Here is a 61,443-nt window from a genome sequence, read left to right as displayed (position 1 = left end):
TAGTTAGATATACTGTCAAACTTTATTTATGAGCAACCCTGAAAAGATAAGAAAAAATATATTCAAAAAAACAAAGTATTATGTGTTCTGTCAAATTTTATGTGTAGTTTATTAACGTTTTAAATAAATGTATTTAATCCCTACACTTTTTTAAGAGAAAATGTGATATAAGTCAGTTACAAAATGCATGTGGCTGAAATTTTACCAAAATACAGGACAGATACTCGTCATATGAAGTGACCAGTTGATAGTTACAGACTCTTAAAGAAATCTTCTAATCTTCCAGCTAATTCACTTTTCTATTTTTATTTTTTATATATATATATATATAATTTATTGGCCACTTTGTGAGATTTGCTTCTCAGTTACTTCTTTTGAATTGTAATATATTTTTAAATATTTGTATATATGTTTTACATTATTTATGATGTATTTGATTGTAAATGCATTTAACATTTTAATTAAAAATGAAAATAATAATAAATATAAATAATATAAATTATTATCGAAAGTGCTGTTCTTTAGCACGCCCTGCCAAAACGTGCTGATCCGCGTGCGTCACTTCCACCAACAACAAGAAACGTCAAACGTGACGACGACACTCGTTTTTACACTGCATTATATTTGTCATTTTATTATTTTATTTTTAACAAATACTTTATATTACTGATGGAAAAAAACGACACATGGCTGTTTACCAGCACTTTAAAGATAAAAAAAATAATAAAATAAATAAAAATAAGTAAGGAGAAAGAGAAAGTGGGCGGGGTTTATGATGGGAGGGGCGGGGCTGAGCACTGAGAGACTCTGAGCGGTGGAGGAGATTATAAACCTGACCGCGGATTCAGCCTGCTCGGGTTTTGAGCCGTTTTTGGAGCTTCTGGGGAAGAAATGCGCGCTTTATCTGAGCTTGGGGGCTGAAGGACATTTCCACGCATCGGCTGCTGTGAACTGTTACGAATTTCGTCGCGGCGGCGGTGAAAATAAAGCCATAAAAACACAGGTGGGTGGGTTCAGCTACTGGAGCTATGACAATTTTAAATGCCAGCTAAATCAGCCAATAGCAGAGCTCGCTGGTTTGATTGATGTGCGCTGTAGCCAATCGTCGGGGAGTAAGGGCAGGACTTGTTCGGCAATCTAACGTGATGAGGGATGGCGATTAGTCAGTACTTTGAAACATAAACAGAACTAAAGTGTGAATGTTTATATGCTAAATTTTGGGTTTAAACGCGAGTTTAAAGTTAAAATTAAGTGTTTTAACGTGAAATTGAATTAAAAACATGTAGTTTAAAAGCTGTCAGTGAACTTACGTAATGATGAGCAGCCAGGCTGGTAGGCAAATTTAGGGAAAACACATTATAAAGCCTGAATAAGTTTAATTAACTTACATTTAGTCTAATAATTTGAGAAAAAATGTTGCCTTAGCGTATTTTGAGTCATTTTTACTAAAAACATAAGTTAATTAAGCTTAATGATTTAAGTTATAGTGTGTAAATTTAAAGTTGAATCAATTGTTGTTAATTTTATAATTGAACCAATATTATTATAATTAAAGAAGTATTGTGTGTAAAATAATTGATTTTAAGTCATTTTGTAGCTTTTCTCTTGTTTTTGTTTTAAACATAACAGAACTTTATATGACAGGACTAAAAGTTAATTATAGAACAATAATAATACATAATATATAAGAATATGATTTAATTCATTGTATTCAAGGCATCTCAAAATAGTAGATATTTAAAAAATAAGAAATCAAATAAAGGCCATAATTACAAAAGTACAAAAAATAACTAATATGACTAAGATATCAGGACAAACACTGAAAAAGTGGAAGTCACTGTAAAAATAATTTATTTCCAATCATTTTCGAACAAATCTTTTCATCATTCATCATAAATGTGGACAACCCTCATAATTATTCTCATATTATGATTATTATGATTATTGTTACTTTTTATTATTATTAGTTTTTATTGTATTTATTTATTTTTATTCTGTTTTTTTGTCATATCTTCAAGAAGTTATAATATGAATAGAAATATTGTAATATTATTTCATGACCATATCGCTCACCCCTAGAGTCAGAAACTATGGGAAACAACCAGTATATAAATACAAAGTGCCAGAAGCCAATAGAAACCGACTAGTTCATTTAAATCATAGATCCTATTCATTTATTTTTTACATGTGACCAAAATGTTTTGAATTGTTTGGAAATTAAATGAAATTAAGTTTTATAAAAAAGATGTAATTTTGAATTGTGAAATTTAGGGTACTGCTGCTAGAAGTGAGTAATGGAGTGCTGTTGGTGTTTTCTGGGTCTCTATAGATGTACACAGACAGGTAAAAGTAGAGGTACAGGTAAGCAGCATGTGCCTAAACTCACCTGAGTGACTGAGTGGAAAATGCTGGAGCTGAGTCAGTATTTACACTCAACACCAAACACTGAACTGTGGAAGAGTGTGTGTGTGATTGTTCACAAAGCCTCAATCAGTTGTTTTCTGTGTGAAGTGTCTAACAGCACAGATAGTAAATTATATAATATTTATTTATACAATATGTCAGAATAGAATTTAGTCATAAACACTACCTAAAGGTACCTACAAATATAAAATGCTGCACAGAACCAGTCACAGACCTGATATTACATAATAGATTTTTGTAAATATCAATAAGTAAAATAAAAAAGGCCCAGTTCAAGACAATAATATATCCTGGGACTTTTCTTTTAACCATAACAGAACTTTAAATGATAGTGCTTATATTATAGAAAAAGTATTACATATAATATATAAAATATAACTTACTTTCTTATGCTCAAGGCACCTTCAAAATCTCATATATAACAAGTATATCATATTTTTTTTGGACAAATTTACTGATGATCAGTGATGTTTTGGAGAGACATGTCATCTGCTGGTGTTGATCCACTGTGTTTTATTATCAAGTCTAAAGTCAGTGCAGTTTTGTTTTCCCACAAAATCTTACAGCACTTCGTGCTTCCCTCTGCTACTGACAACCAAAGAGCACTTACTCTCTTAATACCTCTAACACACTAACTACTTCTAACCTCATTTCCTTCTTCCTCTCCTTCACTCCTCTGTCCTATTATTCCCCTTTGTCCTCCTTTTATCCCTATCCAAAGATGTTTTTCCTTTAAACTTATTTTACATTGTACTTGACTATTGTAAGTCGCTTTGGACAAAAGCGTCTGCCAAATGTAATGTAATGTAATGTAATGTAATGTAACCTTTATGGAGATGCGGATTTTATTTTCCAGCAGGACTTGGCACACTGCCCACACTGCCTAAAGTACCAATTGGTCTTATATAATATTAAAATTTTCTGAGACACTGATTTTTGGGTTTTCATTGGCTGTAAACCATAATCATTAACAATAAAATAAATAAACTCTTGAAATAGATCACTCTCTGTTTAATACATCTATATAATATATGAGTTTCACATTTTCAACTGAATTACTGAAAAAAAGTTACTTTTTTTTTTTTTAATGCACCTGTATGTTGGATATGCTGTAGATTAATGAACTGCTCTTTCGCTTGAGTTATGGATGAGAGGAGCCGGTCACACTGTACCGGCTTGTTTCCTCCACACACCACAGAGAATGTGGTGGAGCGGGTTAAATACCATCTCACCCAAACACAGCTCACTACTCACTCTCACTCTTACCCTCACCAGATTACAGAAAAACATTAGAGAAATCATGAATTAAGAAGTCATGAATAGAGCAACAGATCCCCAAAATCCCTTATGTTCCATATATATTAAATACAAAAGTTTTAGTCCTCAGTAGGGGTGGGCGATATGGCTGTAAAATAATATCACGATATTTCAGGGTATTTTTGCGATAACAATATACTTGGCGATATAGAAAAAACAGAAAAAGAATTAATTAATTTCAGGAATATAGTATAATAGTATAACAGCATAATCATAATGTGGCAAAATAAATAATATTGCATAAAATAATAAAATTCAGCAAATAATATTGCAGAATATTTAGTGCATGCATATAAACTGCAAACTAAAACAATTATACAATAAATACTCCTAAAGCTTCACAGTAAATAATAGACTACTTTTAAGACAGAACATCTATATTATCAGGATATGGATTTTTAATATCACGATATTTCTGTGTCACGATATATTGTATGCGATATAATATTGCCCACCCCTAGTCCTCAGTAGTAATGGGACAAAATACTACAATATTACAATACATATATTTACGTATACTTTTTGTTTTTGAAACATTATCAATATGTGGCTTTAAATATGGATACTTTTTTATTGAAACATATGTACTCTAAATTCTAAAAGAAATTGATAAACAAGTCAGAATATGTTTTATATTTTAGATTCGTCAAAGTAGCACCTCTTGCTTAAATTAGACAGCTTTACACATCTTGGCTGGATTTTCCCAGTTAGTTTTATGAGGTAGAGTCTCCTGGAATTCAGGCTTTCAGTTAACAGCTGTGCTGAACTCATCAAGAGTTAATTACTTGAATTTCTTGTCTCTTAATAAAGTGTTTGAGAGCATCAGTTAAAGTAAAGTAGTGAAGAGGTAGAGTTACAGGTATACAGTGAATAGTGAATATTTGAGTAATGTTCTAATCCAGATTATGAGAAGCAACAACTACTCAGTTGTTGTTTACTAAGTAAAGAAAAAATAATACTTTAAGAAAAAATGAAGATTAGTCAAACATTTTAAAAACATTGGAAGTATCCTGAAGTGTCACCGCAAAGACCATCATAAACATGATGTTGAAACTGGCTCTCATCAGGACCAACCCAGGGAAGGAAGAGCAAGAGTTTCCTCTGTTGTACAGGATAAGTTCATCAGAGTTTCCAGCCTCAGAAACCACAAGTTAAAAAACAGCTCCCCAGATAAGAGCATCTAAAAGCTTCTTCACAGAGTATTTTTTTTTGTTTGTTTAACACTTTTAAGTTACTACACGATTCCATATGTGTTCCTTCACAGTCTGGATCACTTCACTATTCATTTACTATGTGGGGGGAAAATTTACATACTGAGGGAGAAGGTGTTAAACCAATATGAATAGAGTATCACAGTATTGTGATATCTAGGGCTGCATAATATATCGTTTTAGCATTGTCATCGCAATGTGCGCATGCGCAGTAGTCACATTGCAGGACGTTCAAGATTACTTAAGGCAATTAAAACGAACACGTCATGTTGTAAAGTTTTTATTTCTTCACACAAGAAGTAGATACACAGCGCTGTCTCTGTGTCCGTGTGAGTGACAGGCTGCAGCTGCCTGAGAAGCAAGAGGGGGGGGCAGGAGTAAACATGAGGTAACAGCCCTCCACATGGTTGGGCACTGTGCACCTCAGTCCAGCACAGTTTTACAGCTCAGATATTTCCAGTTACAGCTGAATTCACGCTTTTAATCCTAGAAAAACAATCTTATTTACATTTTAAAAATCCATTTAAATGCCTGATTAAAGGGGCGATTACTGTTGTTTTGCTGTTTTACTCGGGTTTTGAGAGCTCGGCGCTGACTCAGCTCTTGATCGGTCCGGACCCGAGACAGCACGTGGGTGGGGGCGGGGCTGGTAATGTCATGGGCCCTGCATTGTTTAATATCGCGATATATATTGTCAAAAAAATTTGCAATGTAAAATTTTTCCAATTAGGTTAGGTTAGTTTATTTGTACCCAAATGTAAATTTGATTTACAGTATGCGAAGCAGCATCTTGTTACAAAAAGAACATTTACCAAAGCAAACACAAACATACAGTAAGCAACATATATATAAATACAATTCCTTAAGTCTCTATGTCCTATTCATCCTATTTGCTTGAGTTATGGCATCTTGGTACTCTTAATCTCTGTCCAGATGGAAGCAACCTAAATTCACTGTCCCCCAAAATTACATCAGTTACCTGCTTTAACTGTCTGCCATACAAGGTTTCCAAGTTGAGTAACGGCTTACCAATCAACTTACTTGCCCATTTTACAATCTAATTCAGGCCATTCCTCTTTTTAAAGGCCAAATTACCAAACCATGCAACCAGGAAGAAAGCTTAAACTATTGTGCAGACCTAGTGATATTGTTGTTAAGATATCACAATGCAATAAGAATATAGCAATATATTGTGATATGTTTCTCAAAAGTGTACAATAATGTGTTTTTATTGATAATTTAGATGTAAAGACTAAAATCTCCTAAAAGTCGCTAGAAGTTGCTAAATGACGTCATCGTATAATTTGCATAATACATGTTTTTGAAGCTGTAAAGGATTAACATTGTGAGAGAGAAAAACGTGAGTAAAAACACTCTAAATATGTTAGAAATGATACAATTAACTTCAACAAATGAACAACTTCTGTTGCTTTTTAAATAGGCAGTCATGTCTCAAAATAACTTCATTTTTATGTAAATTACATAAATCATTCTTTTGCCGTGTTGTTAAATGTTATTATAAGAGCAGTTTTTTATTTTATATATATATATATTTTTTTTGCTTTCTTAAGTTTTCTTTATTTTCAAACCTATTATAGACAAATTGTTGAATAGCTTTTTACAAAGCGGGGCTAAGTTCAGGGGAGCGTCGGTGGTGAAAATTAAAACTCAGAGAAAATCGATTTTCATGAAAACACATCGTCCTTAACTGTAAATTTGAATTAATCGATAAAATCGATTAATCGCCCAGCTCTATGTCAGACAGTCTGTTCACGAACATTAGGACACTGAACACAGTGTATTTCACAGTGAAATTCCTGCACAGAGCTGTATCTGCTGCTGCTGCTGCACGGTTAAGTTGAGCTCAGGACGGTTCAGCAAAGCCATTAATGCAGAATAAACACGGCGGATTCTGAGCCGGGGTGAGAGACGCAGCTCTCTGAGGAATTTAGATAAAGGCTGATAAAGTTCTTAATGCATATCACTGAGAGAGGATTACTGCCACTGCGCTCAGGACAGGCTTCAGTCCTCATAACTGACGGCTGAACCGCCGGCTCCGTGCTGCCAGTAACAGGCAGGGATATACGGGTTTAGCCTCAGTGCCGGCACGTCTGAGGAGGGAGGGGTTTAGATGCTATAAATGGGAGCACTAATGTACGCTGCTGTATAAGAGCCAGGTTATGAAGATTATTACTCTTATTTTATTGTATGTGAACAGTAGTCAGAACTGTGCCAGTTCGTATGTATAAAGTAGGCATGCATTGAAATTAAATTTTTAGCCAGGAAAGTGAAAAAAATTAAACACTTTTAAACACAGTTATAACCTATTCGTTTCTTTCTTTCTTTCTTTTTTTTTTTTTTTTTTTTAGAATTTTTTTTTTTTTTTCCCCATTTTCTCCCTAACTTACGAGGCTGATTACCCAACCGACTCATTAGGACTCCACCTATCACTAGTGGTGCCCCAACAGGAGGGTAAACTCTTTTTGTATTGTTGCTGATGCAGCATTGCTGAGTAGCATCATCGCTAACGCTCGGAGGAAAGCGCAGTGACTCGGTTCTGATACATCAGCTCACAGACGCAGCCTTGTGCTGATCCACATCTCCCTAGGAGTGATGAGGGGAAAGAAAGAGCGCGAGCTACTGTACCAACCCAGCTAGAGAGCAAGACCAATTGTGCTCTCTCAGGGCTTTGGTAGCTGTAAGAGCAATACAAAAAAGAAAAATATCAATACTAAAAGAAGTAAATACGAATAAACAAACGAATAGCATTAATAATAAAAAAGGACACTTTTTTGACGTCGTATAAATTCCCTGTCAGTATAATTATTACAAAAATCTTCCTCACAGTAGAAGATATAGTGAAATATTCTAGAATCTTATAAAAATAACATCCGATATTATACTTTGTAATGTTTAGGTTAATATATACAGCTCTAGATAAAATTAAGAGAGCACTTCAGTTTCTGAATCAGTTTCTCTGATTTTGCTATTTATAGCTATATGTTTGAGTAAAATTAACATTGTTGTTTTATTCTATAAACTACAGATGGCATTTCTCTTAAATTCCAAATAAAAATATTGTAATTTAGAGCATTTATTTGCAGAAAAGATGCAGAGCTTTCAGACCTCCAATAATGCGAATAAAACAAGTTCATATTCATAAAGTTTTAAGAGTTCAGAAATCAATATTTGGTGGAATAATCTTGGTTTTTTATCACAGTTTTCATGCATCTTGGCATCATGTTCTCCTCCACCAGTCTTACACACTGCTTTTGGATATCTTTATGCTGCTTTACTCCTGGTGCAAAAATTCAAGCAGTTCAGTTTGGTTTGATGGCTTGTGATCATCCATCTTCCTCTTGATTATATTCTAGAATTTCCTGCAAAATTAGTCTAGGGCTCTAAATTATAAGCTGTAAAGTGCAGTAAAACATGCATTAGCTCAGGAGCCTCACCAATAGCAATAGGAAGCACAAATGAAGAGAATGAACGTTAAGAGAATAAATGCAGTGTTTAAACTCTGAAGGAGTTGCTTCAGGCCAGTAAAAGCAGGTCAGGAGTTTTTGGTGGAGAGTTAAGTTTCAGGGTTTGAATTGAGCGAGAGCCGTGTCGGGACTGGTAATGGGGTCAGCCGGTTCCCCCTGCTGTTCTGCCCCATACAACTCCATAATACTTCCAGATTGAGTTCATTCACATGGTCAAGAGACAGATTTGGCACTGACTGAGATTCATAAGTAAAGCCTTTTGTGCAGAACATCAAAGGGAAGGCGGGTGAAACATAAAACCCTGTAGTACTGACTTTTTTTATACTGAGCGGTTCAAAAGCATGCCAGACCTGACCTCTGTGGCATTTAGTATTATGAAATTAGGTAAATCAGACAGGACTATGACGTCACAAAGCAGCATTTTAATAATTCAGTAATGACAGGTCTGAAAGCTCTGCATCTTTTTTTTGTTATTTCAGCCATTTCTCATTTTCTGCAAATAAATGCTCTAAATGACAATATTTTTATTTGGAATTTGGGAGAAATGTTGTCTGAAGTTTATAAAATAAAACCACAATGTTAAGTTTACTCTAGGCCCGTCACAATAATTGCAATATTGATTTATCGTACAATAAATGAACATGACCCAAATAATTTTTGATAATCGTGATTTCGTCTATTGTGTTTATTTGTACAGGGGTTGGACAATGAAACTGAAACACCTGTCATTTTAGTGTGGGAGGTTTCATGGCTAAATTGGAGCAGCCTGGTGTTCAGTCTTCATTAATTGTACATTGCACCAGTAAGAGCAGAGTGTGAAGGTTCAATTAGCAGGGTAAGAGCACAGTTCTGCTCTAAATATTGCAATGCACACAACATTATGGGTGACATACCAGAGTTCAAAAGAGGACAAATTGTTGGTGCACGTCTTGCTGGCGCATCTGTGACCAAGACAGCAAGTCTTTGTGATGCATCAAGAGCCACGGTATCCAGGGTAATGTCAGCATACCACCAAGAAGGACCAACCACATCCAACAGGATTAACTGTGGACGCTGTAAGAGGAAGCTGTCTGAAAGGGATGTTCGGGTGCTAATCCGGATTGTACCTGGATACCGTGGCTCTTGATGCATCACAAAGACTTGCTGTCTTGGTCACAGATGCTCCAGCAAGACGTGCACCAACAATTTGTCCTCTTTTGAACTCTGGTATGTCACCCATAATGTTATAGTGTGCATTGCAATATTTAGAGCAGAACTGTGCTCTTATCCTGATAATTGAACCTTCACACTCTGCTCTTACTGGTGCAATAATGTACAATTAATGAAGATTAGCCACCAGGCTGCTCCAATTTAGCCATGAAACCTCCCACACTAAAATGACGACAGGTGTTCCAGTTTTATTGTCCAACCCCTGTAACTATAAATAACAAAATCAGTTTCAGAAACTGAAGTGGTCTCTTTATGCAGCCATTAGTAGGAATATGCAGATGCTATAATGTAATGTAATTAAGACTGGAGACTAAGTGAATTAATTCTGTGGGTGATGTGCTGCTCCTGCAGGACTGCAGATGGGTCAGGGCTTGTGGAGGGTGGTGAGGAACCAGCAGCTGCAGCAGGAGTACAGCGAGCAGTGCTACCTCCAGCGGGAGCACCGGCGCAGGATGGGCCCCCTGCTGGTCGAGCCGCAGTCGCAGCCGCAGATGCGCCGGACGCTGCAGTGCCAGGTCCCCGGCTCGGACATCGGGCAGCTGCTGCGGGCACGCAAAGGCAAAGACCAGCAGGGCTTCATCGACCTGGAGATGCTGCCGCCCGAGCTCAGCATCACCATCCTGTCCTACCTGAACGCCACAGACCTGTGCCTGGCATCCTGCGTGTGGCAGGACCTGGGAAACGACGAGTACCTGTGGCAGGGGTCAGTCAGTGTATCACCTGTATAATAAATCATTCAGCTTCTTACAGAAATAAACCTTTAAACCAAATGAGCCAAGCTGAGATATTTAGCTATGAAACTAATGCTGCTACTCAGTAGTGAAAGCTTATATCCCACTAATTAGCTATATATTAAATAAAATGCATGTTACAAAAGTCAGTAATTCCTATTAGTTTTACCTGTATATATTTTGATACTGTATAGCCCTCTTAAGACAGGATTTTTACAGTTTTACATGAAGAGTTGGGTAATATAATTAATATCAAAGTTAGTGTACAGTTAGTTTTTACAGAAATTCAGTTAAATTAATCGAATATAGATTAATTCTGCTCTTCATCAGTTTAGTGAATTAATCATATCAGTCCTAAACATCTGTCCAATGTAGAGTTCTGATAAATAGATAAAAAGTAAAATAAAGTTTAAAGGTCTTTTTTTCTTTACTCAATCAAGTCTGCATTAGACGTATTCTAATGTATTCATACAAAATGCATTACGGCTTCATCCATTATGATCTTTATTCTCTATTAATACATTACTGTAGGTCTGTATGTGTTAAGATCACTATATTTTTACGTTTAATGACTATCAATTAATTAGTGGATTTTTATATAATATACCTTGAAAAGTGCCCTACAAAGGTCATAATTAGTAAACCTGCTTTAGTAAATGAGTATTTAATAAGTAATAAGGTGTTAGAAATGTCCAATTCAGACTTTATTACAGTGTATTAATGGCGTGTTCTTTAATTAATAGTGTTTTCTGTTAAAATCCGACCAGTGTGTTGAGGTCTGTGTTGTGTGTGTTGAGGTCTGTGTAGTGTGTGTTGAGGCCTGTGTTGTGTATATTAGTGTGTTGAGGTCTGTGTAGTGTGTGTTGAGGCCTGTGTTGTGTATATTAGTGTGTTGAGGTCTGTGTAGTGTGTGTTGAGGCCTGTGTTGTGTATATTAGTGTGTTGAGGTCTGTGTTGTGTATATTAGTGTGTTGAGGTCTGTGTAGTGTATATTAGTGTGTTGAGGCCTGTGTTGTGTATATTAGTGTGTTGAGGTCTGTGTAGTGTGTGTTGAGGCCTGTGTTGTGTATATTAGTGTGTTGAGGTCTGTGTAGTGTATATTAGTGTGTTGAGGTCTGTGTAGTGTGTGTTGAGGCCTGTGTTGTGTATATTAGTGTGTTGAGGTCTGTGTTGTGTATATTACTGTGTTGAGGTCTGTGTAGTGTGTGTTGAGGCCTGTGTTGTGTATATTAGTGTGTTGAGGCCTGTGTTGTGTATATTAGTGTGTTGAGGTCTGTGTAGTGTATATTAGTGTGTTGAGGTCTGTGTTGTGTATATTAGTGTGTTGAGGTCTGTGTAGTGTATATTAGTGTGTTGAGGCCTGTGTTGTGTATATTAGTGTGTTGAGGTCTGTGTTGTGTATATTAGTGTGTTGAGGTCTGTGTAGTGTGTGTTGAGGCCTGTGTTGTGTATATTAGTGTGTTGAGGTCTGTGTTGTGTATATTACTGTGTTGAGGTCTGTGTAGTGTGTGTTGAGGCCTGTGTTGTGTATATTAGTGTGTTGAGGCCTGTGTTGTGTATATTAGTGTGTTGAGGTCTGTGTAGTGTATATTAGTGTGTTGAGGTCTGTGTTGTGTATATTAGTGTGTTGAGGTCTGTGTAGTGTATATTAGTGTGTTGAGGCCTGTGTTGTGTATATTAGTGTGTTGAGGTCTGTGTTGTGTATATTAGTGTGTTGAGGTCTGTGTAGTGTGTGTTGAGGCCTGTGTTGTGTATATTAGTGTGTTGAGGTCTGTGTAGTGTGTGTTGAGGTCTGTGTTGTGTATATTAGTGTGTTGAGGTCTGTGTAGTGTATATTAGTGTGTTGAGGTCTGTGTAGTGTATATTAGTGTGTTGAGGCCTGTGTTGTGTATATTAGTGTGTTGAGGTCTGTGTAGTGTGTGTTGAGGCCTGTGTTGTGTATATTAGTGTGTTGAGGTCTGTGTAGTGTATATTAGTGTGTTGAGGTCTGTGTAGTGTGTGTTGAGGCCTGTGTTGTGTATATTAGTGTGTTGAGGTCTGTGTTGTGTATATTACTGTGTTGAGGTCTGTGTAGTGTGTGTTGAGGCCTGTGTTGTGTATATTAGTGTGTTGAGGCCTGTGTTGTGTATATTAGTGTGTTGAGGTCTGTGTAGTGTATATTAGTGTGTTGAGGTCTGTGTTGTGTATATTAGTGTGTTGAGGTCTGTGTAGTGTATATTAGTGTGTTGAGGCCTGTGTTGTGTATATTAGTGTGTTGAGGTCTGTGTTGTGTATATTAGTGTGTTGAGGTCTGTGTAGTGTGTGTTGAGGCCTGTGTTGTGTATATTAGTGTGTTGAGGTCTGTGTTGTGTATATTACTGTGTTGAGGTCTGTGTAGTGTGTGTTGAGGCCTGTGTTGTGTATATTAGTGTGTTGAGGCCTGTGTTGTGTATATTAGTGTGTTGAGGCCTGTGTTGTGTATATTAGTGTGTTGAGGTCTGTGTAGTGTGTGTTGAGGCCTGTGTTGTGTATATTAGTGTGTTGAGGCCTGTGTTGTGTATATTAGTGTGTTGAGGTCTGTGTAGTGTATATTAGTGTGTTGAGGTCTGTGTTGTGTATATTAGTGTGTTGAGGTCTGTGTAGTGTATATTAGTGTGTTGAGGCCTGTGTTGTGTATATTAGTGTGTTGAGGTCTGTGTTGTGTATATTAGTGTGTTGAGGTCTGTGTAGTGTGTGTTGAGGCCTGTGTTGTGTATATTAGTGTGTTGAGGTCTGTGTAGTGTGTGTTGAGGTCTGTGTTGTGTATATTAGTGTGTTGAGGTCTGTGTAGTGTATATTAGTGTGTTGAGGCCTGTGTTGTGTATATTAGTGTGTTGAGGTCTGTGTTGTGTATATTAGTGTGTTGAGGTCTGTGTAGTGTGTGTTGAGGTCTGTGTTGTGTATATTAGTGTGTTGAGGTCTGTGTTGTGTATATTACTGTGTTGAGGTCTGTGTAGTGTGTGTTGAGGCCTGTGTTGTGTATATTAGTGTGTTGAGGCCTGTGTTGTGTATATTAGTGTGTTGAGGTCTGTGTAGTGTGTGTTGAGGCCTGTGTTGTGTATATTAGTGTGTTGAGGCCTGTGTTGTGTATATTAGTGTGTTGAGGTCTGTGTAGTCTGTGTAGTGTGTGTGTTGAGGTATGTGTAGTGTGTTGAGGTCTGTGTAGTGTGTGTGTGTGTGTGTGTGTGTGTGTCTGTAGTGTGTGTTGAGGTCTGTGTAGTGTGTGTGTTGAGGTCTGTGTAGTGTGTGTGTTGAGGTCTGTGTAGTGTGTGTAGTGTGTGTGTGTGTGTGTGTTAAGGTGTGTGTGTGTAGTGTGTGTATAGTGTGTGTGTGTTAAGGTCTGTGTGTTGAGGTGTGTGTGTGTGTGTGTGTGTGTGTGTTGAGGTCTGTGTAGTGTATATTAGTGTGTTGAGGTCTGTGTAGTGTGTATGTGTGTGTGTGTGTGTGTTGAGGCCTGTGTAGTGTGTGTTTAGGCCTGTGTAGAGTGTGTGTTGAGGCCTGTGTGTTGAGGTGTGTGTGTGTGTGTATGTGTAGTGTGTGTATTAAGGTCTGTTTAGTGTGTGTGTTGAGGCCTGTGTGTTGAGGTGTGTGTGTGTATGTGTAGTGTGTGTGTTAAGGTCTGTGTAGTGTGTGTGTGTAGTGTGTGTTGAGGTCTGTGTAGTGTGTGTGTTAAGGTCTGTGTAGTGTGTGTGTGTGTGTAGTGTGTGTTGAGGTCTGTGTAGTGTGTGTGTAGTGTGTGTTAAGGTCTGTGTAGTGTGTGTGTGTGTAGTGTGTGTTAAGGTCTGTGTAGTGTGTGTGTAGTGTGTGTTAAGGTATGTGTAGTGTGTGTGTGTGTAGTGTGTGTTAAGGTCTGTGTAGTGTGTGTGTAGTGTGTGTTAAGGTCTGTGTAGTGTGTGTGTGTGTAGTGTGTGTTAAGGTCTGTGTAGTTTGTGTGTGTAGTGTGTGTTGAGGTCTGTCTAGTGTGTGTGTGTGTAGTGTGTCTTAAGGTCTGTGTAGTGTGTGTGTGTGTGTGTGTAGTGTGTGTTAAGGTCTGTGTAGTGTGTGTGTGTGTAGTGTGTGTTAAGGTCTGTGTAGTGTGTGTGTGTGTAGTGTGTGTTAAGGTCTGTGTAGTGTGTGTGTTAAGGTCTGTGTAGTGTGTGTGTGTGTGTAGTGTGTGTGTGTGTGTAGTGTGTGTTAAGGTCTGTGTAGTGTGTGTGTGTGTGTGTGTGTAGTGTGTGTTAAGGTCTGTGTAGTGTGTGTGTGTGTAGTGTGTGTTAAGGTCTGTGTAGTGTGTGTGTGTGTAGTGTGTGTTAAGGTCTGTGTAGTGTGTGTGTTAAGGTCTGTGTAGTGTGTGTGTAGTGTGTGTGTGTAGTGTGTGTTAAGGTCTGTGTAGTGTGTGTGTTAAGGTCTGTGTAGTGTGTGTGTGTGTGTAGTGTGTGTGTGTAGTGTGTGTTAAGGTCTGTGTAGTGTGTGTGTGTAGTGTGTGTGTGTGTGTAGTGTGTGTTAAGGTCTGTGTAGTGTGTGTGTGTGTAGTGTGTGTTAAGGTCTGTGTAGTGTGTGTGTGTGTAGTGTGTGTGTGTGTGTAGTGTGTGTTAAGGTCTGTGTAGTGTGTGTGTTAAGGTCTGTGTAGTGTGTGTGTGTGTGTGTGTAGTGTGTGTTAAGGTCTGTGTAGTGTGTGTGTTAAGGTCTGTGTAGTGTGTGTGTGTAGTGTGTGTTAAGGTCTGTGTAGTGTGTGTGTAGTGTGTGTGTGTGTGTAGTGTGTGTTAAGGTCTGTGTAGTGTGTGTGTGTGTAGTGTGTGTTAAGGTCTGTGTAGTGTGTGTGTGTGTAGTGTGTGTGTGTGTGTGTAGTGTGTGTTAAGGTCTGTGTAGTGTGTGTGTTAAGGTCTGTGTAGTGTGTGTGTGTGTGTGTAGTGTGTGTTAAGGTCTGTGTAGTGTGTGTGTTAAGGTCTGTGTAGTGTGTGTGTGTAGTGTGTGTTAAGGTCTGTGTAGTGTGTGTGTGTGTAGTGTGTGTTAAGGTCTGTGTAGTGTGTGTGAATGCCCTCTGTCTCTGTGCCCTCCAGGCTGTGTAAATCCACTTGGGGTCACTGTTCCATTTACAACCGCAGACTTCCTCCCGGCTTCTCCTACAGAAAACTCTACATGCAGCTGGATGAAGGAAGTTTAACGTTCAACGCTAACCCTCTGGAGGTACAGATTAATAACTATAACACACACACACACACACACACACACACACACACACACACACACACACACACACACACAAACACACACACACACACACACACAAATACTCACACACACACATACACAAACACATACACATACACATCGGTGCCTTTTTACACTAGATAGACAGATACATATAGGACATGCACATATATATATATATATATATATATATATATATATATATATATATATATATATATATATATATATATATATGCGTAAGGTTTTGTAACAGCACATACCCATTGGCTATTAGAATGCTGCACCCCTCTCTGCATTATCATAATGTTGTATATTTCTGTATCTCTGCCCTTTTTGTAAATGTGTGTAATCGTATGAATTAAATAATAAAGGCGTATATTACTGTACAGCTCTGGAAATAAAATTAAGAAAGCACTTCATTTTCTGAATCAGTTTCTCTGATTTTGCTATATATAGATATATAGTAATATGAACATTGTTGTTTTATTCTATAAACTATAGACAAGATGCAGAGCTCAGAAATTAATATTTGGTGAAAAAACCCTGGGTTTTAATAACAGATTTCATGCATCTTGGCATCATGTTCTCCTCCACCAGTCTTACACACTGCTTTTGGATAACTTTATGCTGCTTTACTCCTGGTGCAGAAATTCAAGCAGTTCAGTTTGGTTTGATGGTTTGTGATCATCTATCTTCCTCTTGATTATATTCCAGAGGTTTTCAATTTGGTAAAATTAAAGAAGTTCATCATCAAGTGGTAACTTATTTTTTTCCAGAGCTGTAAATGTATCTACAGTGTACACAGTCTCCTCCAAAAGTACTGGGACAGTGAGTTCAGTCTCTTTATGCATTAAAAGATAATTATTGGATCAAATATCTCAAATCAAATCAAATCAAATTTATTTGTATAGCGCTTTTTACAACAGGTGTTGGCACAAAGCAGCTTTACAGAAACATGATTACAGGACAAAGAATCAGGCAAAACATTACACATAGAAAATACAGAATACAGAACCCCCAGTGAGCGCGGAGGCAAGGAAAAACTCCCTCAGAGCTGCAGGAGGAGGAAGAAACCTTGGGAGGACCAAGACTCACATTAAAGGGGGGACCATCCTACCACTGGTCAAACGGCTTTTAAATAGAAATTTAAAAAGTCTTTTATACATCTATATAGGTTTTATGTACTCAGGAGTGTAATAGCGCCACTAATGGCTTGGATGTAATCTGTAGTGGAGAGTAAGATGGTCGATGAGCAGCTGATCTGTGGTGGTGGTGGAGAAGAGCTGACTTCAGAAACTTCCATCAGTCTGGCCGGACAGGAGACGCGAGAGCCTGAGGGTCCAACATCGGTATCGGGTCAGACAGGTGGGCAGTCAGTAACTCGGAGGAAGGCAGAGAGATGGAATTAGTTTTGACTGGATTTATGCAAAACTGAGAATATTAAAACATTATCAGAGTGTGGCAAATGACTCCGGCAGAACTGAATAACAGCCTAACTAAAGGCAGAGAGCCAGAAGGTAACATAGACATGGAGGCACCCTGAAACACCAGCATCCACCCACTCCACCGTCCACAAACCTGAGTGACCGTGTGCAGTGGGAGAACAACAGCACCAGCATCTCAGTTTACCACAATTTCCTCTGTCCATGAACCCCTGAATCTGCAGCCTTATCTAAAGGGAAAAACATTAATTACCAAAAGCTAAACTAAACAAGTAAGTTTTCAGTCTAGACTTAAAGATTGAGACTGTGTCTGAGTCCCGAACATATTCGGGGAGATTATTCCAGAGTTGAGGCGCTTTATAAGAGAAAGCTCTTCCTCCTGCAGAGCTCCTCTGAATTTTAGGCACTACTAATAAACCAGCACCCTGAGATCTGAGTAATCGCGGTGGTTCATAACAGGAGATGAGGTCTTGTAAATACTCAGGAGCGAGTCCGTGTAGGGCTTTATACGTTAACAGGAGAATTTTATAGTCTATGCGGAATTTGACTGGAAGCCAGTGCAGTGCTGATAGTACTGGACTAATATGGTCAAATTTTCTAGTTTTAGTAAGGACCCTGGCTGCAGCATTTTGAACTAGCTGAAGTTTATTTAAGTTACTGCCGGAACATCCAGACAGTAGCGCATTACAATAATCTAGCCTTGAGGTAATAAAGGCATGTACTAATTTTTCTGCGTCATGCAGTGATAGGGCATTTCTTAGCTTGGCGATGTTACGGAGGTGTAGAAAAGCTGTTCTAGTAACATTAGATATGTGTTTATCGAATGCTAGATCTGAATCTATGATAACTCCAAGGTTTTTAGCTGCTGAACCAGGGGTGGCTGAGAAGTCAGCCAGATTTAGCATTAAGTCTGATAATTTATTTCTAGCAGCTTTGGGGCCTAATAGGAGAACTTCTGTTTTATCACTATTTAATAGGAGGAAGTTGTGCGACATCCATGATTTTACATCTTCTACACAATCCTCGATTTTCTTTAATCTCACTCTGTCATCAGGTTTGGCTGATATGAAGAGCTGCATGTCATCCGCATAACAATGAAAATTCACATTGTGTTTTCTAATAACTTTGCCCAGTGGGAGCATATATAATGTAAATAATAACGGTCCTAATATAGAGCCTTGTGGAATTCCATATCTTACCTTGGTATAACTGGAAGACATATCATTTATCCTCACAAACTGATAGCGATCGGTTAAGTACGATTTAAACCATGCTAAGGCAGTTCCGGTTACACCGACCATGTTCTCTAGTCTTTCTAAAAGGATAGTATGATCTATTGTATCAAAGGCTGCGCTCAGATCGAGAAGTACGAGTAAGGAAACACAGCCTTGGTCGGCGGCTATAAGTAGATCGTTTGTTATTCTAACTAAAGCTGTCTCAGTGCTATGATAAGGCCTAAATCCAGATTGAAATTTTTCATAGATCTGGTTTCTTTGCAGGTAAGAGCAAAGTTGTTGGGCTACAGCTTTTTCTAAAATCTTAGAAATAAACGGTAAGTTTGAAATAGGTCTATAGTTAGACAGTACACTAGGATCAAGATTTGGTTTCTTGATCAGAGGTTTAATTACAGCTGTTTTAAAGGCTTTGGGTACATGGCCCAGGGTGAGCGATGAGTTTACTATCATTAACAGAGGTTTAATTATATCTGGCAGTACCTGTTTTAATAATTTTGTGGGAACAGCATCAAGTGTGCAGGTTGTGCTGTTTGAAGAGGAGATAATTTTCTCTAGTTCAAGCTGTGGAAGTGGGTTAAAGACTTCCAACCTAACTTCAGTAACAGAGTTTTGTTCTAGATCAGCCAGACCAGATGACAGAGAGGATGTAATATTTATCTGTTTAATTTTATCCCGAATGTTTTCAATTTTACTATTGAAGAAGTCCATAAAATCGTTGCTGGTGTAAATGGCTGGAATCTGAGGTTCAGTACCTGCCTGGTTTTTAGTTAATTTGGAAATAACACTAAAGAGAACTCTAGGATTATTTTTATTTATCTCGATCTGTGAGGCCAGATATGCTGAGCGGGCTTTATTAAGTTCTTTTCTATATTTAACAAGACTGTCTTTCCACTCAGAGTGAAACACTTCCAGTTTAGTTGATCGATATTTACGCTCTAAATTTCGTACTAACTGCTTTAAGGTACGAGTTTGATCATTGTACCACGGTGCGAGCTTTTTCTGTCTCTCTATTTTGTGTTTAAGGGGTGCTACAACATCTAAGGTAGAGCGAAAGGTATTTTCTAAACCTTCGGTTAGTTTGTCTAGTTCTACTGGGTCTATAGGAGAATATATTAGAGTTGATAAGTCTGGAAGCTTATCTGTAAATTGTTGGGCTGTAAAAGGCGTAATTGAACGTTTTACAGAGTAGCTAGGGGATGTACGTATATTATGACTAAGATTTAATTTAAATGAAATAAGGTAATGATCTGAAATTGCGGAGGTTTGAGAACGAATATTCGGGTTATCTATGCTCACACCCAGGGTCAAAACTAAATCCAGAGTATGATTACAGTAATGAGTAGGTCCTGTTATATTTTGAATAATACCAACTGAGTCTAAAATCGATGTGAATGCCTTTTTTAATGGATCATCCAATTTTTCGAAATGAATGTTGAAGTCTCCAACTATAATCACTTTATCATTACTTACTGCTAAGTCTGTGACAAGATCACTAAATTCTTTTAAAAATTCTAAATAGGGCCCTGGTGGTCTGTAGATATTAATTAAAGAAAATGCATTCTTTTTTGTAACTGGATTAATTATACTGGTGTAAAGAAGCTCAAAAGAAGTAAAATTTTCATAGTGTTTCTGATTGCTAATTAAGGTACTTTGGAAAAGTATGCAGACCCCACCTCCTCTACCGCACAATCTCGGATTGTGTATATAATTATAGCCTGCAGGGGTGGCTTCATTTAATGCTACATATTCATTTGGCCTAATCCAGGTTTCTGTCAGACACAGAACATCGAATTTCTGATCAGTTATCATTTCATTCACCAGAACTGCTTTTGAATTTAGAGATCTAATATTAAGTAAACCAATCTTTAGGCTTGAAATGTTAGTACTACAGTCTGGATATGATTGTTTAATATAAGTTAAGTTATTTAGATTTACTGTTTTAGTTTTTTGATGTTTTTGTTTGACTCGGGGGACAGACACAGTCTGAATACATTGGTATCTAGGTAACGTCTCTTTGCAGCTCGCAGACGGTCGGTTAAGCCTCTCTGTCTGCGGCCTGGTCCCGGCTCTGGATTGTCAGCAGCTTCTAATACTATATATCTATATTTTAACTATTATTTTATTATTATCTAATACTAAATATCTATATTTTAACTATTATTTTTAAGGTATTTACATTTAGATCTGATACAAAGTTGAGAAGATAGGATTTTTCGTACTGTGTATGATATGATCTGGCACATGCCTACTCCTGTGTGTCTATATGTGCAGCTAGGTGCACAGTGAGTGTGTGAATGTTGGTGCTGCAGTGATTTGGGTGATGGTGAGGAGGCTGGTGGAGCTGCGTGTGTGTTTCAGTGTTTTCGTCTGTGTGATTATCTGCATTAACACAGCTTTAACCTTCCACTTAAACGATATACGATAGCTGTGCTGTGTCTGTACTGACCATCTCTCTCTCTCTCTCTCTCTCTCTCTCTCTCTCTCTCTCTCTCTTATTCTCTCTCTCTCTCTTTCTGTCTGTCTGTCTGCAGGGTATCACTTACCTCATGTCCAAAGGCATTCTGGTGGACCACCCGAAGGAAATTGCCAAGTTCATATTCTACACCAGAATGCTGAATTGGAAGATGCTGCGGATTTACCTTGATGAACGGTTTGTTATGTAGTTTATATGTGCAGCTTCTCGGGATTATATCAAATTTTTTTTCATTGTTTTCAGATAAATGTAATATGTTTTCATATATTGCAATACTGTAAGCAAGGCACTATATTGTGTAAAAAAAAAAGATTGTTTAACATGTTTTACGAATGTATAAAATCTAAATAAAAGAAGAATTTACTGTTTTTGCCATAATACAGGGTTCCTGCGGGTCCTTAAAAAGTCTTAAAAGTAGGGGTGGGCGATATGGCTCTAAAATAATATCACGATATTTCAGGGTATTTTTGCGATAACGATATACTTGGCGACATAGGAAAACAGAAAAATAATTCATTCATTTCAGGAATAAAGAATAATAGTACAACAGAATAATCATAATGTGGCAAAATAAATAATATTGCATAAAATAATAAAATTCAGCAAATAATATTGCAGAATATTTAGTGCATGCATATAAACTGCAAACTAAAACAATTATACAATAAATATACTTAAAGCTTCACAGTAAATAACAGACTACTTTTAAGACAGAACAGCCCTATTATCACGATATGGATTTTTAATATCATGGTATTTCTGTGTCACGATATATTGTATACGATATAATATTGCCCACCCCTAGTTAAAAGCCTTAAATATTCAGAAAATTTGCTGTAGGTATTATTGTTTTAGACAGCGTGTTTAAAGCCCATGGGGAAACACAGTGGCCTCAGAAACTGTGGACAAGACTGTCCGAAATATTTGTAGTGTTTTGCTGTTTTGTTTTTTTCAACTTATTGGCTTGGGACTGGCTTTTCATTTTGAGCTTATTTATAATGGAGACTGCTTTAAGTGTTCTTTCATTATTCTTCATGGTTCCTACATGCAGTTCAGTGTGTTGTTAAACGTAATTCAACTTTACATATGTAATGTTGGCTCTGTTCTGCACCACAGTGTAACAAATTTGAACAAAAAAAAAAAGCTAACAAATAGGAAATGTTAAGATTTTATTTTGAACACAATAATTAATTTACTACCAAACAAATTATGACTACATTTTTGGGTCTGAAATTATATTTATTGAGGTCTTAAAAAAAAGTCTTAAAACGCATCAAATTTGACTTTTAAAAAGGTGCAAGAACCCTGTAATATCAGTGGGATCTGAGTCTAACACTACTATCTGCTATCCAACACAAAATAACCATTCTTTGACCCCAGACTTTTGATATAAACTAAAAATTAAATATAGAAACTGTGTTTTTTAAAAAGTTTCTCATGTTTTTTTTCATTGATGTTCATGTATTTATTACACATCAGTTTATTAGTAGGCATGCACCAATGTGGAAATTCTAAGCTGATATTGTATGTGTATGTTATATTACACATATATTTTTGCAGATATACACATTTATTATTTACAGAGAGACTAGACACCCCTGTATAAATATATAACTTTTAAACTAATGAAACTAAACAAAAATTGCTTAAATCAATTAATTTTAAGTAGTGCAGCCAGCATTATTTTGCCTTTTTACGTCATACTATAAATATGTCAGCAAGTAACGGTTTAAAATATTGGTTTAAAAAAATTACCCAAGTTTTATGGCTTATTTGATTTTGATATTTTTGCAGCTACAGATTAGAGAGAGTGTTTAAAAACTCCACTCGTACAACCAGCACAACACACACTAACACCTCGTACACCACCACCAGCCTGATTTATACTGAGTCACTGTTTAAACAGAGCTGTTTCTCTGCTGTAGACGCGACGTTCTGGACGAGCTGGTCACACTACACAACTTCAGTAACCAGTTCCTGCCCAACGCACTGAGAGACTTCTTCAGACACATCCACGCCCCGGAGGAGCGAGGGGAGTACCTGGAGACCCTCATCACCAAGTTCTCCCACCGATTCTGTGCCTGTAACCCCACACTGGTCAGGGAGGTGGGCCTGACGCCTGGTGAGTGCACAGAACTGCTTTTACACTCTTACTGCGACTCTTATTGATGCTTTATTGATCTAATTTGTTGAATCAAGCGAGCTGGAAGCAGAAAAAAGCACTAAAATGTATCTGGCACAGATACTAGAGACATTTTTTAAGCTGTATCTAGGGTTTGTAGACGAAGAAACATTTCATTGCAGTTATTAAAAACATTTTTAGCTCAAAAATAGTAACTTTATTGGAGAAAGGTAAAAAAAAAATCTACTATGAAGGAACACATCAGGAATGAAGGTGCCCTGATGAGAGCCAGTTTCATCAATATAATAGATAGATCTCTGAGAGTGTGTCTGCTGAGATGAGGGGTGTGAACATGTAGTGAGCAGAGTGGCCAGAGTGAAAAAGTGTCACACAGTCTTTAGTTTGCTGTGCTAAAAGGAGTTGAACTATCTTATGGCCTGAGGGACAAAATACTTTCGGAGTCTTATAATGTGTAATCATTATAACGTTTTTGATGGTATTTGCATTGATTGCACTTGAGGAAATTATTTTTTTCTGATTTACTCTCCTTCATTTTTCTCTTAAAGTAATTTCTGAACTTTACAACTGATGCTCTCAAACACTTTATTAAGAGACAAGAAATTCAAGTAATTAACTCTTGATGAGTTCAGCAGCACAGCTGTTAACTGAAAGCCTGAATTCCAGGTGACTCTACCTCATAAAGCTGACTGAGAAAATCCAGCAGAGATGTTCAAAACTGTCATTTAAGCAAGAGGAGCTACTTTGAAGAATCTAAACTATAAAACACATTCTGAAATGTTTAACACTTATTGGTTAATAACTAGTATGAATTAAAGGTATGTCCAAACTTTTGATTGGGACTGTATATGTGAATGTATAAAAAAATGTATCTGCATTAAAAGAAAGGATGGTTTAGCTGTGTCTAGTTTATGCCTTTCTAAAAATTATAGATCAAAAATTTTAATTTTACAGAAGAAGGAAAAAAAATCTTAAATATCAATAGATGTCAAAAGACTGCCTCATTTTGCAGCATTTCTATTGGTCCATTAATCATGAAATTTGCTGTAAGAATTACTTTATATCCAAAAATTCAACAGCAAATAAGGGCATACGAGATTATAAGAAATATATGAAATCACAAATCAAGCTGATTGATGATTAAGGTTTATTAAGTTATAATTATGGTTTACTGTGACATTCCAGTGCATGAGGATCTTGTATGTCTTGGATGTATTGTATTGTAATGATGATGATAGACAGGTTCAGACAGATGTGTAGACAGATGCAGTTTAATGGCAGGTTTGTGCTCACAGTGCAGGTTTGTGCTCACCGCCGGTGGCGGTGCAGTGTGTGATCTGTTGGTGGTACAGATTCTGTCTCTGGCTCTAAATCTGCTCTTAAGCCGCAGGATTAAAGTGTTAGTACAGCAGTGCAGCGCTGCAGCCGGCCGAGAGCCGGGCACTGCGGGAGCAGCTGAGCCACCCGCAGCCTCCTCCTGCTGCCCGTCCGTCCGTCCTCCACCCACAGCCTCACTGATCTACTGCAGACCAGGATTCACTATAGAACAGAATAGTCCTTAATATCGTCACTGTCCAATGAAAAACACTTATCTCCATTTTTGTCGATTTTTAGTTTACTACATAATTTGAACAGACAAACTGTTCCTTAAACTGTACCAAAATATCTTGATGAACGGACCAATAGAAACTCTTCAAAATGACCTGAAATAAACAGTTTTTACATTGACTTCCATTAAAAGTTTACAAGGTTTTTTCTCTCTCCTGTAAAGTTGCTGTTTTGGAGATTTGGAGGTTTTCATTGGACAGTGACGATATGAACATTTAAGTCTGTGATATTTTAAGTCTTGAACATTGTCGATACCATAAAATAAACAATATGTCGCTGATATGGCACAAAACACAAACTAACAAACTATAGAACATAATAGGATTTATCTGCATTTGTAGGATTTTGGTGTTAAACTAAAACTAAAACGAATTTAATTTTAATTTTATAATGATGCCATAGCACGGCTGTGTTTCTAGAAACCCTTTACAGTTGTGGACTTAGCTACTTTACTTTTGCATCCATTCCTAAGTCGTGCAAATGCAGACTGACACAAGTAACACCCAGGTCACCAGTCAAAAGTTTGGACACACCTCTTTTCATTCAATGTGTTTTTCTTTCTTTTTTATGATTTTATACATTATAAATGTAATATTGAAGACTATATTAAAGCTATACAGGAACACATGCAGAATTATTCTGTAAACAAAAAATACTTTAAATTCTTCTATGTAGCCATATTTGGCTTTGAGGACAGATCTGCACCATCGTTGTGCCGTATTTTAGCGATTTATTGCGCACTAGTCAATTGTGCATTGTGCAGCTGGATTTAGGGCGTCATGTCTTTGGTATCGTGAGACGCAAAAAATACGCCTTGTGCAGCCCAGAATGCACAAAAGGCATGAACTAATTCTCTTAATTAACCATGTGAGTGTATGAGCGCTGGGAGCGCCTATAGAAATGGACTCTGATGCTTAACTGTTGTCAGGGTTTTAGTCAGTCAGTGGAGCTCCTGTGTTTTTCCTGTGTTTTCACAGCCAAAATATATAGAAACACGCCAGAAATTTTCCTCAACACACCTCACTTCCAGACCACCACACCAATCAGTATAGATTTATTCCTAAACTCTGACACTACTTTAAACTCTGACATGGGCTCAAGGCGTGAAAATAGATTGTTGACATGGTGTAAGGTAGCAAAGAGCATCGCAACATGTTTTCTCAGTGTCTTCTTGAGGGAGAGTCACCTGGAATAGTTTTCTCAGCATCTTGAAGGAAGGAGTTCCTGGAGGTGCTGAACAATAGCTGCTGCTTTTCCTTCACGCTGTGAAGCTCCAGCTCATCATAATTAAATCACCTCAAATCACCATCTCAGTTCATCAGGTTTAGATCAGGGGATTAATGTGGAGGAATAACACTTTTTTTTCTTTTTTTTTTCACTGTTTATTATGTAATTCTATAGGTGTCCCTTAATCGTTTTCATGTCTTTAATATTAATCTACAATGTAGGAAATAAATAAAGACAGAATTGAGGAAAAACATTGAATTAGAGGATGTACTGTGCATAAATATTGCACAGACCATTCAATACTCATTAAAATGTGTGTGTGTGTGTGTGTGTTTTCTGCAGACGCTGTGTACGTACTTTGCTACTCGCTCATCCTGCTGTCCATCGACCTCAGCAGTCCGCACGTCAAGAACAAGATGTCCAAGCGTGAGTTCATCCGGAACACGCGGCGTGCGGCGCAGAACATCAGCGAGGACTTTGTGGGTCATCTCTACGACAACATCTATCTGATCGGCCACGTGGCCGCCTAACCCTCCGGCGCACGCGCTCACGCACATACACACACACACACACGCGCGCGCGGGCGCAGACGGGCCACGCTCGGGAAATGCAGCCGGCCAATCAAACACTCAGCCACGGCACTGATACGCATACTGCTCTGAAGCTAAAGCAGGGGTCGGAGGGGTCGTCCGCCCCCACGCTGCGGTATAGAGGTGCTTATTAGGACAGGAAGTGCAGAGAACTACAGTAGACGAGTGGAAGTGGTTTAGAGGAAACCAGGCGACGACAGCAGCGACTAAACTCAGCGCAAAGAGCTGCCTAGTGCTTACTGAGAGAGAGAGGTAGCAATGCACTTAACCCCTTAAACTGCTGCAGGCTGAATTATATACTGAATTATTATATACACCGTCACTATCACGAAGAAACATGTATCGTATAATATCTCCTAAACTAGAGCTTTACTGAAGAACGAACATCTAAACTTCACTTTTAAATGGAAGTCAGTGTAAAATGATTTGGTTCAGATTCATTTTGGAGCATTTCTGCTCTATTTTTGCACGACAGCAGCAACATACAGCTCTAGAAAATAATAAGAGACAACTTAAAAATGATGAGTTTCTTCAATTTGACCAAATTGAAAACCTCTGGAATATAATCAAGAGGAAGATGGATGATTAAAAGCCATCAAACCAAGATGATGTAGCATAAAGTTATCCAAAAGCAGTGTGTAAGACTGATGGAGGAGAACATGATGCCAAGATGCATGAAAACTGTGATTAAAAACCACCAGGGTTATTCCACCAAATATTGATTTCTGAACTGTTAGAACTGTAAGTTTTCTTTGCATTATTTGAGGTCTAAAAGCTCTGCATCTTTTTAGTTATTTCAGCCATTTCTCATTTTCTGCTTTAAATAAATGCTCTAAATGAGAATAATTTTATTTGGAATTTGGGAGAAATGTTGTCTGTAGTTTATAGAATAAAACAACAATGTTCATTTTACTCAAACATAAACCTATAAATAGTAAAATCAGAGAAACTGATTCAGAAACTGAAGTGGTCTTTTAATTTTTTTCCAGAGCTGTATTAAAGGAATAGTCCAACTGATCATGCGCTGTAGCTTGGCTGGAACTAAAGCCTGTAGATCAGTTTAGATAAGATTGGACACCCCTGATCCAGAGAGCTGATCTTAACTTGACCTGCTGCATCTGTACAGTAGTGATCATTTAGTGGTCATGCTTAGACTTAAACCCTGCTGACGCTCAACTCGCTTGTATTGGCAGATATTTAGTTGTTAAATTTGCAATTGCATATAGACATTAGGTCTAATCTAATATAATAGGCCTGTTCAAACGAAGGGGTCTGAGAATCACTGGTATTAACCCACAATTATAAATTATGAATTTCCCTTCTTAAAAGTGATGATTAGCACTATATCACCAGAGTTTAATGTGTAGTTTTAATATTTTATGGCCAAATTCTTCATAACAAGCATAAAAAAGATCACTAGTAGTTTTTCTCAATAGTTAGCTAGCTAGCTAACTTTCCATTTCCACCTTAAATGGTGCAACTGATGGCTAGGGCTTCAGAATTTAAGGCGGAACAGATAAATAAAAATAAAATAAAAGGTAATCAAAGCTCATTTCTGTTCTCCTTCAAAAGAAATGAAGGAATAGACAATAATAATCCATTTCTGCACCATCTCACTTTCTCCCTTTCTGAAGACATACAATAAAATACGCCCTAAAGTTAACTAGTTAACCAGCAGCAGCAGCAGCTAGGTTACTGAACTTTAGGGTGCTTGAAGCATTGAAGCTTTACACTCGAAAACCAGGTTTAGGGGTAAGTGGTAGGGCCAAGAGGTGAAATGGGATTGGGCCTAAATGTCACATTTATGCTCTTAAAATTGTAGGTTTTTGTAGATTGTCAATAGAGGCTGCAGTTCTGCAGTTTTCCTGCTGATTGTCCTGCTCCAGCAAACCTGCTAAACCTTGAAAATGAGAGTTGAGTTGAATCAGGTGTGTTTTTTTATTAGGAGAGGCAAAAACTGTCAAAATATATACACAAAAATATAGATGAGTATACAAATTTATCAATTACACCAATTCAATTAATGACACAGTCGCAGATCAATCAATCAATTAGACAACCACATTTCTTCACTCTAATATATTTCCACAAATATATTATCAACAGAAATATCAAATTATAATTGAAATTTGTTTATTGAAAGGTTTTGGAGGTCCAGTCTTCTGCAAAGTTTAGTAAACACAACTGATTCATCTAATCAAACCAGGTGTTTTCACACCAATACTATTTAGACTAGTTAAAACTGATTTTTGATATGTTTATATCCTTTGTACAGAAGCCCGTTCCCACCACAAAAAAATAAAATAATCCAGCACATTTTTTTTATTATTATTAATAAAAACTGATCTCTCATTATTTTGAGACAGTAAGTCATTATTTTGAGATGCTATCTCAATATTTTAAGATAGTAAGTCATTATTTTGAGATATAAAGTCATCTTTTGTGATACTAAGTCATCAATTTGAGATATTAAGTCATCATTTTGTGATAGTAAGTCATTATTTTGTAAAAACATTTTTTCCCAAAAGCAAACACACTTGCAATCTCAAAATAATTACTAAGTATCTCAAAATAATGACTTAGTGTCTCAAAATGATTACTTAATATCACAAAAAAAATTGATTTCTCAAAATAATGACTTACTATCTCAAAATAATGACTTGGTATCTCAAAATAAGGACTTGGTATCTCAAAATAGTGTCTCAAAATAATGTGGAACAAAACAACTGCAGGAGACTCTAAAAAGAGAAGGTGGTCTTGGTCTGGTTCCAAACAAACACTAGAGCAGTTCGTTTTTTGTTGAGAACATGGCTTGACCTTGTTTCAAACTGGCTATCAAACATACTCCCTATGTTTGAACTAATCGGCTGTTCAGGTGCAGTTTAACCTGCTTCACTAGATGGACGTGCTGGTCTGGAACACAAGATCCTCTTCCTGTATTTACTGTTTTTTTGCTCCCGCTCCCGACATCTCTGACCATTAGGAGGAGACATTTTGCTCACATGGTTTGTTGGGGCACGTGTTAGTGCATTTAGTTTTGTGCCTGTGTGAAAACAAACCAAACCGGGGAGAAAAATGAGCCAAATAATCAAATTTATCAACTGATTCGGACCAGAGAAGTCAGGAAAGTGTGAAAACGCCCATAAATTAACAGACAAAGCAGTTATATTTGAGATTATAACTATATTTCATATTTTTTAATTTTCACTCTTTAGTTTCAAGAGTGAGGAATTTAGATGGTGATGGTATTTTGGTATATGGTCATGCTCTACAGATGCAGCAAATCAGAGATCAGTTTGGTTGGAGTATTCCTTTAATATCAGGACTTTCCACAGTACCATATTGTTTCTGCTGTGAATCTACATACTATCTAAGCTATGCTATGAAGCCTAAGCTTTACAGTTTAAAGGGTTAACTAACCGCCTACGTACGTACAGCTTAACCATGCAAAGCCATGTAGTAGCCAAGCGTTCATACGTGCATCATGATCGAGTTTATAGAGTTATTTACAAATGGAGCTTAAGCATTGGAGTTAAGTGCTCAGCTCTGTAGCTCTTTAGCCGTGAGGCTCACTACATGAATGTTAACGTTCATAGCGTCTTACGTTTGATACAGTTGTTGCGTGAGGAGGTTTTCCGTTTTTTATTATTTTACTCCATTCTACCCACGTCCCCATACTTCCTGTATGTTTGCGAATTGTTAAATAATCGAAAAACAAGAAGGAAAATGTAGGAGTTTAGGCAAAAGTGGGATTTGCTGTTGTAAAAATGAAGAATACTCAACCGAAAGCTTTAAAAACAGCTTCAAAACTCTCTTATAATCTCATAATACTCTTACGTCAATATTCTTATCCAGCGTACTATATAAAACAACTACAGTATACAGTCATTTAAAGACGTTTTACCCCTTAAACTCTTTAAAACCCCTTAAAATAATCCTTCTGAATTACTCTGAGTTTCTATTCAGTAACTGCTATACATTATTTATAACTCATGCTAAGCTTATAGCTAATACTGAAGTATCTCAGTAGTTCAGATAGTGAGAATCTGAAGTGTGGACTTTAAGTAAAAAAGTCCTAATGTGTGTTTAAGGGGTTAAATATTGAGCTTTAATACATAACAGATGTTTGTATGAGGATTCGATCCTAGTTTATTTGTATATTAAGTGTCTATGTAGTAACTGTGTAATTTAGGGATGCTCTAAATATTGGGTAACTGAAATTATAAAGATGATAAATGGTCAAATAAATGAAAATAATAAATAAATAAATATTTTAGACTGGAAATTAAGGCAAAAATATATTTACAAAAGAAAAAAAGCAAGTTAAGTGTTTAAAATTTGGTCATTATGTTTAATTTTGTTCAATTTTGACCAAATATTTTAATTTTTGATTCATCTCTAATGTAATTACATGTTAACAATCATGTAATAAGAGTGTAACTACTGTGATTTATTTCCTGTTAATTAGATAATTAGATAATTACACCATTACAGCTTTTGTAATTGTACATCTATCAACTGTTATCAGTTTTCAATTATGTAATCAGTATATCTTAAAAGCTGTAACATTATACTATATTTATTATTGTTATACATGTGTAATAAGATTTGTATTTATATGTATTTATATTATATTGCTGCTGCTTCTCCTGTTACAGCTATTATAGTATACACTTCTATAAGTACATGATAAATCATAACTGAAGTTGATGCATAATTACAGTTAAATTAACACTAGTTACATTGTTATTACATGTATATTTTGTTAATAACACAGTTATTACATACACTTAATACATATAAACAAGGGGAAACGTTTTATGTGCGTAACTTAAACATTCCTGAAATGCTCACAGAAGGTTTTTTAGTAGGTTTTTTGTTCTTTACCCATGTTTGTTCCATTGAAGAAGCATGTTCATCATAGAAGAACGTTTTAGAAGGACTTGATGTGAAGGTTCTGTTCAAGGTTAACCAGGTTTCAGCACACCTAATCCAGATAATCAGCTAAATAGAGCAGGGAACCACTAAAATGTGCAGGACATAGGGTTTTCAAGAGTTATAGAGCCATAAAAGAACCAGTTTTGGCATCTCATTAGAAACCCTTTGTATGACTTTTATTTTTAAGAGTGTTCTTTAATTTAGACCTTGTTTACACCTGGTTACTGCATCCAGAGTTTCAGGATTACAATCCAATTCTTCAAACCATTTTAAAAGGTGGTCTGAGACACATTTAAATCAGATTCAAATTTGATTACTCATACCACTTTAGAAGGTGGTCTGAGACGCATTTAAAAACAGAAGCAAATCTGAATACCCAAACCACTTCAGAAACTGGTCTGAGACTTATTTAAAACAGATTCAAATCCAGTCAGTCAAACCACTTTAGCAGGTGGTCTGAGACACATTTAAATCAGATTCAAATCCGATCACTCAAACCATTTTAAAAGGTGGTCTGAGACACATTTAAATCAGATTCAAATTTGATTACTAATACCACTTTAGAAGGTGGTCTGAGACGCATTTAAAACAGATGCAAATCTGAATATCCAAACCACTTCAGAAAGTGGTCTGAGATGTATTTAAAACCGTTTAAAATCAGATCACACAAACCCCTTTAGAAGGTGGTCTGAGACACATTTAAATCAGATTCAAATCCGATCACTCAAACCATTTTAAAAGGTGGTCTGAGACACATTTAAATCAGATTCAAATTTGATTACTAATACCACTTTAGAAGGTGGTCTGAGACGCATTTAAAAACAGAAGCAAATCTGAATACCCAAACCACTTCAGAAAGTGGTCTGAGACTTATTTAAAACAGATTCAAATCCAGTCAGTCAAACCACTTCAGAAAGTGGTCTGAGATGTATTTAAAACCGTTTAAAATCAGATCACACAAACCCCTTTAGAAGGTGGTCTGAGACACATTTAAATCAGATTCAAATTTGATTACTCATACCACTTTAGAAACTGGTCTGAGACTTATTTAAAACAGATTCAAATCCAGCCAGTCAAACCACTTTAGCAGGTGGTCTGAGACACATTTAAATCAGATTCAAATCCGATCACTCAAATCATTTTAAAAGGTGGCCTGAGACATTTAAATCAGATTAAAATCTGATCAATCATACCACTTTAAATGGTGGTCTGAGACGCATTTAAAACAGATGCAAATCTGATCATTCAAACCACTTCAGAAGGTGGTCTGAACACATTTAAATCAGATTCAAATCCGATCACTCAAACCACTTTAGAAGGTGGTCTGAGACACATTTCAATCAGATTCAAATACGAATACTTAAACCACTTTAGAAGTTGGTCTGAGACTTATTTAAAACAGATTCAAATCCAGTCAATCAAACCATTTTAGCTGGTGGTCTGAGACGCATTTAAACCAGATACAAATCTGAATACTCAAACTACTTCAGAAGGTGGTCTAAGATGCATTTAAAACAAAGTCAAATCCAGTCAATCAAACCACTTCAGGAGGTGGTCACCCAAATCACCCAAACTGCTTTAAAAGGTGGTCTGAGACACATTTAAATCAGATTCAAATCTGATCACTCAAACCAAATCAGGAGGTTGTCTGAGACGCCTTTAAAACAGATACAAATCCGATCACTTATTCAAGAAGTGGTCTGAGACAAATAAAAATCTAATCTAATCAAGATACAATCCAGATATTAGACACATAATGTAACCAGGTGTAAACGGTTTGTAGTTTTTGCTGTTTGCTGCCTAAACATTATCCTGAACATCTGAACTGGTTCCAACCATTTATACCCATAATCCCACTCTGCTGCCTGCTATCAGTTACCAGCCAATCCCTGATCTCCTCCACTGCTTCTACCTGTGGTTCATCAACACGATCAAATTCCCTCTGATCCTGTTTGTTGCTTTTTTTTTTTTTCTTTTTTTTTTAGGTTGATCAAGAGAGCACTTTAACCCAAGGAGGTTTATTATTGATATTGTTATTATTATTCCCTTTTACTGTTATTGAAATGTTCTAGTTTTCCAATTTTCACTCTCAAAAATAAAGGTACTGGCAAGGCCTATTTGGGTGATACACAAAAAAGAAACTGGTTGCATTAAGAACCATGTTTAGTCATTTGTCAAAAGATTGGACACACCTCTCATTATTTTGTGTTTTTTTTATACTGAAGTTGTTTAATCTATTAAGAAACGCACAACAAACTCATCCTCAAACTCATCCTAAATCTCATGTTTAATCTCATACTTAAACTCATCCCTAAACTCATTCTCAAACTCCTCAATCCCATCCCCAAACCCCTCCCCAGACTCATTCCCAAATTTATACCCAACCTCCTTACTGTTATCTTTAAACTTGTCCCCAAACTCATCCCCAAATTTATCCCCAACCTCCTCAATGGCATCCTCAAACATCCTCAAAATCTCATTCTCAAACTCCTCAAGCTCCTCTTCAAACTCATCCCCAATCTCATTCTCAAACTCCCCCCAAACTCGTTCTGAAACTGGTCACCAAACTCATTCTCAAATTCTATAATCTCTATACTCTATACTGTGGTGTCACTCAAGTAAAACTTTGTAGGACTTTTATTTTACAGAGTGTTGGTGTGCAGATGATGCATATCTGAAGGATGATGATGATGATGATGATGATGATGATGATGTTTATGCTGTTTTTGCTTGTCGCTCTAGAATTCCCACATTAGTGCCATTTAGCAGAAGCTACAGTAAACTGACATACGCCTGTTATAATCCTAATTATATAATATTATATTCAGCGACTCTGTGTAGTTTGAATGAATACAATTTGTTTTCTTGTTTTTTTTGCACATCATGTACATATTTAAGTATAGAGATTTATATACATAATTTTATTTTTAAATATTTTAGCAAAAAGTTGATGGATTATGTTTTTCTTCCTCGTTTGATAAGGTGAATTTCTCTTTTTGCACTTCTGATTTTTTTTCTCCAGATCGCGAAACATTCCCGAATTTTGTGTTGCGTCTTTGATGTCCACAGTCTGTCATACAAAACATACATAACAAATGACTAACAATCTAATCTGATGCAAACCATACAATTTTTACAATAAAACCCTATATTTTTATTTAAAATTAATTCTGCAGTTCCAGTCTGCTGTTGTTCATGGAAAATCTTTAAAACAGCAACTTTTCAAGAGATAATAAATGCTTTGGGATGATTTATGTTTATTAACAATTACAATTATCCTCAATTTGGCTTTTTATGGAGGGTGAATAATTTTAAGAAAAAAATTAATCCTCTCTAAGTTCATTAAAATATATTTTTGGGGGAACAGCAGAGCTGAATTGCAGGATTATCCTGTAATATTATCTGCTATGTTTGATGGATTGTCTCTAGCAGGACATTTTCAGAACTTTAGAAGAAGCAGAGATGTTGTGTAGGGCAGGTTTGTTTGTGAATGGCAACACTGGACTAAAATACTTCTAGATTGTATAAAAAATAAAACCTTGAAAATCAGCCGACTGTGCCTGTGTTTCATTTCAACTGAGAGTAAATGGGTCATACTAATCAATATACTAATCAATATATACATACATACAGTACATCCATTAATCTATTCATATTTCCATTTATTCATCTATTATTATATCCATGCATCCTCCATCCATGAATTGAACCATGCATTTGTCAATATATTCATTCATACTTACATCCATTAATGTATCCATCTGTTCATTCATCATACATACATTAATTCATCCATCCATTGATGTATCCGTCCATTACTCCATCTGTTCATCCATGCTATACTACACTATACTAAACTATACCATACTACACAATACTGTCCTACACTAGAACTGTACTGTACTACACTACCCTCTTTTACACTATACAACATAATACTATACCATAGACACTAAATCACACTATACTGTAAACTATATTACAATATACTGCACAACACTACACTCCTCCACACTATACTATATTTCACTATACTACACTATATACCATTATACTACACAGTACTACACTACACTCTTCCACACTGTACTATATTTCACTATACTATACTACACTATGTACCATTATACTATACTGTACTACACTACACTCTTCCACACTATACTATATTTTACTATTCTACACTATATACCATTATACTATACTGTACTACACTACACTTTTCCACACTATAATATATTTCACTATACTACACTATATACCATTATACTACACAGTACTACACTACACTCTTCCACACTGTACTATATTTCACTATACTATACTACACTATATAACATTATACTATACTGTACTACACTACACTCTTCCACACTATACTATATTTTACTATACTATACTACACTATATAACATTATACTATACTGTGCTACACTACACTCTTCCACACTGTACTATATTTTACTATACTACACTATATACCATTATAATATACTGTACTACACTACACTTTTCCACGCTATACTATATTACACTATACTACACTATATACCATTATACTATACTGTACTACACTACACTCTTCCACGCTATACTATATTACACTACATTGTGCTACACTACACTCTTCCACACTATACTATATTTTACTATACTGTACTACACTATATAACATTATACTATACTGTACTACACTACACTCTTCCACACTATACTATATTTTACTATACTATACTACACTATATACCATTATACTATACTGTACTACACTACACTCTTCCACACTATACTATATTTTACTATACTGTACTACACTATATACCATTATACTATACTGTACTACACTACACTCTTCCACACTATACTATATTTTACTATACTATACTACACTATATACCATTATACTATACTGTACCACACTACACTATATTATACTATACTATACTAAATTACACTCTTCTACACTATACATTACTACACTATATTACGCTTTACTATACTATACACTACACTCTTACACACTAAAGTATATTACACTATACACATAATTGTAAAATAAGATTGTGTTTTTTATATCTTTATATATACACTGGGAGGACTGGGAGGGTTTATTTGAAGTTAAGTGTGTGCTGGTTTGGCTGAAGATGATAGTGTGATGAAGATGATGGTGATGAAGATGATGGTGATGAAGATGATGGTGATGAAGATGAGGGTGTGATGTTATAGTGTGGTTTTGGATGATCAGACTGAGAGCTGTGCTACAGTAAAAGAGTTTATTGAATCTGTTTAATAAAACAGGGCAGCTTATTTACCAAACCCTGAACCAGAAATCTGAATCCCAGTCTGAGACGTGTGTGTGTGTGTGTGTGTGTGTAAAACAGACCATTAAACAGCCCAGTGCCCTCAGAGCAGAGCAGGGCTGAGCTCTGACTGTGCGGTGGTGTGGTGTGGGATGATGTGGTGGGTAGAGTGAGGGTCTGTGGGGGCACTAAGGGTAAAGCAGGGCAGGGTTGGGGTTATAGAGGACACACTTCTCCATACACTGTTACTCTACAACACTACATCTACATCTATACTGTTTAACTTTACTAAAATACCATCATAATATAGTAATAAATTAGTATATCTTTATCACAAAAATGTTTATTTTCGACAGGTGTTCTTTATATCAGGAGTTGATTGATGATGAATGGACCGATAGAAATGCTTATGGATGGATGGATAGATAGTTTTTTATCATAATAATTATTTTGATTATATGTTTATGATGTTAAAAGTGATCAGTTTAGATCTATCAGAACTATCAGGGTTTAATTCTACAGGATTATTGAAGGTAATAATATATTTTTATGTAATAGAGCTGCTTTTATGTAGTAGAGCTGTAGATGTGTGTAGAGGTGATTTTTCTGTAGTATAGAGCTGTAGATGTGTGTGGAGGTGATTTTTATGTAATATTGAGCTGTAGATGTGTGTAGAGGTGATTTTTATGTAATATTGAGCTGTAGATGTGTGTGGAGGTGATTTATCTGTAATATAGAGCTGTAGATGTGTGTAGAGGTGATTTTTCTGTAGTATAGAGCTGTAGATGTGTGTAGAGGTGATTTTTCTGTAGTATAGAGCTGTAGATGTGTGTGGAGGTGATTTTTCTGTAGTATAGAGCTGTAGATGTGTGTAGAGGTGATTTGTCTGTAGTATAGAGCTGTAGATGTGTGTGGAGGTGATTTTTCTGTAATATAGAGCTGTAGATGTGTGTGGAGGTGATTTTTCTGTAATATAGAGCTGTAGATGTGTGTAGAGGTGATTTTTCTGTAGTATAGAGCTGTAGATGTGTGTAGAGGTGATTTGTCTGTAGTATAGAGCTGTAGATGTGTGTGGAGGTGATTTTTCTGTAGTATAGAACTGTAGATGTGTGTGGAGGTGATTTTTCTGTAGTATAGAGCTGTAGATGTGTGTAGAGGTGATTTTTCTGTAGTATAGAGCTGTAGATGTGTGTAGAGGTGATTTTTCTGTAGTATAGAGCTGTAGATGTGTGTAGAGGTGATTTTTCTGTAGTATAGAGCTGTAGATGTGTGTAGAGGTGATTTGTCTGTAGTATAGAGCTGTAGATGTGTGTGGAGGTGATTTTTCTGTAGTATAGAACTGTAGATGTGTGTGGAGGTGATTTTTCTGTAATATAGAGCTGTAGATGTGTGTGGAGGTGATTTTTCTGTAGTATAGAGCTGTAGATGTGTGTGGAGGTGATTTTTCTGTAATATAGAGCTGTAGATGTGTGTAGAGGTGAAGGTCTGGAGGTTCAGTGGTGGAGCTGCTGATTCCAGGTTTATTTCAGCTTTATTCTCTGTGACTTCAGTCCGGAAAAGCAGGAAAAAAACTCTCCTCGGAAGAAATGCAACCTTTGACATCAGGAATTCTGAAAAAAAAAACACAGAAAAACATGGAGCTGAAGCAGATCTATTTTATTCAGTTAGAGAATTTATTTACAATGCTTTATTCTTAACTTTTAATCAATTATTTTTATTATAATACTTTTTTGGTCTTAAAATCAATTTTTTATGGCATTAATTTGTTAATAAAATGTTCCTTAAAACTTTTATTTTAAGGAACACAGATTGCTTATTTTCATAATAAGTGTTTCTTGTCCTTTTATATTTTTTAATCAGTTATTTGTAACATTTAGTAAATTGGCTTTATTATAAGCTTTTAGCTGCAAATATATAGTAAAATGAAAACAATACCTTTAAAATATTAGAATATTAAAGATATATTAAAGATATTAGCCAGTTAAGCTTATTTATTTTAATTTATTAGAATATAAATGGAGCTCTATTGTGTGGAAATTGCATTATTAATTGTAATAATGGACTATTAGCGCTTTGTTACCAAACTGTTATGAACATTATAAAGCATGCTTTGTTAGAATAGATTAGATTAAGAAAGTAATTTAATAAAGTAAATTCTTAATAAATGAAGAATTTATATATATATATATATATATATATATATATATATATATATATATATATATATATATATATATTTTTTTTTTTTTTTTTTTTTTTTTTTTTTTTTTTAGTTATTAAAGATTAAAAAGTATTGAATAAAATGTAATGGTTTAATCTGCATCAAAAATGTATCCAAATGCTATTGAGGGTAATTTGCTCACAAAAAACGAATTTCTGTAAATATATATATTTTTATATAATATATGTTTCACTTTGATTATTTAAACAGTTAAACTAACATCTGTCTAGCGTGCAGATGTTGTGTAATAGACAGTACAGGTACAATTAATTCAACTAATCCCTAATTACAGACATAACTGCATAACAACCGTGCTAACAACAAGTTTATTGGGATTTTTACACAGGACTTTATACACAGGATTATGTACAAAAAAAAGTCTAATGCATTCTTTATTGAACAAAGAAGAACAAACCCAACAAGCCCTTTAATTATGTACCTTTAAAATAAAGTGTACTGAATATGCAGCATTAAAATAAATGAAAAGAGCACTTCAGTTTCTGAATCAGTTTCTCTGATTTTTCTATTTATAGGTTTATGTTTGAGTAAAATGAACATTATTGTTTTATTCTATAAACTACAGACAACATTTCTCCCACATTCCAAATAAAAATATTCTCATTTAGAGCATTTACTTACAGAAAATGAGAAATGGCTGAAATAACAAAAAAGATGCTTTCAGACCTCAGATAATGCAAAGAAAACAAGTTCATATTCATAAAGTTTTAAGAGTTCAGAAATCAATATTTGGTGGAATAAGCCTGGTTTTTAATTACAGTTTTTTTCATGCATCTTGCCATCATGTTCTCCTCCACCAGTCTTACACACTGCTTTTGGATAACTTTATGCTGCTTTACTCCTGGTGCAAAAAATTCAAGCAGTTCAGTTTGGTTTGATGGCTTGTGTGTGTTATTGTGTGTGTTATTGTGTGTGTATTAAAATGTGTGTGTGTGAGTGTGAGGTTGTTTATGTGAAGTGTGTGTGTGTTAAAGATGTGTGTATGTGTTAGTGTGTGTTTGTATGTGTGTGAGTGTATTAAAGGTGTGTGTGAGTATAAGGTTTCTTATGTGAGGTGTGTGTGTATCTGTTAGTGAGTTTGTATTAAAGGTGTATGTATCTGTTATTGTGTGTGTGTGTGTGTGTGTGGTGTGGTGTGTGTGTGTGTGTGTGTGAGGTGTGTGTGTGTGTGTGTGTGTGTGTGCTGCATTAGGACGGGGCTGGGCTGTAATTTGCAGTGATTGATGAAGTCCTCGTGGGCAGTATCGCTGCGTTTCGTCAAAATAAAGAGCTGACCGACCGCCGAGCCTGAGAGACGCCTGCACCGACCCGACACACACACACACACACACACACACACACACACACACACACACACACACACACACACACACACACCGCAGAAAACACACCGGTTTTACGCACACAAACTATAAAGAAACTATTTATCATCATCATCAACAACAGGAACAACAAACATATTAATAAGTTATAATAATAATTAACTATTTTTCCTTAGAAATAAACAATTCACACATTAACCCTGAAAAAAGTTACAGAAACAATTTATCTTATACCAGTTTTATAACTGAATTAATTAAAGTAAAACACATCAAGACATGTTTCATATTTTACAAAGAGATTTTGCTCAGGAAAAGTGAAAAGTCTATATTTATATTTTTATATTTATGATAAATAAATTCAAAAACAGGAAAAATCTATTATTCCATACTGGAGTTCAGTTCATCAATATATCAGTGTTCAGCTGTTACAACTTAGTTTTGTAAAATCTGCATTATAGCTGATTATAAGCTCATAATAATGTATATATTATCGCTTAGTTAGCTTTGAACATATATTTGACCTTTATGGCCTATGGGTAAATTATCTGAGCATGATTTTAAGTGAAAAGATCATACAGTACTAAACTAAGATTAATAGTAATGTACTAATACTAAGATATATACTAAACATATTGTGCTAAACATTTTATTTTGTTATTTTGTTCCTCCTTGTCAAAATTACTAAACTAATCCTATTAGTTTCTAAAGCACATAAGCCTAAAATTGTATTTAAATATATATTTGAAAACTTAAATATACTACAGCATTTCATGTTTAAACACATTAAAAGACACAATTATTAAATCAAAAAGTGAAGTGACACTTGTTTTATTTTTTTTGTGTTCCTGGTCTGATTATAAATCCTTAATAACACATGTAATATAACCTAATATATTTTTTATTAGTATGGTTTCAGTAAATATTATAGAGTCTCTATTTATTTAATTGATATTCATGACCTGCAGGACAAATGATTTAATGAAAATGAAGAAATGTTTTTATTTATTTATTTATTTATTTAGTTAGTTAGTTAGTTAGTTATTTAAATGGCACAAAATAAAACTTATAATATTCCTGTTTAAAATCATCTCTGCTAATTGTATTACTAGACTTTAAAAAATTAAAACTTAAAAAAGTTTACCAAGAAAAAAAAGGAACAATTGGCTTAAGCTTAAGTGGTTCTCACTTACAAGCAGTGGTGGTTGCTATGGAGTAGCTTTGTGGTTGCTAAGCAGTTGCTGTAGTGTCCTAGCGTACTTGCTGTGGGGTTTAAGGTGGTTGCTCAGGTGTTTTGCTAAGCAGTTGCTATGGTAGCCCACATGGTTGGTTAAGTGTAATTAGTATAATTTGCAACATTATTATCCGTATTCACATAATTTACACACAGTTTTACCCATTATTCATTTAGGCAGTAATGATAAAATTCAATACTTTTTTTTATTAATAAATATAATTATAATAATTAACATTGTATAAACAATGCACACATACACACACACACACACTCAGCGGTGGACCAGCATCTCTGACCTAATGCCGTTTTGATTATACCTGGATCTAAACCAGAACCTGGGAAACTTTAGCGGGAGACAGCAGGGGAGAGTAGTTATGCACTAATTTATTCAGTTGTTTATTTGTTTGTTTATTTGTTTATATGACAGAATGTCTGTATGACCTCTTATATAAATTCCTTTTTCTGAATAAATCTGTGTCTGTGATTTTATTGGGCGATTTCTCACGCGATTCGACCTCAGGCTCAAATGTCAAGCAGATGTCAAAGAAATAAAGAGCCACACACACACACTTATACACACACACACACATTTATACACACACACTTATACACACACACACACACGTAATAAGCGGTTTAATATTGGAACACTGCAGTGATGGGCTCTGGGGTCTCGCTCTGCTGGGATGGTGGGAAAGTCTGAGATGTTTAATGGAAGTGTGTGTGTGTGTGTGTGTGTGTGTGTGTGTTTGATGTCGGTAAATGGAGATGCAGAGAGAGAGAAGGGCAGACACACTGGAGACAGAGCGACACAGTGTGTGTGTGTGTGTGTATTTGTATATGCATTAGTTTGAGTTGCATATATTGCATGTGTATATGATATATCTGTGTTATATATAGTATATGTGGGTATATAGTATATGTGTATGTGTATGCATGTGTATGTGTATGCATATGGCTAGTGTGTGTGTGTGTGTGTTTAAGCATATGCACACTTATGTTAATTTGTGTGTGCTTTGGGGTATTTATGTGTATATGTTTGTATATGTGTGCTTGTGTGATTGTGTGTATGTGTGTGTGTGTGTTTGTGTGAAGCCATGATACATGTGAAGCCAGCCACCGCTTCTTTTCGAGCTGCTGCTGATGGAGCATTACCGAGCAGCCAGCGCGCTTGGAGGACAGCGCAGCGACTCGGCTCCGGTACATCAGTTCACAGATGCCCTGTGCTGCAGACATCACCGTAGGAGTGCTGTGGGGAGAGAGCGCCATCTACCCACCCAGAGGGAGCAGGGCCAATTTTTGCTCCCTCTGAGCGCCGGCAGCTTGATGGTAAAGCTGCATGAGCTGGGGTTCGAACCGGCGACCTCCTGCTCATAGTGGCAGCGCTTTAGACCGCTGGACCACTCGGCGCCCGAATCCTCCCCAACACTAACCCCAACTCCAATATCCACCCCAACACAACCCCAACACCACCCCAACTCCAATATCCACCCCGACACTAAACCCCAACACCACCCCTAACTCTAATATCCACCCCAACACTAACCCCAACTCCAATATCCACCCCGACACTAAACCCCAACACCACTCCTAACTCTAATATCCACCCCAACACTAACCCCAACTCCAATATCCACCCCAACACAAACCCAACCCCACCCCAACTCCAATATCCACCCCGACACTAAACCCCAACACCACCCCTAACTCTAATATCCACCCCAACACTAACCCCAACTCCAATATCCACCCCAACACAAACCCCAACTCCAATATCCACCCCGACACTAAACCCCAACACCACCCCTAACTCTAATATCCACCCCAACACTAACCCCAACTCCAATATCCACCCCAACACAAACCCAACCCCAACACACCCCTAACTCCAATATTCACCCCAACACCAATCCCAACTCCAATATCCAACCCAACACAAACCCAACCCCAACACCAACCCCAACACACCCCTAACTCCAATATTCACCCCAACCACAACTCCACTATCCGACCCATCACAAACTCAACCCCAACACAACCCTAACTCCAACATTCACCCTATAACCAACCCCAACGACCACTTTCAAGCTCAATATCAAACCCAACACCCAACACTAAACCTTACCCCTAACACCACCCCAAACTCCAATATCCACCCAAACACTAACCCCAATGACCACTTTCAAACTCAATATCAAACCCCAAACCCAACCCCAATGCCACCCTTACACCACCTCCAAGCCTAACCCCATTGCCAACCCAACACCATGCCAAAACCCAAACTCTACACCTAACACTAACTTCAAAACCAACCCCAACATCCACATCAATCCCAAACTCAACACCAAACCTTACCCCAAGCATCACTTTCAACACCACCTCTAACTCCAGTATCCACCCCAACTCCACGCCAAACTCAACCCCAGCATCAACACCTCAAAATCTCAAAATTAACCCCAACAACAATCCTTACATGAACCCTAACATCACCCTCAACTCTTATACAAAAAATATTTTTTGGAGCATTTATAATAACATTTACAATTGCATTCAAAAACACATCATACATAGACAAACAAATAGAAACAAAAGCACCATATATACTGTATTTGTATAAACGCACATATGTAAAACACACAGTAATAATATATGTATATGTAAATAATACATGTACACACCTACTGTATTATATAAATTTATATTTAACATTTTATATGTATGCATCTGCATTGCAAATTTTACAAATACATTTCTATACGGAACAGCAGTGCTGATAGGGCCCTTTGTAGAGTGTGTGTTTCAGTGAGTGTGTGATTCAGTGAGTGTGTGTTTCAGTGAGTGTGTGTTTCTGTGAGTGTGTGTTTCAGTTAGTGTGTGTTTCAGTGAGTGTGTGTTTCAGTGAGTGTGTGATTCAGTGAGTGTGTGTTTCAGTGAGTGTGTGTTTCTGTGAGTGTGTGTTTCAGTGAGTGTGTGTTTCTGTGAGTGTGTGTTTCAGTGAGTGTGTGTCTTAGTGAGTCTGTGTTTCAGTGAGTGTGTGTTTCAGTGAGTGTGTGTTTCAGTGAGTGTGTGTTTCAGTTAGTGTGTGTTTCTGTGAGTGTGTGTTTCAGTGAGTGTGTGTTTCAGTGAGTGTGTGTTTTAGTGAGTGTGTATTTCAGTGAGTGTGTGTTTCTGTGAGTGTGTGTTTCAGTTAGTGTGTGTTTCAGTGAGTGTGTGTTTCAGTGAGTGTGTGATTCAGTGAGTGTGTGTTTCTGTGAGTGTGTGTTTTAGTGAGTGTGTGTTTCTGTGAGTGTGTGTTTCTGTGAGTGTGAGATTCAGTGAGTGTGTGTTTCAGTGAGTGTGTGTTTCAGTGAGTGTGTGATTCAGTGAGTGTGTGTTTCTGTGAGTGTGTGTTTTAGTGAGTGTGTATTTCAGTGAGTGTGTGTTTCTGTGAGTGTGTGTTTCAGTGAGTGTGTGTTTCAGTGAGTGTGTGTTTTAGTGAGTGTGTGTTTCAGTTAGTGTGTGTTTCTGTGAGTGTGTGTTTCTGTGAGTGTGTGTTTCAGTGAGTGTTTGTTTCAGTGAGTGTGTGTTTTAGTGAGTGTGTGTTTCAGTGAGTGTGTGTTTTAGTGAGTGTGTGTTTTAGTGAGTGTGTATTTCAGTGAGTGTGTGTTTCTGTGAGTGTGTGTTTTAGTGAGTGTGTGTTTCTGTGAGTGTGTGTTTCAGTGAGTGTGTGTTTCAGTGAGTGTGTGTTTCAGTGAGTGTGTGTTTCTGTGAGTGTGTGTTTCAGTGAGTGTGTGTTTTAGTGAGTGTGTGTTTCAGTTAGTGTGTGTTTTAGTGAGTGTGTGTTTCTGTGAGTGTGTGTTTCTGTGAGTGTGTGTTTCTGTGAGTGTGTGTTTCAGTGAGTGTGTGTTTCTGTGAGTGTGTTTCAGTGAGTGTGTGTTTCTGTGAGTGTGTGTTTCAGTGAGTGTGTGTTTCAGTGAGTGTGTGTTTCAGTGAGTGTGTGTTTCAGTGAGTGTGTGTTTCAGTGAGTGTGTGTTTCTGTGAGTGTGTGTTTCAGTGAGTGTTTGTTTCAGTGAGTGTGTGTTTTAGTGAGTGTGTGTTTCAGTTAGTGTGTGTTTCTGTGAGTGTGTGTTTCAGTGAGTGTGTGTTTCTGTGAGTGTGTGTTTCTGTGAGTGTGTGTTTCTGTGAGTGTGTTTTTCTGTGAGTGTGTGTTTCTGTGAGTGTGTGTTTCAGTGAGTGTGTGTTTCTGTGAGTGTGTGTTTTTCTGTGAGTGTGTGTTTCTGTGAGTGTGTGTTTCAGTTAGTGTGTGTTTCAGTGAGTGTGTGTTTCAGTTAGTGTGTGTTTCAGTGAGTGTGTGTTTCAGTGAGTGTGTGTTTTAGTGAGTGTGTGTTTCAGTGAGTGTGTGTTTCTGTGAGTGTGTGTTTCAGTGAGTGTGTGTTTCAGTGAGTGTGTGTTTCTGTGAGTGTGTGTTTCAGTGAGTGTGTGTTTCAGTGAGTGTGTGTTTTAGTGAGTGTGTGTTTTAGTGAGTGTGTGTTTCAGTGAGTGTGTGTTTCTGTGAGTGTGTGTTTCAGTGAGTGTGTGTTTCAGTGAGTGTGTGTTTTAGTGAGTGTGTGTTTTAGTGAGTGTGTGTTTCAGTTAGTGTGTGTTTCAGTGAGTGTGTGTTTCTGTGAGTGTGTGTTTCAGTGAGTGTGTGTTTCAGTGAGTGTGTGTTTCAGTGAGTGTGTGTTTCAGTGAGTGTGTGTTTCAGTGAGTGTGTGTTTCTGTGAGTGTGTTTTTCTGTGAGTGTGTGTTTCAGTTAGTGTGTGTTTCAGTGAGTGTGTGTTTCAGTGAGTGTGTGTTTCAGTTAGTGTGTGTTTCTGTGAGTGTGTGTTTCAGTGAGTGTGTGTTTCAGTGAGTGTGTGTTTCAGTGAGTGTGTGTTTCTGTGAGTGTGTTTTTCTGTGAGTGTGTGTTTCTGTGAGTGTGTGTTTCAGTGAGTGTGTGTTTCAGTGAGTGTGTGTTTCAGTGAGTGTGTGTTTCTGTGAGTGTGTTTTTCTGTGAGTGTGTGATTCAGTGAGTGTGTGTTTCAGTGAGTGTGTGATTCTGTGAGTGTGTGTTTCTGTGAGTGTGTGTTTCAGTGAGTGTGTGTTTCTGTGAGTGTGTTTTTCTGTGAGTGTGTGTTTCAGTTAGTGTGTGTTTCAGTGAGTGTGTGTTTCTGTGAGTGTGTGTTTCAGTGAGTGTGTGTTTCAGTGAGTGTGTGTTTCAGTGAGTGTGTGTTTCAGTGAGTGTGTGTTTCAGTGAGTTTGTGTTTCAGTTAGTGTGTGTTTCTGTGAGTGTGTGTTTCAGTGAGTGTGTGTTTCAGTTAGTGTGTGTTTCAGTGAGTGTGTGTTTCAGTGAGTGTGTGTTTCAGTGAGTGTGTGTTTCAGTGAGTGTGTGTTTTAGTGAGTGTGTGTTTCAGTTAGTGTGTGTTTCAGTGAGTGTGTGTTTCTGTGAGTGTGTGTTTCAGTGAGTGTGTGTTTCAGTGAGTGTGTGTTTCAGTGAGTGTGTGTTTCAGTGAGTGTGTGTTTTAGTGAGTGTGTGTTTCAGTTAGTGTGTGTTTCAGTGAGTGTGTGTTTCTGTGAGTGTGTGTTTCAGTGAGTGTGTGTTTCAGTGAGTGTGTGTTTCAGTTAGTGTGTGTTTCAGTGAGTGTGTGTTTCAGTGAGTGTGTGTTTCAGTTAGTGTGTGTTTCAGTGAGTGTGTGTTTCAGTTAGTGTGTGTTTCAGTGAGTGTGTGTTTCAGTGAGTGTGTGTTTCAGTTAGTGTGTGTTTCAGTGAGTGTGTGTTTCAGTTAGTGTGTGTTTCAGTGAGTGTGTTTTTCAGTGAGTGTGTGTTTCAGTGAGTGTGTGTTTCAGTGAGTGTGTGTTTCAGTTAGTGTGTGTTTCAGTGAGTGTGTGTTTCAGTGAGTGTGTGTTTCAGTTAGTGTGTGTTTCAGTGAGTGTGTGTTTCAGTTAGTGTGTGTTTCAGTGAGTGTGTGTTTCAGTGAGTGTGTGTTTCAGTTAGTGTGTGTTTCAGTGAGTGTGTGTTTCAGTGAGTGTGTGTTTCAGTTAGTGTGTGTTTCAGTGAGTGTGTGTTTCAGTTAGTGTGTGTTTCAGTGAGTGTGTGTTTCAGTGAGTGTGTGTTTCAGTTAGTGTGTGTTTCAGTGAGTGTGTGTTTCAGTTAGTGTGTGTTTCAGTGAGTGTGTTTTTCAGTGAGTGTGTGTTTCAGTGAGTGTGTGTTTCAGTGAGTGTGTGTTTCTGTGAGTGTGTTTTAGTGAGTGTGTGTTTCTGTGAGTGTGTTTCAGTGAGTGTGTGTTTCTGTGAGTGTGTGATTCAGTGAGTGTGTGTTTCAGTGAGTGTGTGTTTTAGTGAGTGTGTGTTTCAGTGAGTGTGTGTTTCAGTTAGTGTGTGTTTCAGTTAGTGTGTGTTTCTGTGAGTGTGTGATTCAGTGAGTGTGTGTTTCAGTGAGTGTGTGTTTTAGTGAGTGTGTGTTTCAGTGAGTGTGTGTTTCAGTGAGTGTGTGATTCAGTGAGTGTGTGTTTCAGTGAGTGTGTGTTTCAGTGAGTGTGTGTTTCAGTGAGTGTGTGTTTCTGTGAGTGTGTTTTAGTGAGTGTGTGTTTCTGTGAGTGTGTTTCAGTGAGTGTGTGTTTCTGTGAGTGTGTGATTCAGTGAGTGTGTGTTTCAGTGAGTGTGTGTTTTAGTGAGTGTGTGTTTCAGTGAGTGTGTGTTTCAGTTAGTGTGTGTTTCAGTGAGTGTGTGTTTCAGTGAGTGTGTGTTTCAGTTAGTGTGTGTTTCAGTGAGTGTGTGTTTCAGTTAGTGTGTGTTTCAGTGAGTGTGTGTTTCAGTGAGTGTGTGTTTCAGTGAGTGTGTGTTTCAGTTAGTGTGTGTTTTAGTGAGTGTGTGTTTCTGTGAGTGTGTGTTTCAGTGAGTGTGTGTTTCAGTGAGTGTGTGTTTCAGTGAGTGTGTGTTTCAGTTAGTGTGTGTTTTAGTGAGTGTGTGTTTCTGTGAGTGTGTGTTTTAGTGAGTGTGTGTTTCAGTGAGTGTGTGTTTCAGTGAGTGTGTGTTTCAGTGAGTGTGTGTTTCAGTTAGTGTGTGTTTTAGTGAGTGTGTGTTTCTGTGAGTGTGTGTTTTAGTGAGTGTGTGTTTCAGTGAGTGTGTGTTTCAGTGAGTGTGTGTTTCAGTGAGTGTGTGTTTCAGTTAGTGTGTGTTTTAGTGAGTGTGTGTTTCTGTGAGTGTGTGTTTCTGTGAGTGTGTGTTTCAGTGAGTGTGTGTTTCAGTGAGTGTGTGTTTCAGTGAGTGTGTGTTTCAGTGAGTGTGTGTTTCAGTGAGTGTGTGTTTCTGTGAGTGTGTGATTCAGTGAGTGTGTGATTCAGTGAGTGTGTGTTTCAGTTAGTGTGTGTTTTAGTGAGTGTGTGTTTCTGTGAGTGTGTGTTTCTGTGAGTGTGTGTTTCAGTGAGTGTGTGTTTCAGTGAGTGTGTGTTTCAGTGAGTGTGTGTTTCAGTGAGTGTGTGTTTCAGTGAGTTTGTGTTTCAGTTAGTGTGTGTTTCTGTGAGTGTGTGTTTCAGTGAGTGTGTGTTTCAGTTAGTGTGTGTTTCAGTGAGTGTGTGTTTCAGTGAGTGTGTGTTTCAGTGAGTGTGTGTTTCAGTGAGTGTGTGTTTTAGTGAGTGTGTGTTTCAGTTAGTGTGTGTTTCAGTGAGTGTGTGTTTCTGTGAGTGTGTGTTTCAGTGAGTGTGTGTTTCAGTGAGTGTGTGTTTCAGTGAGTGTGTGTTTCAGTGAGTGTGTGTTTTAGTGAGTGTGTGTTTCAGTTAGTGTGTGTTTCAGTGAGTGTGTGTTTCTGTGAGTGTGTGTTTCAGTGAGTGTGTGTTTCAGTGAGTGTGTGTTTCAGTTAGTGTGTGTTTCAGTGAGTGTGTGTTTCAGTGAGTGTGTGTTTCAGTTAGTGTGTGTTTCAGTGAGTGTGTGTTTCAGTTAGTGTGTGTTTCAGTGAGTGTGTGTTTCAGTGAGTGTGTGTTTCAGTTAGTGTGTGTTTCAGTGAGTGTGTGTTTCAGTTAGTGTGTGTTTCAGTGAGTGTGTTTTTCAGTGAGTGTGTGTTTCAGTGAGTGTGTGTTTCAGTGAGTGTGTGTTTCAGTTAGTGTGTGTTTCAGTGAGTGTGTGTTTCAGTGAGTGTGTGTTTCAGTTAGTGTGTGTTTCAGTGAGTGTGTGTTTCAGTTAGTGTGTGTTTCAGTGAGTGTGTGTTTCAGTGAGTGTGTGTTTCAGTTAGTGTGTGTTTCAGTGAGTGTGTGTTTCAGTGAGTGTGTGTTTCAGTTAGTGTGTGTTTCAGTGAGTGTGTGTTTCAGTTAGTGTGTGTTTCAGTGAGTGTGTGTTTCAGTGAGTGTGTGTTTCAGTTAGTGTGTGTTTCAGTGAGTGTGTGTTTCAGTTAGTGTGTGTTTCAGTGAGTGTGTTTTTCAGTGAGTGTGTGTTTCAGTGAGTGTGTGTTTCAGTGAGTGTGTGTTTCTGTGAGTGTGTTTTAGTGAGTGTGTGTTTCTGTGAGTGTGTGTTTCAGTGAGTGTGTGTTTCAGTGAGTGTGTGTTTCAGTGAGTGTGTTTTTCAGTGAGTGTGTGTTTCAGTGAGTGTGTGTTTCAGTGAGTGTGTGTTTCAGTGAGTGTGTGTTTCAGTGAGTGTGTGTTTCAGTGAGTGTGTGTTTCTGTGAGTGTGTGATTCAGTGAGTGTGTGTTTCAGTGAGTGTGTGTTTTAGTGAGTGTGTGTTTCAGTGAGTGTGTGTTTCAGTTAGTGTGTGTTTCAGTTAGTGTGTGTTTCTGTGAGTGTGTGATTCAGTGAGTGTGTGTTTCAGTGAGTGTGTGTTTTAGTGAGTGTGTGTTTCAGTGAGTGTGTGTTTCAGTGAGTGTGTGATTCAGTGAGTGTGTGTTTCAGTGAGTGTGTGTTTCAGTGAGTGTGTGTTTCAGTGAGTGTGTGTTTCTGTGAGTGTGTTTTAGTGAGTGTGTGTTTCTGTGAGTGTGTTTCAGTGAGTGTGTGTTTCTGTGAGTGTGTGATTCAGTGAGTGTGTGTTTCAGTGAGTGTGTGTTTTAGTGAGTGTGTGTTTCAGTGAGTGTGTGTTTCAGTTAGTGTGTGTTTCAGTGAGTGTGTGTTTCAGTGAGTGTGTGTTTCAGTTAGTGTGTGTTTCAGTGAGTGTGTGTTTCAGTTAGTGTGTGTTTCAGTGAGTGTGTTTTTCAGTGAGTGTGTGTTTCAGTGAGTGTGTGTTTCAGTGAGTGTGTGTTTCAGTTAGTGTGTGTTTCAGTGAGTGTGTGTTTCAGTGAGTGTGTGTTTCAGTTAGTGTGTGTTTCAGTGAGTGTGTGTTTCAGTTAGTGTGTGTTTCAGTGAGTGTGTGTTTCAGTGAGTGTGTGTTTCAGTTAGTGTGTGTTTCAGTGAGTGTGTGTTTCAGTTAGTGTGTGTTTCAGTGAGTGTGTTTTTCAGTGAGTGTGTGTTTCAGTGAGTGTGTGTTTCAGTGAGTGTGTGTTTCAGTGAGTGTGTGTTTCTGTGAGTGTGTTTTAGTGAGTGTGTGTTTCTGTGAGTGTGTTTCAGTGAGTGTGTGATTCAGTGAGTGTGTGTTTCAGTGAGTGTGTGATTCTGTGAGTGTGTGTTTCAGTGAGTGTGTGTTTCAGTGAGTGTGTGATTCAGTGAGTGTGTGTTTCAGTGAGTGTGTGTTTCAGTGAGTGTGTGTTTCAGTGAGTGTGTGTTTCAGTGAGTGTGTGTTTCAGTGAGTGTGTGTTTCTGTGAGTGTGTTTCAGTGAGTGTGTGATTCAGTGAGTGTGTGTTTCAGTGAGTGTGTGATTCTGTGAGTGTGTGTTTCTGTGAGTGTGTGTTTCAGTGAGTGTGTGTTTCTGTGAGTGTGTTTCTGTGAGTGTGTGTTTCAGTTAGTGTGTGTTTTAGTGAGTGTGTGTTTCTGTGAGTGTGTGTTTCAGTGAGTGTGTGTTTTAGTGAGTGTGTGTTTCTGTGAGTGTGTGTTTCTGTGAGTGTGTGTTTCAGTGAGTGTGTGTTTCTGTGAGTGTGTTTCAGTGAGTGTGTGTTTCTGTGAGTGTGTTTCAGTGAGTGTGTGTTTCTGTGAGTGTGTGTTTCAGTGAGTGTGTGTTTCAGTGAGTGTGTGTTTCAGTGAGTGTGTGTTTCAGTGAGTGTGTGTTTCAGTTAGTGTGTGTTTCAGTGAGTGTGTGTTTCAGTGAGTGTGTGTTTCAGTGAGTGTGTGTTTCAGTTAGTGTGTGTTTCAGTGAGTGTGTGTTTCAGTTAGTGTGTGTTTCAGTGAGTGTGTGTTTCAGTTAGTGTGTGTTTCAGTGAGTGTGTGTTTCAGTGAGTGTGTGTTTCAGTGAGTGTGTGTTTCAGTGAGTGTGTGTTTCAGTGAGTGTGTGTTTCAGTGAGTGTGTGTTTCAGTTAGTGTGTGTTTCAGTGAGTGTGTGTTTCAGTTAGTGTGTGTTTCAGTGAGTGTGTGTTTCAGTGAGTGTGTGTTTCAGTTAGTGTGTGTTTCAGTGAGTGTGTGTTTCAGTGAGTGTGTGTTTCAGTGAGTGTGTGTTTCAGTGAGTGTGTGTTTCAGTGAGTGTGTGTTTCAGTGAGTGTGTTTTTCAGTGAGTGTGTGTTTCAGTGAGTGTGTGTTTCAGTGAGTGTGTGTTTCAGTGAGTGTGTGTTTCAGTGAGTGTGTGTTTTAGTGAGTGTGTGTTTTAGTGAGTGTGTGTTTCAGTGAGTGTGTGTTTCAGTTAGTGTGTGTTTCAGTGAGTGTGTGTTTCAGTTAGTGTGTGTTTCAGTGAGTGTGTGTTTCAGTTAGTGTGTGTTTCAGTGAGTGTGTGTTTCAGTTAGTGTGTGTTTCAGTGAGTGTGTGTTTTAGTGAGTGTGTGTTTCTGTGAGTGTGTGTTTCTGTGAGTGTGTGTTTCAGTGAGTGTGTGTTTCTGTGAGTGTGTTTCAGTGAGTGTGTGTTTCTGTGAGTGTGTTTCAGTGAGTGTGTGTTTCTGTGAGTGTGTGTTTCAGTGAGTGTGTGTTTCAGTGAGTGTGTGTTTCAGTGAGTGTGTGTTTCAGTGAGTGTGTGTTTCAGTTAGTGTGTGTTTCAGTGAGTGTGTGTTTCAGTGAGTGTGTGTTTCAGTGAGTGTGTGTTTCAGTTAGTGTGTGTTTCAGTGAGTGTGTGTTTCAGTTAGTGTGTGTTTCAGTGAGTGTGTGTTTCAGTTAGTGTGTGTTTCAGTGAGTGTGTGTTTCAGTGAGTGTGTGTTTCAGTGAGTGTGTGTTTCAGTGAGTGTGTGTTTCAGTGAGTGTGTGTTTCAGTGAGTGTGTGTTTCAGTTAGTGTGTGTTTCAGTGAGTGTGTGTTTCAGTTAGTGTGTGTTTCAGTGAGTGTGTGTTTCAGTGAGTGTGTGTTTCAGTTAGTGTGTGTTTCAGTGAGTGTGTGTTTCAGTGAGTGTGTGTTTCAGTGAGTGTGTGTTTCAGTGAGTGTGTGTTTCAGTGAGTGTGTGTTTCAGTGAGTGTGTTTTTCAGTGAGTGTGTGTTTCAGTGAGTGTGTGTTTCAGTGAGTGTGTGTTTCAGTGAGTGTGTGTTTCAGTGAGTGTGTGTTTTAGTGAGTGTGTGTTTTAGTGAGTGTGTGTTTCAGTGAGTGTGTGTTTCAGTTAGTGTGTGTTTCAGTGAGTGTGTGTTTCAGTTAGTGTGTGTTTCAGTGAGTGTGTGTTTCAGTTAGTGTGTGTTTCAGTGAGTGTGTGTTTCAGTTAGTGTGTGTTTCAGTGAGTGTGTGTTTCAGTGAGTGTGTGTTTCAGTGAGTGTGTGTTTCAGTGAGTGTGTGTTTCAGTGAGTGTGTGTTTCAGTGAGTGTGTGTTTCTGTGAGTGTGTGTTTCAGTGAGTGTGTGTTTCAGTGAGTGTGTGTTTCAGTGAGTGTGTGTTTCAGTGAGTGTGTGTTTCTGTGAGTGTGTGTTTCAGTGAGTGTGTGTTTCAGTGAGTGTGTGTTTTAGTGAGTGTGTGTTTCAGTGAGTGTGTGTTTCTGTGAGTGTGTGTTTCAGTGAGTGTGTGTTTCAGTGAGTGTGTGTTTCTGTGAGTGTGTGTTTTAGTGAGTGTGTGTTTTAGTGAGTGTGTGTTTTAGTGAGTGTGTGTTTTAGTGAGTGTGTGTTTCTGTGAGTGTGTGTTTCTGTGAGTGTGTGTTTCAGTGAGTGTGTGTTTCAGTGAGTGTGTGTTTCAGTGAGTGTGTGTTTCAGTGAGTGTGTGTTTCTGTGAGTGTGTGTTTTAGTGAGTGTGTGATTCAGTGAGTGTGTGTTTCAGTTAGTGTGTGTTTTAGTGAGTGTGTGTTTCTGTGAGTGTGTGTTTCTGTGAGTGTGTGTTTCTGTGAGTGTGTGTTTCAGTGAGTGTGTGTTTCAGTGAGTGTGTGTTTCTGTGAGTGTGTGTTTTAGTGAGTGTGTGATTCAGTGAGTGTGTGTTTCAGTTAGTGTGTGTTTTAGTGAGTGTGTGTTTCTGTGAGTGTGTGTTTCTGTGAGTGTGTGATTCTGTGAGTGTGTTTCAGTGAGTGTGTGTTTCAGTGAGTGTGTGTTTCTGTGAGTGTGTGTTTCAGTGAGTGTGTGTTTCAGTGAGTGTGTGTTTCTGTGAGTGTGTGTTTTAGTGAGTGTGTGATTCAGTGAGTGTGTGTTTCAGTTAGTGTGTGTTTTAGTGAGTGTGTGTTTCTGTGAGTGTGTGTTTCTGTGAGTGTGTGATTCTGTGAGTGTGTTTCAGTGAGTGTGTGTTTCAGTGAGTGTGTGTTTCTGTGAGTGTGTGTTTCTGTGAGTGTGTTTTAGTGAGTGTGTGTTTCAGTGAGTGTGTGTTTCAGTTAGTGTGTGTTTCAGTGAGTGTGTGTTTCAGTTAGTGTGTGTTTCAGTGAGTGTGTGTTTCAGTGAGTGTGTGTTTCAGTGAGTGTGTGTTTCAGTGAGTGTTTGTTTCAGTGAGTGTGTGTTTCAGTGAGTGTGTGTTTCAGTGAGTGTGTGTTTCAGTGAGTTTGTGTTTCAGTTAGTGTGTGTTTCAGTGAGTGTGTGTTTCAGTGAGTGTGTGTTTCTGTGAGTGTGTGTTTCAGTTAGTGTGTGTTTCAGTGAGTGTGTGTTTCAGTGAGTGTGTGTTTCAGTGAGTGTTTGTTTCAGTGAGTGTGTGTTTCAGTGAGTGTGTGTTTCAGTGAGTGTGTGTTTCAGTGAGTTTGTGTTTCAGTTAGTGTGTGTTTCAGTGAGTGTGTGATTCAGTGAGTGTGTGTTTCTGTGAGTGTGTGTTTCTGTGAGTGTGTGTTTCTGTGAGTGTGTGTTTCTGTGAGTGTGTGTTTTAGTGAGTGTGTGTTTCAGTGAGTGTGTGTTTCTGTGAGTGTGTGTTTCAGTGAGTGTGTGTTTTAGTGAGTGTGTGTTTCTGTGAGTGTGTGTTTCAGTGAGTGTGTGTTTTAGTGAGTGTGTGTTTCAGTGAGTGTGTGTTTCAGTTAGTGTGTGTTTCAGTGAGTGTGTGTTTCTGTGAGTGTGTGTTTCAGTGAGTGTGTGTTTCTGTGAGTGTATTTCAGTGAGTGTGTGTTTCTGTGAGTGTGTGTTTCAGTGAGTGTGTGTTTCTGTGAGTGTGTGTTTCAGTGAGTGTGTATTTCAGTGAGTGTGTGTTTCTGTGAGTGTGTGTTTCAGTGAGTGTGTGTTTCAGTGAGTGTGTGTTTCTGTGAGTGTGTGTTTCAGTGAGTGTGTGATTCAGTGAGTGTGTGATTCAGTGAGTGTGTGTTTCAGTGAGTGTGTGATTCAGTGAGTGTGTGTTTTAGTGAGTGTGTGTTTCTGTGAGTGTGTGTTTCAGTGAGTGTGTGTTTCAGTGAGTGTGTGATTCAGTGAGTGTGTGTTTCAGTGAGTGTGTGTTTCTGTGAGTATGTGTTTCAGTGAGTGTGTGTTTCTGTGAGTGTGTGTGGCGCTGTGGGGCAGGTACGGGGTAGTTGAGGGGCGGGTGGGGTTTCTGATGGCCTGTTTGGCCTGGTGTCCTGCTCCATCAGGACGCTATAACGCAGACAGTGCCCCTGTTTGGAGGAGCGTTTCCTGAGCTCCCCCACCCACCCAAACACAGCCTAAAGGGAGAGACACCCACCCAAAAACACCACGAATTCAACCAGCCAGGCATTATTTAGCTTTCTGCACTTCCTCGGTCATACATCATCATTATAAAAGTTCAATCAAACACTTCACCGCCTCGTCTGGAGCTTTCTGAGCCAATCAATACCGTCAGATTCTGCACAGCCCCGAGAATTTGGTAGGATCTCATTTTACCTTTACATATACCTTTTATTCTGGGTGTTCGGTTGAAGAATGTGAATTACAAATTAATTATATTTTTTTACTGTACAAATAATTCAGATTATTTCTTTATATAACCTGAATTTTTCCAGATTTGTTCCAGGTCATTATCTGAGTTTATGTTCGTCTCACTACTATGATTTCAAAGAAGACACCGTCTTTACAAATACCAGATTATGTAATCAATTTAGACTTCCAGGAAATTAAAGTGTGTGGCTGTATTCCATAAATATATTTAAAAATAAAATATAAATATAAAATGCAAATATTTTATGATTAAGTCATTTTGGAACATTTCTACTAGCACATCATACAATCTGGGCAGTTTCATATTATGTCAAAAGGTCCAACAAAACATATTTGACATACAAGGTTTTTGCAATACATCAATATACTACATACAATATATTGCATATGTATATTAGACAGATATACAAAAGCTGAAACATTTATAAAAGATCATTTAAAAATTATGAGTTTCTTTGATTTTCTAAAAATTAAGATGGATGATCACAAGCCATCAAACTAAGCTGAAATGCTTTATTTTTTGCACCACGAGTGGCGTAAAGTCATCCAAAATCAGTGTGTGGTGGAGGAGAACATGCCAAGATGCATTTTTTATTTCAGACACTTCTTATTTTCTGTAAATAAATGCTCTAAATGACAATCTTTTTGTTTGGAATTTGAGAGAAATGTTGTCTGTAGTTTATAGAATAAAACAACAATGTTCATTTAACTCAAACATAAACCTATAAATAGCAAAATCAGAGAAAGTGATTCAGAAACTGAACAAACTCTTAATTTTTTCCAGAGTTTTGCATTAGTGGAACTGCTGCTCTGTGGATTGATGCTCTTGTCCATGTGAACAAAAGTATTGGGAAACCAATATTTAAGATTTTGGAGCATTGCAAACATCATTGGAGCTCCATCATATCATAAACAGTGAACTTCAAAGCTAGGCTATGCTAACTGTATGAACCTGTGAGCAAAAGAAATGAGGATCCTCCTTTCATCTCTCTGTTCTTATCATCCAATCAGATTTCTCTGTGTCAGCTGATGCTGTCGTCTATTCGTTGTGAGTGTGTAGTGAGGAGGTGTAATGTGGGAGAGCAGCAGAGCACCAAAATAAACAGGCAGACACTCTGCGGCCGATTTTCTCCTCCGCTGGTTTCCTCTGGCGAGAGCTGAGAGCTGTCTGTTTTACTGTGTTCAGATCTGAGACTGTATCTCTGCTCTCTGATACAATCTGATACCCAGAAATCACACTGTTGTGTCCCTCACTGACAGCATCCTCAATAGTCCAAACTCCCACATCCTAGTCCTTTATTTTCAGTAACTATATCACTGCATACTTAAAGAATACACAGAAAACAGTGGGAAGTAGAATAGAATAGAATGTTAAACAGTACAGAAAACAGGAAAACAACAGAAGAGAATAGACAGATTTCATATAATGAATATAATAGAATAGAATGTTTAACAGTATAAAAAAAATAGAAAACCATACAAAAGAATAGTAATTTTAAATCGAATAGAATGGAAAAAATATACTGTTAAACAATATAGAAAATTAGAAAGCAATAGAAAAGAACAGCCAGATTTAATATAATGAATATAATATAATAGAATGTTAAACAATATAGAAAACTAGAAAACAACAGAAGAGAATAGACAGATTTCATATAATGAATATAATAGAATAGAATGTTAAACAGTATAAAAATGAGAAAACAATACAAAAAAAGTCATTTTAAACTTAATAGAATGGAATAAAATATACTGTTAAACAATATAGAAAACTAGAAAGCAATAGAAAAGAACAGCCAAATTTAATATAATGAATAGAATAGAATAGAATGTTAAACAATATAGAAAACTAGAAAACAACAAAGAAGAATGGTCAGATTTAATACAAATAGATTAGAATGTAATAGAATGTTAAACAGTGTAGAAAACTAAAAAACAATAGAAAAGAATAGTTCGATTGAATAATTTAATAGAGTAGAATAGAATAGAATGTTTTGTATTATAGACAACTATAAAACAAACGAAAAGAATAGCCAAATTTAATACAATTAATAGAATAGAATATAATAGAATACAATTTTAAACAGTATAGAAAACTATAAAACAATATAAAAGATTAGTCAGATTTAACAGAATAGAATACAATAGAATAGAATAGAATAGAATGTTAAAAATTTAGAAAACTAGAAAACAATAGAAAAGAATAGTCCAGTTTAATGGAATAGAATATTATAGAAATGCATAGGATAAATGAAACCACCAAATGAAACTTTAATGGAATAGAACAGCACATAACAGAACCAAATAGAACACAATTAAATAAAAAATCAATAGAATCAAATAGAAATGAATCAAATTGAAAAGAATAAAATAGAATGAGATAAGATGTAAGGAATAAGATAGAATAACAATATTTTTTCATGTTTGGAAACAAAGGGCAGATGCTCTTATAGTTTGTTCTCAATAGAGAGGAACTCATATCCTCAGCTCAACAAAACCAGTTCAGCTCTAAACCACTTTATTAATCACAGATTTATCAGTGTCTGATTCCTTTATACTGCACTCCTCAAACCTCCTATTTCACCTCAAATAGACTCAATAACCTTCTTTAATGTTCTATAATACACCAGTATATTCATATTAGGAATCTGTATAGATGTTGTATACAGTTTAATACAGTCTTGCTTTCTGGCCTGGTGATTAGGTCAATAAGGTCACTAGTGTTTAAATGTTAAGCAAACCCAAAGGATAAAAAGCTTCACTGCTTAAAGTGCTGTATTCAGGACCTGCAGCTGCCTAATGTACTGTTTCCTCATACAGAAAAGGCCATATTTTTATATCTCAACAGGTATATTGAATAATTACAGCAACCAAAAATACAAGAAGTATAGAGAAAAATAGAATCTAACAATAACAGCAAACATAAACAAAACATCAAGGTGGACATTTGGTATAGAATTGAATAAAATGGATTCGATTAGTACATTGGCAGCGACAAAAAATTAAATAATAGAGTATAAAGAGAAATAGAATGGAATACAATAGAATGGAATTAACAGCCACAGTGAAATTAGAGAAGGTAATCAAATTGATTCAATTATAAAAGATTAGACAGCTGGAGAACATGCCAAGTATCCTGTAATAGAAATTCAACAAAATTTAGAGGAAGAACATTCCAGGTGTCCTGTAGTAAAATATTATATAATAGAATAGAATAGAATAGAATAGAATTAACAGCAACAGTGAAATAAGGAGTATATCAATCAAAATAGGATAGTAATGTAATCAAATCTATTTGAAATAAATCAAATCAAATCGAATCAATTAAAAAGATTAGAATTGACAGCTGTAGAACACACCAGGTGTACAGTATTCAAATCGAATTAAACTGAGTGAAATCAAATCGAATTAAATCACATCAATTAAAGATATTAGAATTAACAGCTGGAGAACATGCAAAGTGTCCTGTTATTGAATTGATTAGAATTAACAGCTGTAAAACCCACCAGATGTCCTGTAATAGAATGCAACAAAATTAAGGGGTAGAAAATTCCACATGTCTTAGAATAGAATAGAATAGAATAGAGTTAACAGCAACAGTGAAATAAGAGGTGTATATCAATCAAAATAGGATAGAATACAATAGAATTAGAATTAACAGCTGGAGAACACAACAGATGTTCTGTAGTAGAATGCAACCAAATGAAGAGTTAGAACATTCCAGGTGTCCTGTTATAGAATAGAATAGAATTGAATTGAATTATTAGCAACAGTGAAATAAGAGGAGTATATAAACATCAAAATAGGATAGTAATCGAATTTAATACAATCAAATTAAATCGAATCAAATTGAATCAATTAAGAAAATTAGAATTAACAGCTGAAGAGCATGCCAAGTTATAGAATGCAAAGAAATTAAGAGGTAGAACATTTCAGGTGTCCTGGAATAGAATAGAATAGAATTAACAGCAACAGTGAAATAAGAGGAATATATCAATCAAATTGAATATAATCAAATCAAATCAATTAAAAAGATTAGAATGAATAGTTCGACAACATGCCCTGTAATTGATTCAAATGAAAGTAGATATGTCTAAACTCATGTAAGAGAATAAATGAATTAATTTATCATTTGTAATTATGCATATATATTCTCTCTCTGTGTGTGTCTCTCTCACTCTTTCTGTCTCTCCCTCTCTCTCTCTTTCTCTCTCTCTGTCTCTCTGTCTCTCTCTCTGTCTCTCTTTCTCTCTCTCTCTCTCTCTCTCTCTCTCTCTCTCTCTCTGTCTCTCTCTCTCTCTCTCTCTCTCTCTCTCTCTCTATCTCTCTTTCTCTCTCTCTCTCTCTCGCCCCTCCGGCTCTTTGGCTACATTATGATCCGGTGGCTCCAGTGCTGAGCCTGGATAATGCATCTGTCCAAGGGCCGCAATTACCAGGTCATAACAGCCCCCCCATCAACCACCCCCCCCCAAACACACACACACACACTGCAGCCAGCGGTCCACACTCAGACCCCCATTACCCCCCCCCCCCCCCCAACCCAACTAACCCTCCCAAACCATCCCCACCCCCCACCCCCCCCCCGGCCCTCTTTAGGCTCAGTGTCAAACTGTTTGATCTCTGGTGGGGCAGCAGGACCCAGCGTCCCTGCAGCTCTGCTCTACAGAGTACCACTGAATTTTACTATAAATTCACATCTTTATATAAAAATTAACAAACATTACATTTATTAAAGTCGTCCTTAATTCTAACTCTGCATTTTTATTCTGCATGATAGATGAAAATTTGAAGCTCAACATTTGTGGGTTTTGGGACTTAATCTGCTGCATTCACCTGAGAAGATCTGTAGTTTAAAGAAAATATTTACAATCTTAAGTGCTTTAATACATCATTCCCAGGGCAAGTGGCCACTCCGTGAGCGTGTGTCTCATTTGGGAAACCTTTCACCACTTTATTTATATATCTAAATAAATAATAAGGGATTTTTAGGAATAAAAGTCTCAATTTAAAGGTTATTCACATCTATTTAAAAAAAATATATTTATGGAAAAACTAAATGAAAAAGTTGTTGATCTATGGTTAATTGCATAAAAAAACTCTCGAAATACCTCTTGGATTTATTCTTGTGATATAAGTGTACCCCATTCTTTCTATTTCAATGATTTGTGAAAGCTTTAAATGCCTTATCTTGATATCTTATCTTACTTTAAGGACTTACTTTACATCCCCTGCGGTGACACACTTCTACACATTATAAATCATAGATATTGTTTGTCAACTTCAATTTACATGTTGCAAAATAACAATGTGAAAAGTGTCCAAAAAATGGCAATGGCATTTAGAATACTGATATTTTAACATGTATTTTAAAATGTACTAATATTTTAAATGTGTCAAATAAAAGGTGTAATTTGACCAGGGGTGTCCACACTTTGCATACAACTGAACTTGTTAATGTGGATTAATATGGAATATATATTGTGTGTCTCATTGCAGGATCAGTAAAATATGTCTTTAAAAGTTTTGAACAGGATGCTGATTTATAAAGTTCTATCATCTCAGTTTAAATTAAATTGTTAAGTGTTATTTTAATGCAAGTATATTAGTTTAGCTATTCATATATGTTTATTGTTATTTAAAATACTCTTATAAAATAGTATCTTATATAGATGTATCTATGTATCTTGAAAAAGAAGTGATGTAGGAGGAGTTTGATCTCAGTGTGTGTGTGTGTGTGTGTGTGCGCGCGATAAGTGAAGAATCATCACCGGGTGATTTACTCTCATCTGAGAAAGAGATTGGAGAAAAAGCAGTGGAGATTAACTCTCTCTCTACACACACACACACACACACACACACACACACTA

At 37.0% G+C, this 61,443-nt stretch overlaps 1 protein-coding gene across 6 annotated transcripts; it reads left to right on the top strand.

Moving 5' to 3' along the window:
* The first annotated feature begins 793 nt into the window (after positions 1–793).
* On the top strand, positions 794–34,790 carry fbxo8 (F-box protein 8). Of its 6 annotated transcripts, XM_049481405.1 has the most exons (7): positions 794–1,003; positions 2,330–2,361; positions 9,998–10,349; positions 15,435–15,561; positions 20,797–20,915; positions 22,664–22,860; positions 26,056–34,790. In XM_049481405.1, exons 3-7 carry the CDS (start codon positions 10,006–10,008, stop codon positions 26,241–26,243), a joined length of 975 nt encoding a protein of 324 aa, XP_049337362.1. In that variant the 5' UTR covers positions 794–1,003; positions 2,330–2,361; positions 9,998–10,005; the 3' UTR covers positions 26,244–34,790. The 6 variants fall into 6 exon arrangements, 2 of the variants coding, with proteins under 2 accessions (XP_049337362.1, XP_049337361.1); XM_049481404.1 differs by lacking the exon at positions 2,330–2,361; XR_007439992.1 differs by lacking the exons at positions 794–1,003; positions 2,330–2,361 and having other exon boundaries at positions 26,056–31,575; positions 32,041–34,790.
* Positions 34,791–61,443: the final 26,653 nt, after the last annotated feature.

The sequence above is a fragment of the Astyanax mexicanus genome, chromosome 7, assembly GCF_023375975.1.
Source record: "Astyanax mexicanus isolate ESR-SI-001 chromosome 7, AstMex3_surface, whole genome shotgun sequence".
NCBI classification, from domain to species: Eukaryota; Metazoa; Chordata; class Actinopteri; order Characiformes; family Acestrorhamphidae; genus Astyanax; species Astyanax mexicanus.
Note: the sequence above shows the minus strand (reverse complement) of the source record. Positions and strands in the feature narration are given on the sequence as shown.

What these genes read in the sequence shown, in the direction of transcription:
- fbxo8 (XM_049481404.1), top strand. Translation starts at nt 10,006, where the DNA reads ATGGGTCAGGGCTTGTGGAGGGTGGTGAGGAACCAGCAGCTGCAGCAG. An exon ending in GACGAGTACCTGTGGCAGGG is followed by an intron (nt 10,350 to 15,434) that starts GTCAGTCAGTGT and finishes TGTGCCCTCCAG; the next exon opens with GCTGTGTAAATCCACTTGGG. An exon ending in GGAGGTGGGCCTGACGCCTG is followed by an intron (nt 22,861 to 26,055) that starts GTGAGTGCACAG and finishes TGTTTTCTGCAG; the next exon opens with ACGCTGTGTACGTACTTTGC.